The sequence below is a fragment of the Poecilia formosa genome, unplaced genomic scaffold (genome assembly GCF_000485575.1).
Source record: "Poecilia formosa unplaced genomic scaffold, Poecilia_formosa-5.1.2 Scaffold431, whole genome shotgun sequence".
Lineage (NCBI taxonomy): Eukaryota > Metazoa > Chordata > Actinopteri > Cyprinodontiformes > Poeciliidae > Poecilia > Poecilia formosa.
In genome coordinates, this window is record NW_006800370.1 from 1 (window position 1) to 65,232 (window position 65,232).

General features: G+C 37.5%; 2 protein-coding genes across 2 annotated transcripts; both read right to left on the reverse strand.

The window, feature by feature from the left end:
• Positions 1-9,165: 9,165 nt before the first annotated feature.
• Positions 9,166-13,007, reverse strand: LOC103155493 (neuroligin-4, X-linked-like). The gene is made up of 2 exons (XM_016663621.1): positions 12,017-13,007; positions 9,166-9,915 (listed from the first exon to the last, which is right to left on the reverse strand). The coding sequence occupies exons 1-2, from the start codon at positions 12,026-12,028 to the stop codon at positions 9,508-9,510; spliced, it is 420 nt and encodes a 139-aa protein (XP_016519107.1). The 5' UTR covers positions 12,029-13,007; the 3' UTR covers positions 9,166-9,507.
• A 7,097-nt stretch (positions 13,008-20,104) lies between these two features.
• Positions 20,105-45,418, reverse strand: LOC103155482 (neuroligin-4, X-linked-like). Its single transcript, XM_007577180.2, has 9 exons — positions 44,960-45,418; positions 41,396-42,325; positions 40,758-40,910; positions 35,945-36,130; positions 34,408-34,858; positions 30,759-30,972; positions 28,075-28,199; positions 22,956-23,565; positions 20,105-20,854 (listed from the first exon to the last, which is right to left on the reverse strand). The coding sequence occupies exons 2-9, from the start codon at positions 41,865-41,867 to the stop codon at positions 20,447-20,449; spliced, it is 2,619 nt and encodes an 872-aa protein (XP_007577242.1). The 5' UTR covers positions 41,868-42,325; positions 44,960-45,418; the 3' UTR covers positions 20,105-20,446.
• Between the last annotated feature and the right edge of the window lie 19,814 nt (positions 45,419-65,232).

The following is a 65,232-nucleotide window of genomic DNA, read 5'->3' on the forward strand; positions in this document are numbered from 1 at the left end:
GGCTTTTGGCAAGCTACAAATGGGAAACCTCAACTACTTTTTTTAAATGGCAGCTTTTGTATTGTCCCTTTTCCATAAAGGGCAGATTAGTGAAATTCAAAACTTGTAGTTGTCAAGTTTGCAGATTTTCCCGTCAGAGTTGTGGATATCTGCGGATTCTCTTGGCTGCATCCTTAAAAGATGCTTTATTTATTTTTTTTATTTTTTTTGCCCAGCCTGTCAGATTATGTGGACAGGTAAGTCTTGATTTGCAGTTCTGTGAGACCATTTCAGTTTTCAAAATGATAGAGTGAAAAGTGCTCCGTAGAGGTTCAAGTATTAGGATTTTGTTTTAGAACCCAACTCTGCTTTTTACGCCTCCGCAGCTGAATCCCTGAGGCATTTGGTTGCACTTGATTGTACGTAGGGGAACCGGATAAAAAGAGGCTGAATTCATATTCACGCCACGCTTTTTCCTCCCCTTCGCAATTTTATTGGTCAACCAAATTAAATATCGATACTGTACATTAAGGTTTGTGGTTTTCATTTGATAAAATGCAAAAACATATTCAAGGAGGATGAAAACGTCTTTAAAGCACCGTTCATCCAAAGCAGGAGAAAATAATTAATGAATTCATTTCATGTTTTTTTTTCCCTCCTATTTACTTGACCAGCTAATATTTTTACCACTCAACATAAAAGTTTACCAAAATAAAAATGGGTAAAATCTGCAAAAATTATAGGTCACTAGTATGTAGCCTGGCATGTGAAGTGTTACGTAGGAGCTGTGTTAAAGTGTTTTCTCAGGTTTGAAGCTGCTTCCCAGCTCCAACCTCTGTGGTTTAGCACCATGATGGTTTCTTAATCATTAAGCTTTAAGGTGGAAAAGAAAAAAAGAAAAAAACATCCCACAAGCAAAATCTTCTCTCTAATCCCCTCTCTTCGTCTCATTTACCTCCTTAACAACCAGGAACAATGCTGACCTCAGCTGGACCTGACGAGTTACTGCTGTTGTTTACGCTCCCTTATGAAAAGCAGCAGGCAGCATAGAAGATTGACTAATGTGGCCGTTCTACCACAGACAAGAAGACTAACCGAGTGAGCAGTCAGAGAGAAGGAGACAAGCAGAGAGAGGGGAACAGGCAGTGGTGAGACAGCGGAGGCAGCAGGAACAATTCAGACACATGGAGAACAGGTTCCTAATAGGTAGGAGACTACAGCGTAGCGGCAACAGGGAGGTGAGACAGACAAATGGTCAACAGGAAGTGAGACAGATGAGCAATATATGTGCTTAAATGTCCCACACTTAATTAATTAGGGAATGGAAACACCACAGGGCTTTTGGCTGCTTGAATCATATAAGATAATCACAACAGCACACCCACACCGCAAGAACAAACAGACCCAGACATGTGCAAAAACAAAGTGTGTGTAAGGACATGAAGGAAGAAGGACTCTATTTCCCCTCTTTGTAAAGTCTTATACAGAGGGCAGGTGAAGAAAACAGCGACAAAAAAAAAGAAAAAAAGAAAAAAAAGTTGTGTGTGGCAAAAAGGACGGCGGTGGGCGGGGGTGGGTGTTAAATGGCAAGAGTGGGAAAGGGATGAATGAAGAGAAGAGAGGAGGCAAAGAGCGGCTCAAAGCAGAGACGGAGTGAGGATCAGTTGGGAGAAAATGAAACCATTTGAGGTAAAGATAGATGGTCGCAAGGAAGGAGAGAAATGGAGTGTGAGATGGAAGAAAAGAGATGGATGCAGAGGGAGAGAGCGTGGGAGGAAGAAGAGGAGGAGGAGGAGAAGGAGGAGGAGGACGCTAGATTAGATGAAGGAAGGAGATGTGGGGAAAGAGTGTAGTGAAGTGTAGTGGAGAGGAGAGAGGAGTGGAATGAGAGATGAGAAAAGGGAAGCTGTGACCTCACATTCTCGGCTGCAATAACGCTTTGAAGATCATCTCAAGGTTGCTAGATAAGAGGGGACCCATTCAGACCAAAGGGGAGGCGGGGAGGGGGCAGTGCAGCAAAGGTGGGGTGGTTGTTGGGGGGAGGGAGAGAGGTTGATAGCGAGTGGACAAGCAGAGAAATAAAAAGCAGGAGAGAAGCAGGTGAATAGGAGTGATGAAGACCATGAAGAAAATGACTCAAGATGCCACTAGGTATTCATTAAGCATGTTTGCGTGTGCGTGTGCGGGTGCGTGTGTGTGTGTGCGTGTGCGCATGAGTGTGTGTGTGTGCAAATCCATGCAGCGTATGCATCACTTGTTGGGAGATATGTAAGACTGAGTGGGTTTATTTACCAAAGTGTGTCTGTGTGTTTATTTTAGCATTTCTCACTTTTCACAACAAATACTGACCTTAAAAGGACCCACTACACCTCATGGGGCCCAAACCCCGGGGCCCCATAAGGAGCAGTGCTGTTTTAGGGTTGGGGGTGACGTTTAGGACTAAAGTGTGAATTGAGTTTAGGTTAGCTTCAGGGCTAAGGTCAGGGTTAGGGTACAGAAATTAATAAATAAAATGAATGGAAGTCAATGTAAAGTCCTTGTAAAGATAGAAAGTGTGTCTTTGTGTGTGTATGTATATCTAAGTGCGCAATTTGGCAGAAGTGATAAAATGCTGGGAGCCTGCCAGCCAATAAACAACCAGGCCGGCTGTGTTCCATTCCTTAATGAGTTACCCTTATCAGTTACCCCACGCTCCTCTCCTCCTTACATGCATCCTTTATTTATTCTCTATTATCTTCTTCACTCTTTCTCCTGCATATGTCCGATTATCCTTCGTCTTGCATCCTGCACTTCTTACTCTGTTGATATGTTCTGGTTCAGCTGCTGCTTTTTTTTATTTTTATTTCTTCATCTTGCTGCTCTGCCCGTGCTTATTCACTTCCTTTAAATACTAAAAGAAATCACAAGTAAATGACTTTATCGTATTACAAATTGTGAAATGTGACACAAGTAAATATACTTAATTTAGACATGAAATTTGATATGTAATCGTCTTGCGTTTAGACTGCTTTTGATCATATTCCATATTATAACAGTGTTTGGGTATGTTTGACAGCTGCTCAACTGCCCTAAACAGGACAGCTCTGCAGGGACAGCCGAGACTGTAATTACTTTTGGATGTACTGCCATGATATTTTGCTCAGAAAATCATGTTCGCTTGAGAAAGGTTAATGAGTCTGGTGATCTTTTGTCTCAAGACCAAATTGTTGCAAAATTAACATCTGCTTCAGCTGTAATTTCCCTAAGTAATTGTAAGCCAGTTAACACACTGATTCTATTATTTAACTCAAAACATCACTGGGTGTAACACACAGCTGCACAGAGAGAACTGTTCTCAAGTCTTCTTTTTTTATTATTTATTTTTCTCTCAACGTGGACCATGTTTAGTTTAAATTGGATAAACCCAATTTATACATACTTGGTTTTATTAATGCATCATTTATATAGAGATTAGCGAGTTAAATATTTGGATCCATGTGAGTGTCGAAGACTATTTCCTGCACCACAACTACACATCTGGAATTTAAAACCAATCTGCAGCAAACACAGCACAGAACAGGAGTTTCAGTCTGGTGATAAAACTGACTGTTGGTTAGGGTCAAACATACAGGGGGAGGGAGGGTTTCCCATTTTATCCCTTCCCACTCTTTGTTAAACTGCTGTCATATTTTCTCATCATGCCTTGCTAACGTAATAAAAAACATAATATGGACAGATTTTGCAAACAGCAAGTCCTGTCACATTTTTTGATATATGTGTGCTGCTGTTTGGAATAGTATGTGTATACTGAGGTCAAAGGTGAGGACTTTAGTGTTATATGAATGTACTACCCTTCCATAATTTTGAGTAGTGCTAATGACTCAAAGGCAAGACTGCATCTGTGAGTTGTTGCAGGAGGACAATGGTCTGTTTAAAAAAAAAAAAAAAAAAAAAAAACATTTTTCCCCAAAGAAAAGGTTTATGTGCTTTGGGGAAAAAAATTGAATTATTTTCCCACAAAACAAACATCACCACAATTGTCAGGAACATTTTTGATGTAGATGATTGTGGCGAGCCAAATCAGAGTTGCAAACGACATTGTTTCAAAAGTGGTGAAATAGTGGTGGTGATTATTACACGGGGTTATTTTTGTCTTTTAATCTTTCAACTGAAAATATTTCTAAAAAAGCATATTGTTTGTTCATAACCTTCTCAGTTAAATCTGTCAAAAATACATTTGGAATAAGGAAATATTTGAAAGTGCATAAAATATTCACATCTAACACTTTTCTTATAGACCCATAACACAAAATGAGTCTATTTAGAGGTTGAAATTTAAACTTTCAATATTAGAAACTCCTCTTAAACTCCATTGGTCAATTGAGGGGTTTTTTTCCCCTCTCTCTACTACAAGTCAGAGCAAATATATCACTTTCTATGAACATAAAATGTTCATTTATTGAGGGAGGAGTGAAATCCAAGACAACCTGCTTTTATGTCAAGAAAGGACCACCCGACTCACCCACCCACCAACAATACCATTTGCCTCATGGACCACAATTTAGCTCTGATTGATCAATCTCAGTAGCAAAGCTCAGGCTTGTTAACTTGATAACCAGCCTGACAACATGGAGTAAATAAAAATCTCAAAAAGTAACACATTATTAAAATGAATTAAACAACATATGGGGAAAAAAGCAAAGCCCTTGACATCTATTAGTCTGGAAAGGCTTAAAAAGTCACTTGGAACAACAACAAACCACCGTGAGGTCTGTTATCTACAAATGGAGAAAACACATAAGAAACATCTAAACAGACAAACTAACAAAAGTGCTTCTGTTTCTAATTGACCTTTGACTTGCCTGCTGCGGAGGTAATAGTTGCCAAGATATACAAAGCAAGAGTGTGTTCAGTTCTGAACCATTCCTAACAGGCCTTGACATTAAGCAAAGGAACACCTGGTCATGGATTCAACTCATGCATTCTGACATGCTGCCTTCCACAAATCAAATTAAGTGGAGTTAATGGGATTAGAGGAGGGACACAATGTAGGAGACATCAATCTGGTCTGGAAGTCAGCCATGAGTTTAGTTTGTTGACATCTAACAAGGTCTGCTTGGCCAGCTGACAGTTGGTGATGGTTCATTATGATTTACATTTGTGTCTACTAATTGCCTCTGTAGTAGTGACTTCAGTCAGACGCAGTTCAATCCTATCCAATCTCAGGTAGAGCTTTACATTATTTTTGACTTTAATCATCATCACATTTTCAGTGTCTGCACAGTATTGCAAAGAAGTGCAATATGAGTCTATTTAAATATATGTGAAGAGCTGTGCTTTCAAGCTAGTTTGCTCCACATATTTGACCAGTCGCGTTCATTCTGACCATCTTTCTACAATGTTTACAGTAATAAAGAAAACAGTGAAGCACCTGTACTAATGGATTCAGCGCCTCCTAGTTAAGTGTTTACACCTGTTTGCAGCGTTCCACTATTTGTTGAACCATTGCCGTGCATTTGCACCTGTCAGCCACAGTAGTGAACTGTGTTGAAGCAGCATGCTGATGCTGACCTGCAGGGACTTTATTTGGAAATAAATATCTGTCTAAGAAACACAAATAGGACAGACTGCTGTGCCCTAGATATCATTAATTAGCAAGTGTAAAGCCTATGGACAGCAGGTGTTACATTAATGCACAGTTAAGCTAATACATGAGCTATGCTTATATGCGTAGTATTGATTTTCTTAACTTTAAAGAAGTATCAGACTGTGATATTTCCTCAGTGGGGCGTCCTTAGAAATGTAAAGCTAAATGTAAACATTAGTGGGTATTTGATATAAATAGTTGTGTAATAAACATACCACAGTCAGTTCATAGCATCAAAAGATCAAAAATCTCAAGGTGGGGAGAATCTTTTCACTGGTACAAATATGATGGCTATGTTTGAAATGGAATAAATATTTAAATATTTTTATGCAGAATGTGGGATTAAACTAAATAAATATTCTGCTTTTAGATTTGCTGATGACATCAATGAATTTATGTGACATCAATGAATTTATGTTTATGGAAAGAATAAATACGTTTTCAGACTTATTCTGAATTCTATTTTGTTGGACAGAATAGTTTTGTTTTTCTTTTAATTTTTGATTAAAGGATGTCCATTTTTGTGGACTTAGATGTGAATTTCATGTTGGCATAGGCCACAGTTATATTACCAACCTCAATGTTCATCCACAAACAACACATGACCATAAGCTTCTTGTTACATTGCCCATATGTTATTGATCTGCTACTTGCATTATACTCTGAAGATTTTCTAATTGCTATAAATAAAAGAACCATCAACGTTACATAAAGAAAATGCCCACAGCAAATTAATTTTAAAGTAAGCAATATCTAATTTAAACAGTGCCATACATATTAAAACAGGGACAGTAAAAATGTAAAATGCACAAAAAAATTGTAAAATACTGATATTTTTATTTTTCAAAAATGCAGCAGAAATGTTTTAGGCTCGTCACACGCCATCCGTCTGCTGAGACGGCAAACCCATAAGAAGAAACAAATATTCATCCAAACATCCTTTAAATATTGTTTTTGTATCGTTTTGAAAAAGTTTTTTGTTCGCCACAAAGTTTTCAGCAATTTTAAATTTTTCACATATTCGGTTAACAAGTGACTAAAAAAAACTCTGAGGAAAACTGATGAAGTTACTTAGGATGAGCAGAGATTATATAGGTCTCAATGTGACAAAGCTGCTTGTGGTCACACATGTTAAGGCTGGGAAGGAGAAGGGATGGAAGGACCAGACTAAAGTTGGATGAAGGAAAAGGGCTGGGAAACAAATGCAGAATAATACATAAATGCTGCAAATCTTTTGCTCGGGCACTTGGTTGAGTTACTGGATTTGAAGTCATTACGGGTCCTATGATCATTTTGGTTAACTGGAGCACAGCAAAAGCCTTTTATGTGGTCTCCATGGGAGCTCTTTATGTTAAATACTTTACTTATGCATGGAAATTGTTTGTAATGGATTTGAGAAATGCTTGATCTCTATTGCTAATGACTAAGACCAGTAACAACCATAAAGCCCTCCTACACTCACAGTGAAGTCAACAACAAAAACCTCAGTATTGTCAATATGTCCACAAGATGATGGTCAGAATTTCAGAGATAGGTTTGTTTTAATCCAACATTTTTAATTAAAAAAAATGATCCTGTTTGAGGATATTAAGGCTTAGGAAGCAGCATGTTTGGAGCCTTGTTTTCCTACAGTGTTACGTTGCTCTCATTATAACCCAGAGCTACTTTATCTTCACCTCATTAATCAAAGCTTGCTCCAAACCAAGGTCGCGGAAAGTAAACCCAACTTCAAGCTGTAAAAAATTGATTTTAGAGAAGTTTTTTTAATCAGGGCCAGGATTTTTTGCCAGCACCAGGTAGTTTAATCAGGGGAACAACTTGGAAAAACAGCGGCTCTTCGTGAAGTGTAAATATCAAGGGCACGGTGCCTTTCAGAAGCATTTGTAAATTTTTATGTTAAAACCAAAAACTTTAAAATACTTTACTATAACATATCAACACAAAGTTGTTCAAAATTGCAAAATGGAAGACAATTTATGAATTAATTTTAATTTTTCTTTCAAAAAACAACTGCAGATCCACATTTACTCTGGCACCTTCAAGTAAAATCTAATGTGCAAACTTCACCTAAACCAAGAAATAGTGCAAAGACGGCATTGATCTGAGATGCAGCCAATGGCAATATGTAAGCTGATATGTAATATATAATTGCATCAAATCAGATCAATGCGTTAAAATGACCCAGTCAAAGTCCAGATGTAAATCCAATTGAGAATCTGTGGACTTAAAACCTAACAGTTAATGGTTCATCAAATTTGAGCTCTTTTTTAAAGAAATATGGATAAAACTAATTCTTTAAAACAACAGAAAGTTTCTATTTGTGCAAAGCTGACAATGACAAAAGATTTACAGCTGTAAATGCATCAAAAGTTGACAAATCTTCCACTTTCCAATGATGTACTACTCTGTAAAATAATTTTTAAAAAGTTTGTGGTTGTAACATGAAAAAAAGTGAAGAAGTTTCATAGATTCAATTACTTTTTAAGGATCTTATACAAGAAAAAATGCCTCATTGAGTTTTTTAGACATTACGTAAAATTCTGGGCCACTTTAATCATCACCATCTGTCTGTCTTTCAAAAACCTCATTATGAGTTGGGGTTCAGAAAAGAAAATCATGTCAGAACAATCAGGGTCAACGGGATAAAGGGTCAAAGGGTTAATGGTTTTTTTTCTTTTTTTTTTTTTTTGGCTGGTGCTTAATCATCAAACCAATATTGCATTATCTACACAGTACTAGCTCATTGATCAATGTTGAAAGAAAAAAATGGCAGGATGATGTGAAAATATTCTATAGTTCAGCTGCTGAACAAGTATCTATATGGTCACATAGGTAAAAAAAAAAAACATCTCTAAAATGATTCTGCATAGCAAATGTAGCTTTTATATCAACGTACTGTGTAAATACTACAGCAGGTGAGATGGAAAGACAACCAGCCTTGCTTTAGGACATCTATACAATAATATATTAATATCTGAAATGAAAGCAATAATGTGGTTAAATAAGTCATGTTTTAATGCAAGTAGCAGGTAAATGCTATAAATCATAATATATCTGTATCTTTCCATTCTATTTACAAGAGTTTGACACATCGCTGGTTAGAGTGACTCTTCAGGGAGTCTGGCAACGCTTCAGAGGCCCGTTCTTCTTCTGAATCTAACCTCTGTCTCTTGGCATACTTTCCATGTTGTTTTTTTATATCTCTATCCTCTTTCCTGGCTGTCAAATCTCACTCAACAAAATCTTTATCTCCCTTACAATCATTTTTTTTTCCTTCTATTGATATAGTTTTTTTAATCCCTCTCTTGTAAATCTTTTTTTACAACCATCCCTTGCTTTTTTCTTTTCTTTTCTTTCCATCTTAGCTTAGTTGGATCCTTGGCAGATAGGGCCTTTGATCTATTTTAATGGAAAAAAAAAATGCTACATTCACATTTTAACAGGTTGTTCAAGTTGACATCAGCAGTCTGTGTGTGGTACTTCTCCACTCGTTTCTACATCTGCATCTGATATCCTCGCTCCCAGGACAGTCACTCAGGTGTGGTAGTAGAGAGCCAGAACTGACCTGCGCATTCTTTATCTTCCTCCTCAGGTGTAGAAAAAGCTGATTTAAAATCCAGAGCAGGTCTTGACATATTGGGTTGCACAGAGTTGTGTCTCTGGGGAACCCAGTTTAACTGCAGTTACCCAACATGCAACACACAGACACGTGCACACACACGTCTGCTTTCTCATTCTGAAAGAAGTCTCTCTGTGGTTCAATCTGTAACAATCCTGCAGGGTAATTATTAGAGGTATTTCAGTCTGTTTTATGCATGTGTGTGAATATGCGTGTGTATGTGTGTGTGCGTGTGTTGGATTGTGAGCTGTAGATCTGTGTGTTTGTCAGTGTCTGGCTGCGGTTATACGCGTGTGGTGGAGTGTGTGTGCGTGGAGATGTGTGTGTGGGGCAAGTGTGTATTACTATACGGGCTATGGTGTGTGTATCCCTGGTGAGGGTGGCCCATCCTCATCCCAGCCACCGATCCTGGTGTCATTGGGGTCATTGGTGTTGCAGGAGTAACAGGGTGTGAGCCCGGGGTCACTGGCAGCGAGCCCGGGGTCAGGGAGGTCATGAGGGGAACGTCATCTGGAGAGCGGCGCAAGGTCAGGGTATAATCAGGTGGACAGGTGAGCCGCACAGTGTCCAGCGTGCTGTAAATGTCCTGGGTGTCCAAACCGTCCAGGGCATCAAGCGTGTCCAAAGTGTGATGGTGGTGGGCGTTGTTCCGCTCGTCCGCTGACGCTACATCACACTCGAGCTGCTTCACCTGAAACATGAATGGCAGGAAAGTAAGCACAATGAAGATAAAGAAAAAAATGAATGAATTTTAGAGATTTGTTTTTACAACATTTTCAGTAATAAATGCAGAGTCAGTCAGCGTACGGTGCCAACTGATGGAAATAATTTTAGGCTTCTGACGACAGAACAATGGTTCAACTTCAATGAACCTTAAAAATAAAAATCATTTGCTCAAGTTTGATATTAATGCTATTTTTTATTATTTATATTTATTAATCAGAAAATGAAGGGGCGCATTAGTAAAAATATAATGAGAGAACGCTGCTACGTATCATCTTGGCAAACCAGATTATGATTATTTAACCATTTCATTTTTTTATCCAAACACCAAAACACTAAAAGGGATCAAATTAAATATGTATCTTTTTCCAATTCAAAGTAGATTGCTGAAATGGTAAATATGATAATCAGATATTTATCTTGATTCGTATCTGCTAAGTCACCTTAATGATTTTGCTGGAAATGTATTAATTTTCAAATTCAAATAAATATTAGCCTAGCAAATCTTTATTTATAAGATAACTTATAAATTAACTGGCACTACAAAAGAATTGACAGGAATGAGTATTAGTCATAAATTTATGAAAAATAATTTTGTTTTTAGAGGCTCGTTTTAATGCTTGTTCTTCCTCTTACATAATTTTAAAGACATTTGAAGCTCACAATTAGCTGCCATTGAGATTTATTCATCTCTAAAAATATCAATAGTGAGGACATCACATTATTAGTTCATATTAGCTCCTATGTTATGGTGCGTTCACAAATTGAAAACAATAATTGGATTTTTGTATCTACTGAGCACTAAGCCAGCCAGTAAAGAGGAAAAAAACTATTCTTATTTCATTAGCAGTTTTGCAATTGGTCCATCCATTCAAGCGACATTAGATGTCCTTCGGTCACTTCATATAAGCTCTGCTATTAATCAAATGAACAAACACACACTGTATCTTAATATCACTGGTTTACAGACTATAAAACTTAAAAAGTTATTCCAGCAGATGCCTAAATTGCATCTGAAAGCTGCAAATTAGCATATCAGTCCTCAACTCAAACATGGATCACAATGCTGTGTGTAAAAAAGGGTTTTTATGTTTTTTTTTCTTACATAATATATAAAAAAAACACTTTTTAAATAACAGAACAGACTGTCTAAGCAGCTGTGATGCTGAGCAATACAGTTGAATTGCAAATTATTAGAAATTGTCTGGCATAAAAAGTATGTAAAATGCGTCACTCAACCAAAACACAGCAAATACAGTTGAAACATTCAGTGAATGAATTGGAGGCAATTTTCCGCAATTCAAGCCATTGTACATCCACACACGTGCACCCATCCGAACGCTCTCGCTCATTTTCATACTGATAATATCCTCTGATGACAGGCTGTGAGTCAGAAGAGAGATCTGCCTGCAGCTGTGCTTCCGGCAGGCCAAGAGTTTAGTAAATCTTTCCTCACAGCCTCAACCGACTTAATGTCAGCGCTTGACTAGTTCTGTATAACTTTTGTTGCTATTAAAGTGCCGTCAAACTCATTAATTCACACACAAAGAGTTGAGTTATTTATTTAGCACAAATAAATAACTTTATGCTGTCAGGGCAGATGTTTAGTACTTTTAGCGAAACACTGGGTCAAAAAATGTGACCCAGGTTGTTGGATTGGACAAAGGACTAGAATTATGTTACTTTTAGCTAACAGCTGTTTAATTTTTGCTTTTTCTTCAAGATATTATGTCCACTTTATTCTCATTGTCATTATTTTTTACATTGATCACAAAACCGAAGTTAAACTTTTTCTTTTAATAGAGTTTTAACAGAGTTTAATAAAGTTTTAATCGACTTTATGTGGTTGATTTTTTTACTGGTTGGATAATTTATAAATGTAATCCACTTATTTAAGCAGACTTTAACTAAACCCACACCTCAACATTAGTTATTTGTTGCTCTAACAATTTTTGTGGAAAACCTAACACAGGAATCTATATCAAACTCATAACACAGCCGGTTAAATTAGATCAGCTTTGAGAAGGCGCACATGGGCCTATTCTAGAAATGGACAGAAGATTACTCACCTGTAATGACATCAGCCCCTCCCCCTGCAGGTGGGCCGCAACATCTGCAGGAGTTATGTCTCTTCTAGGGGGAGGCAGCGGACGTGGTCTTCTATGCTCAAGACGTCTTTTGTCTTTCTTATAAAGCAGAGCCGCGAATGCAAGAATATTGAGAAACAGCAGCGATGCTCCGACTGCTATCGTAACTGAGAGTTCAGTCGAGTAGTCCTCATTTGGGATCCGAACTCCACTTTCCCCTCCGTCCTGGCCCAAAGCGGACTCCGGAGGCTGTGGCGTTCCCCCTTGCGAACTTGGATGACGTGTGCTTATAGGAGGCCAACCTTTGGATAGACGCTTGGTGTAGGAATAAGGCGTATCGTCTTGTGGAGAGGGACTGTGCGTGAAGGAGGAAACAGACTGCAAGAGTTCATTAACATGATGCAAGTGAGGAACGAGCTGGAGCCAGAAGGAGATCTTGGTGGCGCGGTAGTGGTCTCTGACACGCGGCTTGAGGCCGATGTGGAGGTACAGTTGCTCTTTGGGGGTGTATTTAGACCAAGCAACTTCTTCAAAGCGATTGGGCTTTGTGTGGATGAACTTGGTGTCTTGAGGAACTGGCTGGTTTGGATCCCTGAAAGAAGGAAAAATACTGACAGGTAAATCATTGTGAGAACATTCAAAGTGAGCTTTTTCAGTTTTAAGAATTAAAATGTCTCATTTTAAATTTGCTGAATTATTTCTTGAATTAAGGGCTAGTATGCTATCTGGTGTGTCAGAAGCTTCCAACCTTAACTTTCCTTAATTGTCTTCCCTTTGAAAATGACTTTGTCATAAATTTTGCCATAAAGTAATAATAACAACTTTAGGGCAGCATTGATTACTATAACTTAAGTAATATTTAATGATGATCATTCTGGCGTTGAGAAACTTTTTCTTTTATTTTCTCAAGTTTTTCCTAAGTCAGCAGCAAGCTAGGAGCCGATCAGCATTTTCTGATCTTATAATTCTTTCTAGTGAAATGTTCTCCAATATTGATTTTATTTTGTTAAAAAAAACATACTTCTGGAGAATATTAAAGGCATCCCATGTTCTTCTTTGTATGTACAACTGTTTACTCAGTGAAAAGGTAAAAGTTAATGCTTCGGACAAAATAACTGATTTTAGTTTTTATAATCAGATGAACCGATTATAAATATTTATAGGTTATCATACTTTTAACCAATGATCACTTGAAAGTAGCTAGTATTCACTAAAATAAGTAGAAACTTAACTGGGACATCTATTTGGTCCTTAAGGATTCGATGGACTCAGATAACTTTTTGAACGCATAAATATACGTTAGATAAAATGATGCAATAAAGATCAAATAGAATTATTCTAATGCATCATGTTCAATCTCGTGTGGTTCAGATGTTTTTTTTTTCTTTGAAAATGTACTATTTATATTTGTATTTATTCTTTTGAAGTTCTTAAATCTAGGGGAGTCCAAAAAAGCTTCTGAGCTTCTTCTTAGCTGGGCCAAATTCCTCTGAGGGAACTGTTTCTCTCAAAGCTGGCCAACAATTTCACACTGACATCCATCCAATCAATATCAAGGTGACATGGAACAAACTACTGGCAAGTAAATTCTCAAAGGATACATTTTGTTTTTGGTGTGGGATTTTTTTCTTTTCCACATAAATCACTCCAAGGTGATTTATGTGTAGATGCGTAGATCACTGACTTTTTCTGGTTATGTAATAGTTGGACACGCTACAGCACAAACACATAAGACTGAGAGAGCAAGAGTAAACAAAGATATGCATTCAGGTATTTATAGTAAGAAAAATATTCATTTAGTAATAAAAAATTTATTGTTATGAGAGATATTATTATTTACAATAATAAAAAAAAGAAAGGGGGAAAAAAGTCCATCTTCCTGAGACATGAACACAGACTTCCTGCAACTTTTTTTTTTTTAGCAATTTGTCAAATTATAACTACAAACTTCAATGTATTTTATTGGGATTTTATGTGATAAACCAACACCAGTGTTGATTTGGGTGGCCTGAACACAAATGTGTGTCACTGTTTTCAGGATTTATTTGCAAACAATGTTGAAAACCATGTTTAACCCACCGCCCCCACACTTCACAATCATATACCACTTTGTGTTGACTTTGTGTTGATCTTTGACATAAAATCCCAGTAAAATAAAACGAGCTGTTAGTTTTTCACGAATGTGAAAATATCAAGTAACATTAATATTTTCGTCTGACAACATATTTGCATCAATCAGCATACAGTATTTGCATTAGCAGTCATACTGTTACAAAACCTAAACCAATTTTGAAATTAAACTGTCATTTGCTGATTTTGCTGTATGAGCAGAGCAGAAATGCTGCCATAGTGGGAAGCCCGACTAACACCCAAGCAAGTGCACAAGCCGAGGATTGATACGCCCACGCAGCTCACAAAATATACATCTGGGAGCGTCGCCTCGCCGCTTAAATTGAGCTGTCGCAGAGTTCCATCATCGTCTGTGGCGCTCTCAGCAGAGTGGAATCTCTTTTTCAGAGAAAGTAGTTCCCCATTGATAATTGAAGGGTGGACTGAACTCTTCACATCCCTCCTTTGGTGATTTTTGCTCTGCGGCTTGCTATGGTGGTAATGATAATTCAAGCTGTGCTGGAAACTGCAAATCTAATGTGATGTCACTGCTTTAGTGCATCCACATTAGAGATACGTTTCTGTTTTTCTTTCTCACACGTCAGAGTTAAATCTCTAAAAGCACTTTTCCTATTCTTTATGTTGTCAGCGAGCGAGACTGTTTGTTTAGATTAGCAGTTACACTGACGATGACTCTATAAATCTGAAAAGATTCCAGTGGAGGGAGCCTCAATTCAATTAATTAATAGTAATTTCTCACTTCTGAGGGTTTATCCTCAGCTATTATATTTGTCTTTTAGGGTGATAGAGTAAACAAAAGTCTTACCTGTGCCTGCAAAGGTAATCACACCCTTTCAACGTGTTCACATAATGAACATAACATTCAATGTAAAATGTTAGGGTTTCATGTGGTAGANCAACTGAAAATATTTCTAAAAAAGCATATTTTTTGTTCATAACCTTCTCAGTTAAATCTGTCAAAAATACATTTGGAATAAGGAAATATTTGAAAGTGCATAAAATATTCACATCTAACACACTTTTCTTATAGACCCATAACACAAAATGAGTCTATTTAGAGGTTGAAATTTAAACTTTCAATATTAGAAACTCCTCTTAAACTCCATTGGTCAATTGAGGGGTTTTTTTCCCCTCTCTCTACTACAAGTCAGAGCAAATATATCACTTTCTATGAACATAAAATGTTCATTTATTGAGGGAGGAGTGAAATCCAAGACAACCTGCTTTTATGTCAAGAAAGGACCACCCGACTCACCCACCCACCAACAATACCATTTGCCTCATGGACCACAATTTAGCTCTGATTGATCAATCTCAGTAGCAAAGCTCAGGCTTGTTAACTTGATAACCAGCCTGACAACATGGAGTAAATAAAAATCTCAAAAAGTAACACATTATTAAAACGAATTAAACAACATATGGGGGGAAAAAAGGCAAAGCCCTTGACATCTATTAGTCTGGAAAGGCTTAAAAAGTCACTTGGAACAACAACAAACCACCGTGAGGTCTGTTATCTACAAATGGAGAAAACACATAAGAAACATCTAAACAGACAAACTAACAAAAGTGCTTCTGTTTCTAATTGACCTTTGACTTGCCTGCTGCGGAGGTAATAGTTGCCAAGATATACAAAGCAAGAGTGTGTTCAGTTCTGAACCATTCCTAACAGGCCTTGACATTAAGCAAAGGAACACCTGGTCATGGATTCAACTCATGCATTCTGACATGCTGCCTTCCACAAATCAAATTAAGTGGAGTTAATAGGATTAGAGGAGGGACACAATGTAGGAGACATCAATCTGGTCTGGAAGTCAGCCATGAGTTTAGTTTGTTGACATCTAACAAGGTCTGCTTGGCCAGCTGACAGTTGGTGATGGTTCATTATGATTTACATTTGTGTCTACTAATTGCCTCTGTAGTAGTGACTTCAGTCAGACGCAGTTCAATCCTATCCAATCTCAGGTAGAGCTTTACATTATTTTTGACTTTAATCATCATCACATTTTCAGTGTCTGCACAGTATTGCAAAGAAGTGCAATATGAGTCTATTTAAATATATGTGAAGAGCTGTGCTTTCAAGCTAGTTTGCTCCACATATTTGACCAACATTCATTCTGATCATCTTTCTACAATGCTTACAGTAATAAAGAAAACAGTGAAGCACCTGTACTAATGGATTCAGCGCCTCCTAGTTAAGTGTTTACACCTGTTTGCAGCGTTCCACTATTTGTTGAACCATTGCCGTGCATTTGCACCTGTCAGCCACAGTAGTGAACTGTGTTGAAGCAGCATGCTGATGCTGACCTGCAGGGACTTTATTTGGAAATAAATATCTGTCTAAGAAACACAAATAGGACAGACTGCTGTGCCCTAGATATCATTAATTAGCAAGTGTAAAGCCTATGGACAGCAGGTGTTATGTCAATGCACAGTTAAGCTAATACATGAGCTATGCTTATATGCGTAGTATTGATTTTCTTAACTTTAAAGAAGTATCAGACTGTGATATTTCCTCAGTGGGGCGTCCTTAGAAATGTAAAGCTAAATGTAAACATTAGTGGGTATTTGATATAAATAGTTGTGTAATAAACATACCACAGTCAGTTCATAGCATCAAAAGATCAAAAATCTCAAGGTGGGGAGAATCTTTTCACTGGTACAAATATGATGGCTATGTTTGAAATGGAATAAATATTTAAATATTTTTATGCAGAATGTGGGATTAAACTAAATAAATATTCTGCTTTTAGATTTGCTGATGACATCAATGAATTTATGTGACATCAATGAATTTATGTTTATGGAAAGAATAAATACGTTTTCAGACTTATTCTGAATTCTATTTTGTTGGACAGAATAGTTTTGTTTTTCTTTTAATTTTTGATTAAAGGATGTCCATTTTTGTGGACTTAGATGTGAATTTCATGTTGGCATAGGCCACAGTTATATTACCAACCTCAATGTTCATCCACAAACAACACATGACCATAAGCTTCTTGTTACATTGCCCATATGTTATTGATCTGCTACTTGCATTATACTCTGAAGATTTTCTAATTGCTATAAATAAAAGAACCATCAACGTTACATAAAGAAAATGCCCACAGCAAATTAATTTTAAAGTAAGCAATATCTAATTTAAACAGTGCCATACATATTAAAACAGGGACAGTAAAAATGTAAAATGCACAAAAAAATTGTAAAATACTGATATTTTTATTTTTCAAAAATGCAGCAGAAATGTTTTAGGCTCGTCACACGCCATCCGTCTGCTGAGACGGCAAACCCATAAGAAGAAACAAATATTCATCCAAACATCCTTTAAATATTGTTTTTGTATCGTTTTGAAAAAGTTTTTTGTTCGCCACAAAGTTTTCAGCAATTTTAAATTTTTCACATATTCGGTTAACAAGTGACTAAAAAAAACTCTGAGGAAAACTGATGAAGTTACTTAGGATGAGCAGAGATTATATAGGTCTCAATGTGACAAAGCTGCTTGTGGTCACACATGTTAAGGCTGGGAAGGAGAAGGGATGGAAGGACCAGACTAAAGTTGGATGAAGGAAAAGGGCTGGGAAACAAATGCAGAATAATACATAAATGCTGCAAATCTTTTGCTCGGGCACTTGGTTGAGTTACTGGATTTGAAGTCATTACGGGTCCTATGATCATTTTGGTTAACTGGAGCACAGCAAAAGCCTTTTATGTGGTCTCCATGGGAGCTCTTTATGTTAAATACTTTACTTATGCATGGAAATTGTTTGTAATGGATTTGAGAAATGCTTGATCTCTATTGCTAATGACTAAGACCAGTAACAACCATAAAGCCCTCCTACACTCACAGTGAAGTCAACAACAAAAACCTCAGTATTGTCAATATGTCCACAAGATGATGGTCAGAATTTCAGAGATAGGTTTGTTTTAATCCAACATTTTTAATTAAAAAAAATGATCCTGTTTGAGGATATTAAGGCTTAGGAAGCAGCATGTTTGGAGCCTTGTTTTCCTACAGTGTTACGTTGCTCTCATTATAACCCAGAGCTACTTTATCTTCACCTCATTAATCAAAGCTTGCTCCAAACCAAGGTCGCGGAAAGTAAACCCAACTTCAAGCTGTAAAAAATTGATTTTAGAGAAGTTTTTTTAATCAGGGCCAGGATTTTTTGCCAGCACCAGGTAGTTTAATCAGGGGAACAACTTGGAAAAACAGCGGCTCTTCGTGAAGTGTAAATATCAAGGGCACGGTGCCTTTCAGAAGCATTTGTAAATTTTTATGTTAAAACCAAAAACTTTAAAATACTTTACTATAACATATCAACACAAAGTTGTTCAAAATTGCAAAATGGAAGACAATTTATGAATTAATTTTAATTTTTCTTTCAAAAAACAACTGCAGATCCACATTTACTCTGGCACCTTCAAGTAAAATCTAATGTGCAAACTTCACCTAAACCAAGAAATAGTGCAAAGACGGCATTGATCTGAGATGCAGCCAATGGCAATATGTAAGCTGATATGTAATATATAATTGCATCAAATCAGATCAATGCGTTAAAATGACCCAGTCAAAGTCCAGATGTAAATCCAATTGAGAATCTGTGGACTTAAAACCTAACAGTTAATGGTTCATCAAATTTGAGCTCTTTTTTAAAGAAATATGGATAAAACTAATTCTTTAAAACAACAGAAAGTTTCTATTTGTGCAAAGCTGACAATGACAAAAGATTTACAGCTGTAAATGCATCAAAAGTTGACAAATCTTCCACTTTCCAATGATGTACTACTCTGTAAAATAATTTTTAAAAAGTTTGTGGTTGTAACATGAAAAAAAGTGAAGAAGTTTCATAGATTCAATTACTTTTTAAGGATCTTATACAAGAAAAAATGCCTCATTGAGTTTTTTAGACATTACGTAAAATTCTGGGCCACTTTAATCATCACCATCTGTCTGTCTTTCAAAAACCTCATTATGAGTTGGGGTTCAGAAAAGAAAATCATGTCAGAACAATCAGGGTCAACGGGATAAAGGGTCAAAGGGTTAATGGTTTTTTTTCTTTTTTTTTTTTTTTGGCTGGTGCTTAATCATCAAACCAATATTGCATTATCTACACAGTACTAGCTCATTGATCAATGTTGAAAGAAAAAAATGGCAGGATGATGTGAAAATATTCTATAGTTCAGCTGCTGAACAAGTATCTATATGGTCACATAGGTAAAAAAAAAAAACATCTCTAAAATGATTCTGCATAGCAAATGTAGCTTTTATATCAACGTACTGTGTAAATACTACAGCAGGTGAGATGGAAAGACAACCAGCCTTGCTTTAGGACATCTATACAATAATATATTAATATCTGAAATGAAAGCAATAATGTGGTTAAATAAGTCATGTTTTAATGCAAGTAGCAGGTAAATGCTATAAATCATAATATATCTGTATCTTTCCATTCTATTTACAAGAGTTTGACACATCGCTGGTTAGAGTGACTCTTCAGGGAGTCTGGCAACGCTTCAGAGGCCCGTTCTTCTTCTGAATCTAACCTCTGTCTCTTGGCATACTTTCCATGTTGTTTTTTTATATCTCTATCCTCTTTCCTGGCTGTCAAATCTCACTCAACAAAATCTTTATCTCCCTTACAATCATTTTTTTTTCCTTCTATTGATATAGTTTTTTTAATCCCTCTCTTGTAAATCTTTTTTTACAACCATCCCTTGCTTTTTTCTTTTCTTTTCTTTCCATCTTAGCTTAGTTGGATCCTTGGCAGATAGGGCCTTTGATCTATTTTAATGGAAAAAAAAAATGCTACATTCACATTTTAACAGGTTGTTCAAGTTGACATCAGCAGTCTGTGTGTGGTACTTCTCCACTCGTTTCTACATCTGCATCTGATATCCTCGCTCCCAGGACAGTCACTCAGGTGTGGTAGTAGAGAGCCAGAACTGACCTGCGCATTCTTTATCTTCCTCCTCAGGTGTAGAAAAAGCTGATTTAAAATCCAGAGCAGGTCTTGACATATTGGGTTGCACAGAGTTGTGTCTCTGGGGAACCCAGTTTAACTGCAGTTACCCAACATGCAACACACAGACACGTGCACACACACGTCTGCTTTCTCATTCTGAAAGAAGTCTCTCTGTGGTTCAATCTGTAACAATCCTGCAGGGTAATTATTAGAGGTATTTCAGTCTGTTTTATGCATGTGTGTGAATATGCGTGTGTATGTGTGTGTGCGTGTGTTGGATTGTGAGCTGTAGATCTGTGTGTTTGTCAGTGTCTGGCTGCGGTTATACGCGTGTGGTGGAGTGTGTGTGCGTGGAGATGTGTGTGTGGGGCAAGTGTGTATTACTATACGGGCTATGGTGTGTGTATCCCTGGTGAGGGTGGCCCATCCTCATCCCAGCCACCGATCCTGGTGTCATTGGGGTCATTGGTGTTGCAGGAGTAACAGGGTGTGAGCCCGGGGTCACTGGCAGCGAGCCCGGGGTCAGGGAGGTCATGAGGGGAACGTCATCTGGAGAGCGGCGCAAGGTCAGGGTATAATCAGGTGGACAGGTGAGCCGCACAGTGTCCAGCGTGCTGTAAATGTCCTGGGTGTCCAAACCGTCCAGGGCATCAAGCGTGTCCAAAGTGTGATGGTGGTGGGCGTTGTTCCGCTCGTCCGCTGACGCTACATCACACTCGAGCTGCTTCACCTGAAACATGAATGGCAGGAAAGTAAGCACAATGAAGATAAAGAAAAAAATGAATGAATTTTAGAGATTTGTTTTTACAACATTTTCAGTAATAAATGCAGAGTCAGTCAGCGTACGGTGCCAACTGATGGAAATAATTTTAGGCTTCTGACGACAGAACAATGGTTCAACTTCAATGAACCTTAAAAATAAAAATCATTTGCTCAAGTTTGATATTAATGCTATTTTTTATTATTTATATTTATTAATCAGAAAATGAAGGGGCGCATTAGTAAAAATATAATGAGAGAACGCTGCTACGTATCATCTTGGCAAACCAGATTATGATTATTTAACCATTTCATTTTTTTATCCAAACACCAAAACACTAAAAGGGATCAAATTAAATATGTATCTTTTTCCAATTCAAAGTAGATTGCTGAAATGGTAAATATGATAATCAGATATTTATCTTGATTCGTATCTGCTAAGTCACCTTAATGATTTTGCTGGAAATGTATTAATTTTCAAATTCAAATAAATATTAGCCTAGCAAATCTTTATTTATAAGATAACTTATAAATTAACTGGCACTACAAAAGAATTGACAGGAATGAGTATTAGTCATAAATTTATGAAAAATAATTTTGTTTTTAGAGGCTCGTTTTAATGCTTGTTCTTCCTCTTACATAATTTTAAAGACATTTGAAGCTCACAATTAGCTGCCATTGAGATTTATTCATCTCTAAAAATATCAATAGTGAGGACATCACATTATTAGTTCATATTAGCTCCTATGTTATGGTGCGTTCACAAATTGAAAACAATAATTGGATTTTTGTATCTACTGAGCACTAAGCCAGCCAGTAAAGAGGAAAAAAACTATTCTTATTTCATTAGCAGTTTTGCAATTGGTCCATCCATTCAAGCGACATTAGATGTCCTTCGGTCACTTCATATAAGCTCTGCTATTAATCAAATGAACAAACACACACTGTATCTTAATATCACTGGTTTACAGACTATAAAACTTAAAAAGTTATTCCAGCAGATGCCTAAATTGCATCTGAAAGCTGCAAATTAGCATATCAGTCCTCAACTCAAACATGGATCACAATGCTGTGTGTAAAAAAGGGTTTTTATGTTTTTTTTTCTTACATAATATATAAAAAAAACACTTTTTAAATAACAGAACAGACTGTCTAAGCAGCTGTGATGCTGAGCAATACAGTTGAATTGCAAATTATTAGAAATTGTCTGGCATAAAAAGTATGTAAAATGCGTCACTCAACCAAAACACAGCAAATACAGTTGAAACATTCAGTGAATGAATTGGAGGCAATTTTCCGCAATTCAAGCCATTGTACATCCACACACGTGCACCCATCCGAACGCTCTCGCTCATTTTCATACTGATAATATCCTCTGATGACAGGCTGTGAGTCAGAAGAGAGATCTGCCTGCAGCTGTGCTTCCGGCAGGCCAAGAGTTTAGTAAATCTTTCCTCACAGCCTCAACCGACTTAATGTCAGCGCTTGACTAGTTCTGTATAACTTTTGTTGCTATTAAAGTGCCGTCAAACTCATTAATTCACACACAAAGAGTTGAGTTATTTATTTAGCACAAATAAATAACTTTATGCTGTCAGGGCAGATGTTTAGTACTTTTAGCGAAACACTGGGTCAAAAAATGTGACCCAGGTTGTTGGATTGGACAAAGGACTAGAATTATGTTACTTTTAGCTAACAGCTGTTTAATTTTTGCTTTTTCTTCAAGATATTATGTCCACTTTATTCTCATTGTCATTATTTTTTACATTGATCACAAAACCGAAGTTAAACTTTTTCTTTTAATAGAGTTTTAACAGAGTTTAATAAAGTTTTAATCGACTTTATGTGGTTGATTTTTTTACTGGTTGGATAATTTATAAATGTAATCCACTTATTTAAGCAGACTTTAACTAAACCCACACCTCAACATTAGTTATTTGTTGCTCTAACAATTTTTGTGGAAAACCTAACACAGGAATCTATATCAAACTCATAACACAGCCGGTTAAATTAGATCAGCTTTGAGAAGGCGCACATGGGCCTATTCTAGAAATGGACAGAAGATTACTCACCTGTAATGACATCAGCCCCTCCCCCTGCAGGTGGGCCGCAACATCTGCAGGAGTTATGTCTCTTCTAGGGGGAGGCAGCGGACGTGGTCTTCTATGCTCAAGACGTCTTTTGTCTTTCTTATAAAGCAGAGCCGCGAATGCAAGAATATTGAGAAACAGCAGCGATGCTCCGACTGCTATCGTAACTGAGAGTTCAGTCGAGTAGTCCTCATTTGGGATCCGAACTCCACTTTCCCCTCCGTCCTGGCCCAAAGCGGACTCCGGAGGCTGTGGCGTTCCCCCTTGCGAACTTGGATGACGTGTGCTTATAGGAGGCCAACCTTTGGATAGACGCTTGGTGTAGGAATAAGGCGTATCGTCTTGTGGAGAGGGACTGTGCGTGAAGGAGGAAACAGACTGCAAGAGTTCATTAACATGATGCAAGTGAGGAACGAGCTGGAGCCAGAAGGAGATCTTGGTGGCGCGGTAGTGGTCTCTGACACGCGGCTTGAGGCCGATGTGGAGGTACAGTTGCTCTTTGGGGGTGTATTTAGACCAAGCAACTTCTTCAAAGCGATTGGGCTTTGTGTGGATGAACTTGGTGTCTTGAGGAACTGGCTGGTTTGGATCCCTGAAAGAAGGAAAAATACTGACAGGTAAATCATTGTGAGAACATTCAAAGTGAGCTTTTTCAGTTTTAAGAATTAAAATGTCTCATTTTAAATTTGCTGAATTATTTCTTGAATTAAGGGCTAGTATGCTATCTGGTGTGTCAGAAGCTTCCAACCTTAACTTTCCTTAATTGTCTTCCCTTTGAAAATGACTTTGTCATAAATTTTGCCATAAAGTAATAATAACAACTTTAGGGCAGCATTGATTACTATAACTTAAGTAATATTTAATGATGATCATTCTGGCGTTGAGAAACTTTTTCTTTTATTTTCTCAAGTTTTTCCTAAGTCAGCAGCAAGCTAGGAGCCGATCAGCATTTTCTGATCTTATAATTCTTTCTAGTGAAATGTTCTCCAATATTGATTTTATTTTGTTAAAAAAAACATACTTCTGGAGAATATTAAAGGCATCCCATGTTCTTCTTTGTATGTACAACTGTTTACTCAGTGAAAAGGTAAAAGTTAATGCTTCGGACAAAATAACTGATTTTAGTTTTTATAATCAGATGAACCGATTATAAATATTTATAGGTTATCATACTTTTAACCAATGATCACTTGAAAGTAGCTAGTATTCACTAAAATAAGTAGAAACTTAACTGGGACATCTATTTGGTCCTTAAGGATTCGATGGACTCAGATAACTTTTTGAACGCATAAATATACGTTAGATAAAATGATGCAATAAAGATCAAATAGAATTATTCTAATGCATCATGTTCAATCTCGTGTGGTTCAGATGGTTTTTTTTTCTTTGAAAATGTACTATTTATATTTGTATTTATTCTTTTGAAGTTCTTAAATCTAGGGGAGTCCAAAAAAGCTTCTGAGCTTCTTCTTAGCTGGGCCAAATTCCTCTGAGGGAACTGTTTCTCTCAAAGCTGGCCAACAATTTCACACTGACATCCATCCAATCAATATCAAGGTGACATGGAACAAACTACTGGCAAGTAAATTCTCAAAGGATACATTTTGTTTTTGGTGTGGGATTTTTTTCTTTTCCACATAAATCACTCCAAGGTGATTTATGTGTAGATGCGTAGATCACTGACTTTTTCTGGTTATGTAATAGTTGGACACGCTACAGCACAAACACATAAGACTGAGAGAGCAAGAGTAAACAAAGATATGCATTCAGGTATTTATAGTAAGAAAAATATTCATTTAGTAATAAAAAATTTATTGTTATGAGAGATATTATTATTTACAATAATAAAAAAAAGAAAGGGGGAAAAAAGTCCATCTTCCTGAGACATGAACACAGACTTCCTGCAACTTTTTTTTTTTTAGCAATTTGTCAAATTATAACTACAAACTTCAATGTATTTTATTGGGATTTTATGTGATAAACCAACACCAGTGTTGATTTGGGTGGCCTGAACACAAATGTGTGTCACTGTTTTCAGGATTTATTTGCAAACAATGTTGAAAACCATGTTTAACCCACCGCCCCCACACTTCACAATCATATACCACTTTGTGTTGACTTTGTGTTGATCTTTGACATAAAATCCCAGTAAAATAAAACGAGCTGTTAGTTTTTCACGAATGTGAAAATATCAAGTAACATTAATATTTTCGTCTGACAACATATTTGCATCAATCAGCATACAGTATTTGCATTAGCAGTCATACTGTTACAAAACCTAAACCAATTTTGAAATTAAACTGTCATTTGCTGATTTTGCTGTATGAGCAGAGCAGAAATGCTGCCATAGTGGGAAGCCCGACCAACACCCAAGCAAGTGCACAAGCCGAGGATTGATACGCCCACGCAGCTCACAAAATATACATCTGGGAGCGTCGCCTCGCCGCTTAAATTGAGCTGTCGCAGAGTTCCATCATCGTCTGTGGCGCTCTCAGCAGAGTGGAATCTCTTTTTCAGAGAAAGTAGTTCCCCATTGATAATTGAAGGGTGGACTGAACTCTTCACATCCCTCCTTTGGTGATTTTTGCTCTGCGGCTTGCTATGGTGGTAATGATAATTCAAGCTGTGCTGGAAACTGCAAATCTAATGTGATGTCACTGCTTTAGTGCATCCACATTAGAGATACGTTTCTGTTTTTCTTTCTCACACGTCAGAGTTAAATCTCTAAAAGCACTTTTCCTATTCTTTATGTTGTCAGCGAGCGAGACTGTTTGTTTAGATTAGCAGTTACACTGACGATGACTCTATAAATCTGAAAAGATCCCAGTGGAGGGAGCCTCAATTCAATTAATTAATAGTAATTTCTCACTTCTGAGGGTTTATCCTCAGCTATTATATTTGTCTTTTAGGGTGATAGAGTAAACAAAAGTCTTACCTGTGCCTGCAAAGGTAATCACACCCTTTCAACGTGTTCACATAATGAACATAACATTCAATGTAAAATGTTAGGGTTTCATGTGGTAGATCAACTAATGCATTACTGCAAATAGTTGTTAATGTGAAAAATGGCTGTAAAATAGCCCAAACTCAATCAGATTTGGAAGGAGGGCTATGACACAGATTGGCAATTCATTCTACATCTCAACATCGATTAGGCCACAGAAAACCAAACCAAATCCATCTCAGTCCGAATTTGCAGCCTTTAAAAATATCTTCTTATACTAACTTCCTCCATTGTCCCATCAGCGCTAATCAGCTTCCCTGTCCCTGCTGAAGAAAAACATCTCCACAGCATGGTGCTGCCACCACCATGTTTCATATGGGTAGGGTGTTTCCAGTGTGATGTTCACTGCCAGGTTTCAACCACAAAATGTTTTTCCTGTGGGGATAGATGTTCAGACTTGGTCCCATCTGACAAGAGTACTTTCTTTTATAGCGTGCTGTCTTAGGTGTCCCTAAAATAACTGCCTGATGGCAGATGGACATTTTGACAGCATTCTTTATGGCTACTTTCTTCTTGCTAGCTGTTTAATGAAAAGCAGATGCATAAAAGAGGTTTTTATGTTAAATACCTCTCACCCAGTAACTGATGGAAATAAGAACCAGACTGGCCCGCAAGTCCCAGTCAGAATGAAAGAACATTGTTACTAAACAGATGAGCTGAATAGTATTTTATGAGACATTCAAAGCTTCTGATTCTGTTTAATTACCTAACTATGCTTTATAGTTCTCCACAGCTGTATCTGAGGTCTGCATGCTGTGTTCCTTGTTCTGCATGATGCTGTTTGTTCACTATGGTTCTCTAACAAACCAGTGAGGCCTTAGGTGACTTCAGCAGATTGTTATTTGCTCTGGATTTTATTTAGAGGAATCAGAGTAAAGTGGATAAATGCAGATTAATTTCCTTGTATGAGATCTTTATTGGTAAAATATGTAGAAAACCATGAATGTGTTTTCTTCCACGTTGCATGTGTACACCTCTTTGTTTTGGTCTACCACATAAAATGTACATTGTGGTCTATTGTGTTATATTAACAAAAAATAAATAAGGTTTAAGATGTTTGCAGGGCACTGTATATAATGTCGAATCTCTAAAGTTTTAAAGTGGTATTTTTTCTATACTTATATTTCTCTAAGCCACAGGCAGATAATTTCATTTTCAGTTTAATAAATTGAATCCTCTAGCTTTAGGCAGTACTTTTTCATTTAACATTTTGAGTAAGCACTCCGTTCCGCAGAAATGATCGAGTAGAAAAAAGGAGAGAGTAGGTTACTTCAAGCCCCTGAAAAAAAAATGAAAAGGCCTGTCAAGACTTTGACAGAACATCACGGTGCAACCGCTGCCAAAACAATCTGCAGTGCTTCTTTCATGATTTTATTTGAATAAGTATCTCCTCATCACCCCGAGACGCTTTGAAGGAAAAACAAAGCACATTCCTCACCTGTCAATTCATTGCTTGCTCCTATTAACACTGTTTTCTGCTTTAAAAAAATCAGTTTTCGTAGTGGAAACGCCCCTTCAAAATAAAATATATGTTATGAATATAAATGCAACCCTGAATGTCAGTTAGCAATAAGAAAGAAGATGTGTATTAAAATATGCGATATGAATCACTCTGAGTTAGCCCAAAGAATTAAAGCTAGCGTATTAAGAACTGCAGAGCGAAGAGGCACAAAGCTGTTTATCTTAACAACAACATTGACTTGAATCTTGGCCGTCTCATTTTAAGCTTGGATGAGATTTGTTCCTGTAAATTCAAGAGTGAGCTGTCCACACTGACACAAACAACACTGCATGTTGCCAAACCCTTGTCTCTGTGAAGTCATACAAAAAAAAAAAAAAACGAGGAGGAAAAAAATCAATCAGCACACTTTATTTTACATCCGAAAATGTGATTAAATGTCTGGGCCTTCATTCATTAAAATAAGACCTCTTCTCCTCGTAGGCAAGGATTAGATATTGATATCGCAGTAAAGCTAATTAGCTGAAGAGATGCTTTGTTTTTCATGAGTTTTTGCTGCATGAAGAAAATGAAAAACCCCGTCAGTGGGATTTTCCTTCTGATTCATGTTTCACATCACTGAACCTTTTTCAGCTTACCCGGTCTTGGCGAAGTTGGTCCAGTAAGTCATTACCACTGCGCTCAGCATCACGTCGTTCTTGGAGAAGTTACAGTTGAACAGATCAGTGGGACCCACCATGGGCACGCCGAACACGTAGGGCACCTACACACACCAACACACACGCTGGATTAAACTGCGCAATACATCCAATCCCTGCTTAAAACAAGACAATCTGTAAATGAACTTAAATTAAAGCCTCTAATTCATTTGAAGATTTAAAAGGATTGTGCTGAAAGTCAGACCTAGAAGACAGTAGATACTTCTTTTCTTTTAGAGAATATGCTTAAAGCCTTAAAGCAGAACATTTTTAGCATCAGTGAGCTAAAATTTCATAACCACTCAAAAGACTGTATTTGAAGTAGCCTAAAAGAAAATTAGAACTCAGCTCCTTCTCTCTCTGCAGACTTCAGAAAAGCCCACATGAATGAAAAATGTGAATAAAATGTTCAGAATTTCCGCATTGAAAACAACTGCCTACACTGCAAAGCAAATGAAAATGAGGGGGGAAGAGATGAGGAATCGCACAGAGCAAATTAAGCACATTAAAACTCTTTTCATCTTTAAGAGTACTTGTACAACTGATGGTGCATCCAGCAACTGCTGTTTTCTGAGCTTGGTACTGTTCTTGTTCAGATATTCCTTGCAGTAATTACAACTCTGCTGTAATTAAAGCAGGTGATTAGGGCCTTTTTTTGCTTTGTTTTGCCTTTTGCTTAGAATAGCTCTCTGATAATTATAAAAGCCAACTGTGAAACACATCTCATATTTGTATTTTTCAAGCAGAATTTTAAATTTATCTCTTTTTTTTGCACCTTTTTGCCTGCCTCAGCTTTTATTAGTTGCACATAAAAAGTGAACCCACACCCACAGTAGAAAGTATCAAAACATAGTCCAAGGAAAATAATTCAATAGTTTGTTCAACTTTATTTGACATCTATTTTGTACAGTTAAACTAAAAAACAAACATCTGTTGGAAGGAAAAATGTTCAACTTAGTTTGATTTGGTTCAACTCTGAGTATTTCTGCTGTGAAGCTTTTTGAACAATTTCCGAAGAGTTCATCAACCGATGGATTATTTTCTGACATTTCCCAAATGCTCTTGAGTATTATTTCTCCTCTTTTCATTTAGCTTCATAAATTAACTTTTATTTGGTAGTAGTGCACTTAACCTGTGTTGATGTATGCCTTTAGTTGTGTGTACTTTAAATATTAAAGTTGTACTTGACACATGGGTAAAGTTGAGAAAACAGATGAAAATCTGTTTACAAAGGCATAGTTGTTTCGTTTTGAGATCATCACAGATCAGGCACTCATCTGTGCCTGATCTGTGATCAGGCACAGATGAGTGCCTGATCACACTCATCTGAATAAAGCCCTTATTCATTAAGGGCTTTAATTGATGTATTTAAACTGATTATTTTTTGTTTTGTTTTATTTTTTTGTTTGGACTTGTGAATTGTGTAGCATCAATGCAGGATCGAAATCTTACATACAGGCTCAAATACACACATTCACCTTCCCTGATTTGTATTTGGATGAATGTCCCTTATAAAGCCGTAGATGAAGTACATCCTTTTTGGAGCCAACAACCTTGTAACTTAATTCTGCTAGAGTATTTGGCCACTTCTCTTATCAGAAACAGTAATTCAGCTTTGAAGCATGGTCCAAACAAGTTTAATAGGGCTGAAGTTGGCACCCTTCCAGAGCCTAAAATGTTAGCCTGATTTATTCCACTGTTTTTACGTGGTTTTGGGATCTGTGCTATGTTGAAACATTCAGTTGTGTCCAACTTTTTAACTCTCTGATGCTAAATGTCATTATTTATATTGCTCAAGGGGCAACCGAGTTTCCACTTAAGCTCAAGTTTATCACACACTGGAAGATGCTGAAACACTATGAAGCCACTTAAAAGTCACATTTGCCGAGAGACCAGCTCTGAAACTGACACCTCCAAGCGGAAACGAAATTAGCTGCAGTTATTGGATAAGTACCTTTTGGTGAAATGTTTTACGGTAAGACAAGATAAAGATTGAGCTTTCGGGCCAAAACAACAGAAAGAGAGTCAAGGTAAAACTTTTAAACCCAAGAATACTATACAATCTTTTAAGCACAGTGGCAGCAGCCTCTTGCTGAAGTTTGCACAAACCTGGTGCAACAATGAAGATGGAGGACTACACCTGATTTTTTTATCTTCTCCTCCACAGTTTTCATGCTAAAACCTGGATTTAGCTTGGTGGACCAAACAGAAAATTATTAAACTGTTTTGTTTTTTTTGTTTTTTAACGAACAAAGCAGGCAAAAACATTAAGCTCTGTAGACATCTAAACCTCAACCTTATTGGAAATGTAACAACTATCCCTAAAAACCAGAACTAATAATACCATTACAATCTCACCATCATCTGATTTTTCTCATACTAGGTAGAAAATACTTAATAATTTAAAATGTGTGCACCAAAATTATGGAAGTTGTCTATTGTATTACCATTCCATTTTGAAAAATTATTTTAAACAAATCATTAAAACCCCAAAATGAATCACATTCATGCTCATAGTGAGTGTATCTAAACATCTACAGATATATTTTCTTTTTCTTAACATCTAATATTATCTCTTTTGGTGAATCAAAAGTAAATATTAGGAAAGACACAAGGAGTCTTACCTCATCGCCATGGGCAGAATCAGCCCAGGGTGGCGTGGCATCACTCTGGCAGTGGTGGTAAAAGGAGTAGAAGTAGGTAGGAGACCCATACTGTGCATGGAGATCCGCTGTAGCAATGGCTGGCGCCACCCACTGGTGATCTGTAAAAAGTGCCACTAGTGTCTTTCGCCGCGTTTCTGCGTTGTCGCGGTCTGCCCAGTCAGTGTACATGAACCTTCACAAAACATATTTGAAATCAGATCGCCGCTTGACTAAGCAAAATATTTCACATACACCAAATAAATCGTGCTCCTAAATACATTTTCTACATGGTCAAGTATTTGCATTTAATGCAGTAGCTTTCCAAAAGTTAGAGTCACAGATGGTTTGTTTAAGTTATTAAAAATAAACAAATGAACTTTAGGTCTTCCCTGCTGCTCACTGGGTACAAAGCTTTCAGCTTGTAAATAGTACTGCAAGCTGGGTGGTCACGCCGGTGCTGGCTAAGCAGTTTTCTAACAGCATTGTATTGCTAAAAGACAGTAAAATAAAGGACGGCATCTACATGGAAGTCCTTGCAAATAATAATAATAAATATTAGCCTGACAGAGTATTTTTTGAAACAGTGAGAGAAGACAACTAAAATGACAGATCAAGTTAAATGGGCTCCACCAAACACACCCAATGTGTGTGCAACCAACAAATAACCAACAAGCGCTCACTGAATCTGGCTAAATGCTAAATTCATTAATCGTGCACGTCTATCGTGACATTATATAGCTGAGTATCTGAAATCTTTAGAGGGTGGTTTTACTGCAGGGAGGAAGGAAGTACAGAGGAGTTGAGAGCAGAATGATGATCAGACCAATGAGTACAACAAATTGACTAATGGATGTTACTGTCCAGAAAGAAGTCCAGCAATCACTGTGTTACTTGGCAACACAGAGTTTTGTATGCACAGTAAATTATGGGAGTTTGTGGGCTACAGTTGCTGTGTGAACAATATATCTGGGACTGTAATGCTCAGAGATAGCTGTTTTATCTACACGTTTATCGTCAGTGAGGGTGGATTTTTATTTATCTCATAGTTTACTATTTTTTCTAAAGGCCATTGTCACCTGATGGCATTGAAGTGGTGCGTTCTCCTCAGGAGCTGTTTGTTAGCAGCTTGCAAAATTCAGTTTGTCTGCATTAAATCGAAGTACAGGAATAAAGATATAATATATTTGGAATTATATTTAGCCTTACTTTGTAAACTATGATTTTATCAGTGCATTTTGTGTTTATTTGTTTATTTGTGAGCATTAGAATTGCAGCTGGCAGACTTTGGTACTTTCAACATTATTCCCTATCAAGAGCTTCATTGTTTTGTAGCATCATTCAAAAAAAAAAATAAAAAAAGGTTGTGCTACATAAAATTTACTTTTGTGTTAATCTGTGACCATTATTAAGATTTCAAGCTGTTTCATTTTTGCAAAAGATCAGCAGATATGCAAAGATCAAAGTCAAGATAAAAGACAAAGCTACGTTTGAACTGCATAAACCCTGCTAATTTCAGGGACCCAATAAATAGAAATGTTACTTACAAACCCCCATTGCTTTAATTTTATCCTATACCTTGAAAAACGTTTATCAACATTCTTTAATCAATCATTTTTATTTCTCAAAGAAATGGTTGAGACTAGGCCTGTCATAAGCATTGTGTACACCAAGGTTTCAAAACCAAGTGTTTTGAAAGCCGCCACCGTGGGCTGGCATAAAGAATAAATATGTTTGAACTCATTTCCAGTCATTGTGTTCAAACTAAAAGGAGTACACTGTCATCACTCTCATAAAGGTATTGGTATTTTAAAACTACAGCTGCAAAGCTATAATATGCATGTCTGACAAGCAACCAACTGCAGGCTAGCTACTTAACTGTATTATTAATCAGCTGATATCAGCTTATGTTTTTCAGTAAAGGATTTAAAGAGAAATGGGTCGGACTAGAATCACCTGATTTTCAGTTTGACTGACCCTGACGGGTGAGTGGCCCAACATAACCTAAAAAATCAAGTATTTTTCTCATCAGTGGAAAGCACTGGATTGCGTTTTACCAGATCTTCCATGTGGAAATTGTTACTTCAGGGAAACCCAAAATTAGATTCATTTTTCATTTATCTTAAGTTTAAAATTAAGTATGTGAAAGCAAAGTAATAGAAGATCGAAACTGCATTTTATGCAGAGGATGATTGTATGGCTTACTGAGAGGCTTAGTGAGATAACAGGACTGTTGTGCTACATCGCAATTGCAATTTTATTGTTTGATGTCTGTCAAGGATTGCTGGATTTGGAAATGTTGGCAGCTATTTGGATTTTTTTTTTTCCATGTGTTTATCTTAGCGGAAGAATCTCCACTTTGTATGAAATACACAGAGATAACTGTTTACATTTAATACTATTAACCAGACTATTGGGGCTCATTTCTGATTGAAGATGCTAAGGACTGATTCCAATTTCAACTCTAATCTTTTTGTCTTTGTTTTATAATAATGGTAAAACTCTGTTTTACAGCAGCCGTTCATGAAACATACACTTGCCACTCTGCTTTTAATTATAATTAATGGCGAAAGGCTGGATAAAAATACTTAAAAAGGCTTTATTTATAGTTTATTAAGACAGTGGTTGTCAAAACTTTTCAACTTCTGACTGACACATAAGCAGCAGAAGAGACCGCAGAGGCAGAGCTAAGGTTCATTGTGTCAGCCTTATGTAAGTCAGTTACACAGGGGTATAGCGTCAACAGTGAACACATTGTCTTTTATCTATTTGTAAGAACTGTTTTTTAACCTCTTCTAAAATAGACAGCATAATTATTCTTTCACCATTATCCATTTTGTGATTTTTTTGTCCTCTCAGTGTCGTGCACTTGTTGATTTTTAACCCCAAGTGAGGTCCAGACAGGCCCGATTTCATGAACCAGTACCTTAAGACCATCAAGGAAAGCTAGGATTGGTAGGTCAGTTTTACAAAAAGCCGTCTCTCAGTCATAAAACCCCGATCGGTACATCTCTGCTCCTGGCCTTACTCTAAAAAGGCTTTACTTGGTATTATAACAACTATTGATGCTATGAGCTATAATTATTATAATATATTAGTAGCTGATATTTGAAGTTGTCATACCGCAAGAATCTCATACTCATTCATGCATTGTAACCACTCAATAAAAATCAATAAACATAAAAAGAATAGTACTTAAAGCAGTAGCTCATGATTTTTAAACTGCTTCATTTCTACTATCCTGCATTAGTAAGCTGTGCTGCAGTCGAAACAGTAGATTCAGGATCATAAACAGCAACAACAACTGGAGATTCAGTTCTGAATTGTAGCTTTCATTTCTACAAATTATTATTAAAAATATAGAAGTCTATATTTTCTTGTAAGGAGTCTTCAGCCACCTTAAGGGTCATCACTAAAAAGTGCATCTGCATAATGCTTGCCAAGTACCTATTTCATCATACCTCCAACATAAAATTATACATCTATTGATGAGGATAATGTGGACCCATTTATGGCCCTTTTCCCTTTTTTGTCTATTCCGATTAATTCTAAGCAGGAAAGCTGGTAATCATACTTCCAAGAATGTCACATGGATGCTTAAACATACATAGGTTTTCACTTTCATACTCACCGTATGCTCTCTCTTAGTGTATCTCGGCCTTCTGGGTAACCGTACAGACTATCCACAAAGTCTGACACGGCAAAGTCAAAGTCCTCGGCTGTGACACCGTCCTCCGAGTCCACAATTCCCTCCACAAACTTCACGCCTTCGCCTTGGTTGACCCCCAGCATCACATCGTAGTTCAAAAACTCCCCCTGCTCCATCAGAATCTGAGGGTCATCAGGTATAACGTCGCCATCAATCACCGGGGCAAAAGCAGTGTGATATTTGGCCGGAGTAATGTTCTGTTCCACAAGCTCACGGAAACTCCGGCCCTGGAGGCAGGTGACCAGTTGAGTGCTATCATCAATGCCACAGCCAACCCTCTCGCCGAGCTGCCGGGCATATTTGCTTGGCTGGTAGTTGACAGCCCAGCTGGCTAAAGCGCTGCCACTCTGGATAATTGCTCTGTGGAACAGATCTGATACAAAAAAAATAAAAATTCAACAAATCCAAAAAGGCTCACTTTTGCAAATACATTTTTGTACACAAGTACATCAACACACACGTACACTGATATATATTCTTTTGGTTAAAAGGTGTAAAGAGCCTTAAAATACATTTATCTTTACTGTCCAGCCTTTGTACCATTCAGGAAGGAGATGGGTACTGTGATGAGTACACTTTTTTTGTGTGTGTGAAATGTGTGCATCGATGCCAGAACAAAAGCAAAAGACTAAAGAAGATGCTGGTTGTAAAAAGAATCCAGGGTTAAATGAGTCCTGGGATGACATGACATGAAAGGCCACTCAGACAGGAAGAAGCCAGTTCTCCAACAGCAAGTTAGAAAGCCAATTGACCAAGTTTTGGAGACATGTCCTGTGGTCTGATGAACTTATATTAAAGTGTTCTACCATAAAGTATATTACAAAAGCGTAGTTATTTAAAAGATTAAAACGACTGGAAATGTTTCAAAGACTGAACAAGGTCTAAAGCATAACTTGTAACCACACAAATTGAACAGGAATGGAATGGATATCCAAATGTCAACATAACTAAAATAAAAGGTATGAGAATTATATCAAGTCAGTTGAGTTTTATTTATGGTCCACTTTTCATGTAATTAAACGACCTTAGGAAATCACACCAAATATGCTAAACTAAGTAAATTTAAAAAAATGGTGAAACATTAAAATTCTCCTATACATAAAAAAAACTAATGAATCAAGAGTTATCACAGAATTGTAGCAAAATAAAAGATGATTTGCAGCAAACAAATGTAAACTTATTTAAAAAGTGATAAAAACATGAAATGTAAAGGTTTAAGTAAAAACCAGAGAAAAAGTATTTCATTTTATTTGAAAGGTAGCATTTAAGGCTTTTTACTCTTATTTACCTTGGTTCCAAATATATAATTTTCAAATGTATAATGTACGACTTTCCGCAGAATACACCGTCCTCATCAATTCCTGTTTACTATTTTTAACATATACTATACGAAAAAGAAAATCAAGTGAAAACTAAACGTCAGTGAGTAGTGAAATTGTGTTGCATGATTTTCTCTTACCTTCAGAGTAGTGGGACAAGGTGAGGAGGCTAACGCATGATGCACCAGCACCAGATCCAAACACGGTGACCCTGCTTGGATCGCCGCCAAAGGATGCAATGTTCTCCTTCACCCAGCGCAGAGCCTGAATCTGATCAAGCAAGCCGTAGTTCCCTTTTGCTGCCTGGTCACCTGTGCTGAGAAATCCTGCAGGCAGGCAGAGATAGAAGGAAGTCATATTACCTGCAAAACATGTACGGCCATGCCCAGTAGACTAAAATATGTGTTCCAGGTCATCTCTTCTGTCAGATTAAAAGTACCGTTTGAAAATAACTTTTAAGCAGGTACTAAACATGCTTTTGCAGTAAACCCACATTTCTGCATTAAAATGTTTCTTATTGGTCTGACTTAATATTCTGATTTTAAATGTAATGTTTTGGTTAATTATAAGCTGGAAAATCATAACAGTTAATGGATATAAAACAAATTGTGTTTAACTTTGTGGGCTTTTCAATAACATTCTAAGTGATTGAACATGACTGTATAAATGTACATGTCTGCAACTTTATAGTGTCTTTTGAAATACTCATGCTGCTATTACTTTTTCACACACTGGCTGCTGTGTATTTTATAGAAACTATTGGGACTTTATGTAACAGACCAACACAAAGTAGCACTAAATTGACGACGCATTAATGAAAATATTTAATGTGTGGTATTAGTCGCTCTGAGTTAATACTTTACCACAGGTTGTAACACCGACTGCATTGGATTTTATCCTCATGTTCCTGTGTGAAAAGGGCTTATTGCGAAAGTACACTTTTCAGATATTCTTTGTAAAATATGTTGAACACTGTGTCCTTTTCCTTTCACTTTACAATTATGCACTTTTTTGACCTGGTCTTTCCCTGTTATAATATCACTTTAAAACACAATGAGCCTTGTTATTGCATCATGGCAGAATGTGGAAAATTTCATGGAGTATAAATACTTTTGCAAGGAACTGTATTTATCATAGCTTTAAAAATGAGATGGGAAAAAAAAAGATGTGGTTTTCTTTCTTGGTCTTAGACTGGATCAAACCACAAAGGTGCAGTCACAATACTGTGAACTTACAACAAGCAGAAAACCACACACGCTTGCCATCACACCCACAGCCGCCTCCTATTCCCTCTTCTACTGACATTATTAAGTAAACACAGAAGATCCTAATGGCTCATTTTGCCACAGTATATCTCATTACTGCAGAAGCTCATTTCTGTGAACCTCCGGCACAAAAAGAGTATAATAACCGTGAAGGCAAGACTAAAGTAGTGCATTACTTCACTTCTGTGCATTTTATCAGATGTTTTATTGAAGCAAAAAAGAAAATATCAGGATTATATTCATTCTGAATGGTTACAGGATTATATGCATTCAAGCCATATTTAACTAAAACTGTTTAAGGAGTTCACATTTTCACAGAGGCATATTTGATTTCCAGGTGAATATTGCAGAGTAGGCAAAAAAAATCATTGGCATAATAATGTATTGCATTGTGTAAATGGGCTCACCTCATGCATCCACTCATGATGATGGAAAACAGGAGGAGGAAGGTGATTCTGCTACTCGAAATGAGGAGGATGATGATGATGGTAATGGTGAAGATTGTATTGGAGGTGGCATAAACACACAAAATGGAGGTGGGGGGAATGGGGTGGGGTGAGGACAAAAATAGGCATGTAGAATTGTTCTTTGTTTGGCTCACAATGTTGATCACATCTGCAGCAGCAATTTTCCACAAGGTCAGCCTTAACTCTGCATCTAATAAAAAACATTGAATTTCAACGTTTAAATCTTTTTTTTTTTTAGAAAATGTTCAACTCAGGTTCAATACATTTTCAAGAAAACCTGCGCCGCCTGAGGCGACCTGATAGCTAAGCTGTGAGGGCACATGGGCATGAATGCCTTCAAGCAGCGAATCCCAAGACCAATTCCAAGCCTGCTGGACCTTTTACTGCATGTCTTTCTCCACATTTCCTGTCTGCACCGCTGTGGGCTAATAAAAAATACCATTATCTGTTTAATTAAAGCTGAGTCAAAGATGTGGCGTCCTTTTAAGAGCAGAACCTCTCATAAAGTCCTCAAATGCTTCCATGCAGCAGAATTAGCATCAGCTTTGTGCTTTTAAAGAACATTTTAATGGATAAACAAACTTGAAACAATGCCCCTGAGATTTTGTTATTGTTATTGTTTTTATATAAAATATCAATATCCCCAAGGCAATTGAATATGCATCATGTCCGGTTGACTTAATCACACTGAGGCCATAGATACTGTGCTCGCATAAACAACTCAATACTCCGGCTCTTAGTACAGCAAAGTAAATGATGCTTTATGGCATTAAATGTTTTAACCCTCATGTGCCCCTTCCTAAGCTATGTCACACCGGTCACTGCAACCACAAAAAGCCTAAATGGATTTTAAGATGGTCTGTTTGTTCAACTCTTTGGCTTCGTAGGGCTGACTAAAATTAGAAAAACCAAAGGGAATCCAACATTTTTTTTTTTTTTTTTCTGTTCAGAGAGCAATGAGTCGAAGAGCCATGGAGATAAAAAGGATCAGATTCAAGTCGATGACAGTAGTGGAAGGAAAAAATGGCTTCAGGGAGGTTTTGTTTCCACAAGGGATGCTGAACATGTTTCCATTCAAACAAGAAGGAATAGCGGGAGAGAAACTGTGCTCTGGGTAAGAAACAAATCACTGATGGTTTGAGCATTTTTATAGCTCATTGAAGGATTAAATAACCCAGATGGTGAAAATTGTATACATTTGTTCAGAAAAATGAGCTGTTGTGTTGAGATATATATAAATCTACATGCAGAATCACCTTAAACAAAACTGTAATGAATCATTAAGAATCCCTGGATAATAGAGAAATGAGTTGAAAGATAATTATCAACCTGCCAGAATTAATCTTCTGAATCAAGTCGCAAACTATAGGCCCATCTCAATAAATTAGAATATCAATGAAAAGTTAATTTATTTCATTAATTAAATTTTAAAAAGTAAGACTTTTACATTATTTATGGGGTAATATCTTTCAAGTGCTTATTTTTGTTCATGTTGATCATGGCAGTTTGCAAAGTTGCTTCTTAAAGACACTGGCTATTACATAAAACCAATACAAATGTATCCCATCACATTATTTAAAAGTTTAGTGGAAGGAAAAGCTGTGGAAGAAGAAAGTGTTCTAGCAACAGGGAGAGGACTGTAAAGTAAACTCAAGAGTCTGGGGGAGATTCACAACAAATCACCCCCAGTGGTGCTGATTCCACTGTTTGGAATCAGTGCTTCAAGATTCACCTCACACAGATGTTTCCAGAACACTGGACATATCCTGGACTGTTACACTCTGTGGAGCAATCTTTGTTGCCACCTTGCTACTCAACAATGCAATTAAATGGTGCATAAAGTGATGCAGTTACAAGGGTCTCATTTTTAAGAGTTTTCCATTTTCCAAAGCCCTATCACTCTAAATCCAAAATGACAAAGACTATTTATTAACACATTCCATCTGTGAAAGGGAAAATAATTTAAGTACTTCATGAATTGGCCCGTTTCTTTTTTTTTTTTTTCATTTATACAGGTACAATGTCAGTGCATCCATGCATACTCTGTAAAGCTATGCAAATGACTTGTGTTAAGATTAATGTTTTTTTAATTAATGTAAGACATCAGAGTACACTACATTTCACATTACAATTGTTTTTCTGACAAAGCTATATATTTTACTCCAAAAATTGTCCACTCCAATTTAAAAATCGTCTACCCCAATACAAGCATTCAGCAGGCTGAGTTGAGTTAATGGTCATCAATGCAGGTAAAGAATCTATGTATTATGGCACTAAATTAGGTAACAATATTCCTATAACATGTTTATAGCAGAGGGAGGAACATTTGTGCAGCGCACACGTTTACATCAAGTCATGGAATTTTAAAACCCCAAAACAATGTGTGGTAGCTTGTCTTACTTGGGAATTACATTATTTACACTGTAATTTAGTGTGTAGGAATTTGAAGCTGAAAATGACAGACCTTTTTCCATTTGTCTTCGCATACATGTAAACCAGAAGTTCTAGAGCGAAAGGGTAAAGTGTAGGAAATACTTGGAAATGCATTTCTGAACTCTGGTCATACCTGACATTTTAAGCAAATCTCTGTTTGAAGAGCGAAGTAGTGCTACCTCTCTGCCGACCCTCAGCATTACAAAAAGGAACGAGAAACCCAGCAACCTTGATATGAACGAGCAAATTAAAGTGGTGCAGATATGGCGTAAGGGCAAGGAATGAAAGGGAATACAGCTTTTCTGTGCACTTGTCCTTTAGGACAAAGAAGCCATTGGAAGTAAATTTGAAATGGTCCAGAGAGATTCCTTTTGAAACTTAATGAGACCTTTAAACCTTGACTTAAAAGGTCTTTTTCAGTGAAAATTCTATAATCCTATAATTACTGAAGTACAAAAGCTTGACTATGCCAATTAATAACTTTGTATATGATCTAATCAGATTTCCTCCACCATCTGAAAAAACAGACACCCACAAAACAGTTCCAATAAATAGAACAACACTGTTGTATTGCTGCTATGGCAACAATAAACACTAAAGGAAATTATTACATAAAATGAATACATTTAAGGGAATTTAAGGTTTATTTTTTCGAACAGTATTTTATACAAAACTATACTCATACTGCTACTACTACTAAATTTATAGCTACTTGCTATCTAACAACACAATAGTCTGCATATGGTTACACAAATGATGTATTAAACTGAGATAAGTGATTCTTTTACCTAAAACTCCAAGGCGATAGTTGAGGGTTATGACAATGACATTGCCGTAGCTTGCGAGCACACTGCCATCCATCATGTTCCCGGTGCCTTCAGAATACGAGCCTCCGTGGACGTAGACCATCACTGGCCGCTGACCCCCCTCCTCGTGGATGTCTGAGATAGACAGGCAGATTACCAATGTGTTCAAATCACCAAGGTGACATTAGTTAACCACCAAAAGCCGGAGGGTGCAGTCCTTGATTTGAGTGTGCATGTGCATGGGTTCACATGCATTTATATCAACCAATATGTATGCATGAGTAAGCCTGTGTCCTTCCCATTTTCCTCCACAAGTAAATGCGTAAACCCCATAGCGACTGACGCAGGTGTCTGCATATTAAGCGTCGGTTTAACCAGCGGCATGTTGAAGGGGAAGAGAAAACAAGGCCCATTTTTAAAAACCTTTATTTATTTATTCAACAAGCCTGAGTATGTGCAGCAACAGCTCTCTGCCATGTTTTAATCATTTGTCAAAGGTATCATTCTCTTAGCTCATGTATTCACCATAGGGCATAAACCATAACATGTAATCCCAACCTTAACTGTGCATGCAAATTTAACCGCCTCAGCCCCGTAAACTCACTGCACACTTCACTCACCTTCCTCTGTGGGTACGTAGATGTTGAGGTAGAGACAATCCTCGCTCTGGTGAGTGAGGTAAGTTGCTGCTATATCCAGGTTTGCTGTGAGCCAGGATGGCATCATATCTCCCAGCATGCTCCTCTCATCCAAAGCCTGCGGGCACACTGGAGCAAACTGTGTCACGTTCCGTATTCCGGGCCACGGCAGAGGCGGCTCAGGTGCCTGGAAGCGGCGATCCCCAGTTGGTGGCCTTGCATACGGTACTCCCAGGTACTGGATGACAGGCCCCAGAAGGTCCGAGGGCAGAGGGGTCAGGATGCCACGAATGCGGCCCTGCGCCGTGGAAACAACAGGCACTGTCTGCTCAGCCGACAAAGAGGTCGGCTGGAGAGAAAGGGAGAAGCAAAGGGAAAGGAGGAGGGATGGAAATCCAAGCGAGGAGGAGAAGGGGGAGGGAGGAATAGTTCTGCTGGTCCTCAGCTCAGACATGACGGTTTGATTAGGCAGAAAACTAGGGGGAGGAAGGGGGTAGAGTGAGGTGCTGGAGGCAGGTTGAGGGTTACGTCTATGCTGACCCCTCAGAGGTATCCAACTCTAACGCACAGCTGCTGCTCAGCTTGGCCCATAACACACACTGCACGCAGTCCTGTCTCTTGAGAGCAACCTTTTCCCCTTGTGTATGTGTCTGCATGTGAGTCAGTGAGTCTTTGCCTCTGAGTGTGCAGTGACTCAGTCACTGAGTCCCTGTGAGTGTACGTATGTATGTGCTGGAGAGTTTAAGTGAGCGTGTGTGTCCCGGACTGGCAATTTGAGCCCGCATGCATGTCTGTGGGTATATACGTGTGTTGATGCATGTGTGTGAATGTGTCGTTATGTAAACAGTGGCATCACTGTTCCTCTGTCACTCTCTCCTTCCGGTCACCCCCATAATAAGCCCAGACTGCCTCCTGGAAGCATAGAGAAGGGAGGGAGGGAGGAACGGGGGGGAGACAGAAATAAAAGATGAATTTAATTAGTTTCCAGTGGAATACCCTCACACACACACACACACACACACACGTATGATACACACATGTCATCAGTCTTTTGCTGAGCTACCTTACTTGGTCCTTTTAAAAATAGATATGAAAGTGATAGATGGGGCAAACGAGATGTTGTCCGCTCAGCTTAACTTGGTGTCGGGCTGTCAGGGCTGCTGCTGTGTCACATCCTCACTACAGACTGTTTCACAGATCACAGGACCTTGTTGGGGGAAGGGGTGTGCGTGGGGGTGGGTGTCACGTCACACGCTTAATTAAATCCTGAATGCACCACGGGGCTCCTGACCTGTATGTAGCGTAAGGCTGGACACATGCGACACGAACACACACACTTATTTCTCCTCCACACATACACACACACACACACACACACACACACACACACCTTGTTTCTTCCTTCACATCACACACACAACAATCTGAATCAACTTTCACCCTGCTACCTCTGATTCCTACCCTTTGACCCTATGTTACCAAGGATAGAGCATCCCAATTGTTCCTCTGGGTAACGGGGAGGTTTAAGGGGAAAGCCTTCACCTCTGAAAACTGAGATTTTTCAGAGTCTAGCTTAGAAACAAAAAGATAGGATATCTCCCAAATTCAATTGTTTTGTCATTTTCTCTAATTTAGACTAAAACAACCATTAGATGTGCAGTTAAATGTATACATTTTATGTTCTTTGATATTGTTTTCATTCCTCCACAAGCTATGTCTGCTTGCTATGTCTATCACTATGGTGGATTTGGTTTATATACTAGGGTATAAAGTGTATATTCTCAGTAGTCATTAAGTAAGTAAATCTGAAGATGAGTGTGATAAAGTCTTTTATTTTGGCAGTACATTTTTCTAAAAATATGAATAATGAATATATCAAAGCAGATTTAGTCCATAACACATTACATCTGGCATTATATTGTTGATCTTCCTTAACAAGCATAGACATTGTATATGCTGATGTCTGCTGAAAGATTGACAATGCTTTATATGATGTGTACTGGCATATTAGGTCATTTATGTTTATAAGTGCACTATAGTAAATTAGAATATTAAAATAAAAAAAGGAAGACATTTGACACCTCAGCAACAGTCCAGCCTTATTTACATCTCTACTTCAGAAGTGACTTAACACAAGGATTTGCAAAATTGTAGCCAATGTCTTGGGTATATTGTGGGTGGCGGCTCTTGTGTGTGTGGTGTGTGTGTGCGTGTGTGTGTGTGTGTGTGTGTGAAGTGACTCCAGTCACGCTCCACACCTTGTAAATCTCCTCCAAAGTGCTGAATGAATTTTGCTTCACAGTCATTTCAAGGCTGTGGTTGTCCTTGTTAATTGTGTGCTTTTACCTGCCACTCTTTTTCCTTCCACTAAACTTTTCATCAAACAGCACCGTGCCAACCGACTTTGTTAATGATGATTGTAAGCTTGTCATGGAGGATGCCAACGAATTTCTGCTGGACAACTGTCAAGTCAGCAACATTTCCAATGACTGTCTAATTCTTGTTTTTACAAAAGCATTTATTTTTGTTTATTTATATGTTTTGGTTTTTTAATAGCTGAAGCCTATAATGATCAAAATTAAAATTAAAAAAGAGAACTTTGAATATATGATTTGGTATGTAATATAATATATATTTTCACTTTTTCTGTTGACTTAGAAAAATAAACAAGTTTTATACTACTGTTCTGACTTTTTATTTTTTTTAGCTGTATGTTTATGTACAAGATGATGATGCATCAGCATCTTGAAAGACAATCTTATTTTGACCACTACCAGAACTCAGGTGCCAAGTGACAGAGGGAGGAGAGCAGAACTAAGGGTGGGGGTAACCTCAGGAAATGGGATTCAGCCTGTAGTTCTGGTCACCTTTCATGCTCACACACACTCCTTTCTCCCTCTATATCTAAAACACACACACACACATACACAGCTGCTTCCCAGCCGGCTCTCTCTGAGGGCCTGAAGACAGAATATTAACACATCCGCACATACACACACTCTGAGAAATTTTTATACAATCACACACACAATGATCTCTCACCCGTATACCCCTCTATAAGCTGCAGTCGTGTCAGAATATAGCGATGATCATCACTATCTCCTCTCTTCCTGGGTCGTATTGGTGCTGTCCAAGGTGCTAGTTAACATTCCAGTGGTGATCACACACACGCTGATGAATAACGCTCCATTTATCAAGGCAGACCCGCCGCCTGCCACCCTCCCCCTTGGTTTATTTTCATATGGAAAGAACTGATAAAAGCAGCAACCAACAAAAAAAAAAAAGAGGATGGGGAGGAAATGCTTGCCAGTGAGGCAGAATATCCCGTCTGAATCTCTATCGGCAATGAAGCTGACTACGGCAAAAAAAAAAAAAAAAAAACACACACACACTCTACTGCTTTTTTCACCCGTTCTTTCTTTCATACACACACACACATACACACCAAAATGCACAAAAACTCAATCTGCATTCCCGCTGCAGTAAATGGGGGAAAAAAAGAAAGAAAGAAAAGGAAAGAATCCCCAAATGACAGATGCACCGTACCCAGCCGGGGTGAGCGGAGTGAGATCCCGCGGTGCATGTTCTCCTCTTCCAGTCCACCGCAATGATCGCCTCGTGTTTTCGCTGCTGCGGCTGATCCGACGTGCCCGGGATGGGATATGGGGAGATATTCCTACACTGCTGCTGCTGCTGCTGCTGCTCCTGCTGGTAGATGTTGTGGTGGTAGCGCGTCTCCTGGGTGAAAATAACCCATATAAGAAAGAAAAGAAAAGAAAAAAGAGGTGGTGGTGGTGGTGATGGTGGGGGGAATCAGCCCTCCAGTCTCTCTCAGTCCGCTGAAACGTGAAAGCGATGAGGGGGGGTGAGGGGGAAGCACAGATAGTTGGAATGTAGGTATTTCTTCCGTGAACACAGGGCCCAGGACGTTTAAATGATCAATCTCCCCCTCTCTCTCCTTCTCCCTCTCCCTTCCCTTCTTTCTTTCTCCTCCCCCATCTCCCTCTCGCTGCCTCTCTTTCTTTCTCTCTCTATTTTCTCCTCCTAGATGTGATTGGACAGTGTGGCAGGCAGCAGCTACTGATCCAATGATATGCACCTAGCTCTGTTAGACTGGGGCAGAAAAAAAAAAGAAAGAGAGGAGTAGGGGAGACACACTACTGAAGAACATTTGTGGGTAAGCACGCATGGCTTCACACACACCTGTAGAGCATGACTAAATCACTATTGCTGTCAGATGTAGGGATTTATTCACCTGCTTGCACACTTCACCTCTCATACACACAAATAATGCTGAAGTACACAGTGACCTCTTCAGGACCAAAACAGGAGAGTCTGTCCCCATTCTATTTAGCTATGGCTGCAAGCAGCTCCCTCCCTTAGGCGCTCCGTGTCAGTCGAGTGTGTGTGCATGCATGTGTGTGTGTGTGTGCGTGTGTGTGTGTGCGTGTGCGCGCGGGTATGGTAATGCAGTTGGTCCGCAGTCGCTACTAACTGTGTTTGGGAACACTCCTCACGTCAGCACACCCTGCTGCAGCAGCATTCAGGACATTTCTATTCCTCTCCTCAACAATCTCCTATCCAGTCATCCATCTATTCCTGCTTCTGTGTCTGCTCCGGAGCTCTCCTGTGTCTGCTTAGCCCTCCTGCAGTTCTTTTCCTTCTTTAAAACCAGTAATGAGAAGAAGAAGAAGAAGAAGAAGAAGAAGAAGAAGAAGAAGAAGAAGAAGAAGAAGAAGAAGAAGAAGAAGAAATACAACTCAATTTGTGAAAGGGTTTGAGAGGAGATTTAGAAGGATGACATTGACTAATGTCTAAGCTTTACAAAGTCTTGCAGTTTGGGACAGCAAAAGTTCTGTCTGCTTTTTCTTTTTGAGCTCAGAAATGAAACTCTTCCATTGGTAATATAACAAAGACTCTGGCTTATATTGGCTTCCAATGTCATAGGTGTAGATGAAGGTGAGGGCTGTTGATTTTTTTTTTTATTATTATTATTGGAGGTGAAGTTCAATGAAATACTTTGCCCCCAAATTAAGGATGCCACGAGTATCTACAGAGATGTGTAACGACGTTTAAAGACTACAGAATAGGGCATCACCTAAAAACACAACAAAGCCGGAATCATAAACACAGAACCCGGCAATGTTTTCTCTGTAAATTTGTTTCTAACAAGGCTGCTGACAACAGCTGTTATTAATAGCCCAACCATCTTCACAAATATCAGTCTTCAAATCTTGAAGGCTCTGAGGATCTGGTCTATACGCTGGCCTTCAGTTCTTTCAATGCATTTCAACTGAATTCAAGCCAAATGATTGACTTGATCATTCTAGCAGCTTTATATTCTTTCTGAAACAAACCACAGGTTTTATTGGCCACATTTGGGATCATTGTTTTGCAATCAGACTGCACAGTGGCTGTACAGTAGCACTGTTGCCTCACAGCAAGAAGGTCCTGGGTTCAAATCCCAGCTCAGGGTCTCTGCATGTTCTCCTCGTGCGGGTGTGGGTTCTCTCTGGGTTCTTCGGTTTACTCTCACAGTCCAAAAAAAACAGGACTGCTGGATTAATTGGTTTCTCTAATTTTTTCCCTAGGTGTGTGTGTTTCCCTGCATTTGATTGCAAATGCATGCCACACTTTTCAGATATTTATTCCTAGCTAAAAATTATTTATAGTATATGTAATTGTCTTTTGTATCATTATGTATCATTTGTTCTGTGGGGAAAAAAAGTTAAGTCCTCATTAAAATATTTCTGTTGATCTTTACCACGTGGTTATTTGCTATGTTTTCTCCTTTAATCCTAACTTAAACTTAACAGTAATGAATGGCTAAAACCTTTAAGGAACTACATTTGAATTATTGCCCTTTAATTTGCAGACTAAGGATGTTCTCTTCCCAAACTTGGCCAATCTGTACAAAACCAAACAGCAAGCCAATTCATATCCTCCAGGGTGCATAATGGAAATCAGAACATGCTTTTTGTTTCTGTTAAGAAGATCTTGATAAAATAAAATCATCCAACTTTTTTTTTTTTTTTCTGGGCCGCATTCTGAAAATCTTTCATTCAGTAAGCTTACCCCGTCATATTGTTACAAGCATGCAGCTCGGAGTGGAAATATCCGGCTTCCTCATATTTATCTTCTCTCAAGATCATCTTCGCACCATGCTGCCTTCGCTGTATATTCATACTTTGTTTGCTTGAAAACCAAACCCAAATCCCTTGTTTGTGCACAAAGTCTTGATCAATAAATCAGATTCTGATTCTGTGAGACTCGTATGCAGTTAACAGAAAATTACTAGTTATTAGATATGAAGCCAAACTGGTGTGAAAACAACTATTAAGTCCCATCAGACTACTATCCACTGTGAAAGCCTTCTGTATATGAAATATGTACTAAAGTAAGTTATACACATTTTTCATTACTTGGTAAAACATCGATGACTGCCATGAAGTTGCTCCTAAACTGATACAACAGAATCAGTCTGATATTTTCTACTCATATTAAAAAGATTTCAATATAGAAGTTTATCCATGTTACACTGTAGGTGTCTGTATTAAGCAAAATGCCATAGTAATCACAATGACAAGGCAGCTGACCTTTTAATAACTTGGCTTCACTGAGCCGCAGTACTGAACGCTGTATGACATTTAAACAATGTGTACATCTTGCTCCTCCAGACTACTCGGGGTTACAACTTTCAGCTGGAATCAAACACAAATGTTACTGAATTCTATAAATTATAAACTTCTCATCTCTTCATTGTTAATATAGTGGAGCGACTGTCATTTTTTTTGGAATCAGAAGCAACTTTTGCCTGTTGTCTGATCTTACACAACCTTTATACTGATACAGTAATTTTAATTTTCTTAATTAATTCCTTCAATTTTAGTTGGGACTGAAATTATTTTAAAGTATGTTTTATAAATATTGAATTCATTTTTGTAATTTAGTTCAACAAAAATCGCAACAAGAACCACCAAAGCTAATGAAATAAATACAATAACATAGACATATAATAAAGCAATTGAAAGATAGTTTTAAAATGTTTTTACTAAAGCCAGCTGTGCATAAAAGATCTTTTTTGCAGGACAGGAAATCATAAAAATAATAAAGCTGAAAGAAAATTATATTTCTTGCATTTGTATTTTAGCATTTGTCTTCTTTAGAGGAGCAGATAAAATGTTTTGAAGTTGGTAGTGTAGCAGAGAAATGAGATATCACAGTAATAGCTCTATAGATATATCTTCTAAAACTGCTTCCTCTTACTAACATCCCCAGAGTTGCACTTTTCTTTTGATTATGGGCTGACTGTTTTCAAAATCAGGGTACTGTTCAGAACATGTTTCCACAGTAATAATACATGCAGTTCTGTAGCACAGATGTCTTTATCCTCTAACCTTTCCTGAAGATGTCAGTTTTATTTTTCATCACAAAATTACAAATTCTCTCAATGGGGGGGCTGAGGGAAGAACGTTTATAAGTTTTAACCTGCTGTTCCTTCAACTGAAATTGGAAAATATATTCAAGAGAAACAAAAAATAATAATTATGATACGCCACAGCTTTCAAAGAAATGCTGTGAAAATCCCTCAAAACCACAAATATAATTTGACACATAATTTGGAATTTAAACTGTTCTGATGTTATCTTTCTATTTTTTTTTCTTTTCTTTCACTCAAGTTAGTCATTTTCTGTGATGCAATAGGAGGCCCAGGAGGAATGTTTGGTTGCCATAAACCGAAACAGCTATGCCAAGCTGTGCACAGCGTCAGGAACAATTTATCATGCAAGAATGATACTGTCAGAACATGGATTAATAGACTTGGACTTTGTGGTAATGAATTGCATTTTCTTCTCTGCAGATTAATTCAAATGATTATGTTTCATTACATTTTTTTTAAATAACATTTTTATTGGAAAAGAAAAAACTGACAAAGTGAAAAACAACTTCAGGTATTTTTCTTAGGTATTCAGTACTGAAGTGAGGGGGGGGAAAAAACACAGGTTTTGTCCTGATAAGGTCAAAAGAAACATTACATACATACATATATATTCCATGTGCAAAGAAGCTATTTTCACATTCTGGTAGATCTTGATTCCATGGAATCAGATTTGGAAAATACTGAAGGACTTTGTTAATGTATGCTTCAGAAGCTTTTTCAGGGTAGGGTTAGGGTTTTTATTTGTATCTTTTACCCCTTTCCCTCAAGAGGTCCTCCCTTTTGCCAGGCAAATTTAGCTGTAAACATATACTTTTTTTTCTAATACTGCCCTGCCTGATTAAAGTCTAATTTTAAGAAAATTAAATAAAAACTGACATTCTCAATAGAAAAGACCAGAAAACAGCTTTCTTTAAACCAGTTTTTGACATAGATTCACCAATGGAGAGAGGCTTATTTTCCCAATATTGGGAACATATTTTCCCAATGTATAATATGTCATCTTATCATAACAAAGCCTGCATTGTAACTAATGGATTACTTATAATTGCAGAGACAACAAAGCAGCTTTTCTAAAGATAATAGGTTAATGTAATTCACTATTTTGAACTAGCAGCGCAATTTTTCATCATGACAACGCATATTTTTAGAATCACAATAAAAAGGGCCCCTGTTTGTGACAGCTGCCCAAAAGATTCAGCCTAAAATGTAGCACCAAGGAACATAAGCAATCAGAGCTGAACGTAAGGTTACGAGGGAGAAGCAGAACAATTACACTGAAAGTAACAAACAGAGACTGGTATTTGCACCATTATTAACCAATGCCCATGAGCAAACACAGTTTGTTTTTGCAATATTGCATTTTTTTTATGCTGATAAACAAAAGATTGGTTTTCTCATATCACCACGGGAAAGTAGGTTCGCAACTTGAAATTTGCACATTACTTTGGGAAAACATACCACGCAAAAAATATACACAACACTTTCTCAACCACAGTGTTATATATTTTATTGGCATTTAATGCAAAAGACACAATACAAAATAGTGCACACCTGAAAAGTGGAAAAATTGTTTTACATGTTGCCAAAGTTTCAAAGTCAAAAGTAAAAAAAAAAAAAAAAACTGTTGTGTGCATTTGCATTCAGCCTTCCTGTGTCAATACTTTTCAGAACCACCTTTGGCTGATGTTACATGCTTGTTTTGGGATAAGTACCAGCTCTGCACGTCTAGATTTTTAACAGTTTTTCACAGTTTTTATTGCAAAATAGTGTAATTTCAGTAAGATTGGATGTTTTCTTCTATCTCTACCATAGTTCTAGTTGAAAGTTTTGGGTAAATGTCCTTATCACTTTTGAAAGAAACAACCCCACAGCATCACTTTTGGTCTCATCTCAGTGAAGTATCTTCTTATACAGATTCTCCCAGCTGATCACTGGATATCTGTTCAATACCTACAGGTTTACAACCAGCCTCTTGGCTAGTCTAGGTTTAGGTGGGTATCCATATTCCTTCGATTTTTAGATGAGGGATTAAACAGATCTCGCCATGCAGGGTGTTTACTGTGTATTCATTTGACCTCCAAATAGCACAACAGCCTCGGCAGATAACAGATAATATTAGAACAATGAAATATAACTTTCCGAAACAGCAAAAACAGAACAAAAAACAGATATGACACTGTAAGCAATGTTTTCGCATAGTAATCAGATTTATATTCCAGCAGCTGCTTGAAAATTGTTTCATCCTGCTCGCCAAACACTTGCATGTCATGCGGAGGGGGCGGCACAAATCAACAACATATTTTATCACTTAATTCAGTTGACTTGTGCGTTGATGGGTTCCTGCTTTGCAGCTCTGCTATTACTGTCCTGCGTAACAGTCTCGGTTATGTAAGAAACCCTGTATCCTCATTTTTCTTCTTCACTTACCACACTACTGCACAAGTATTAAAGCCACTGCGTGTGTGCTTTCAATTGCAGATCATATCTGATATCTTCTCTTGTGCAGTATTGATTCTGAAATGAACCCTGCGTCGAAATCGACTCATCCAGTACATGGGCATTAATTAAGTTGTTTGGAATCTATATTAATTGGGTAATTATTTGCTTTTCAGAGGTTATTAGTAATGAAGCAGCTCATTTGCATATATATTTGTGTCTAATAGGCAGTGGCATTTTTCTAACCACCACATTTGAGATCAGTTCAGTTTTTTATTTTTTATTTTTTTGTTACATGAGGTTCTATAGTGTTAGCTTCACATATTTAACTTTTCTATTTGTTTTTCCGAGATCCCAGTTGAATAAAACATACCAAGATGTTTGTGACATTCAAAATGTCATAAAATATTTGGACTGGTACCGATAGGGCTTTTCAAATTCATTCTCTTGAGTGCATGTACTGGTACTGTTTTCTGAATACTAACCATTCAAGGTATTTGTTAGGAACAGAAGTAATTATGCCTTCATTAGCCAGCATAATGAAGGCTGAAAAACACTGGGAAAAAAAACAAAAACAAAAAAAACCCACCGCGGTGTGGTAAGGCAGTGAAGAGCTGTCCTGCTGTGACGACTAAGAGAAATATTACATTTCAGGCTATAAAAACAAACTTCACAAGCAAACTTTGTTTTTAAAATTGGAAATTTGTGGAAACTCAATTACCAATTCAAGATTGTACATGGGAGAATTAATCTGAGCACAGTTCCCCTGGTGCGGTGCTTTGGATTCCTTACAGAAACATATTTGTTACTACAATTTTATGGTGCACTAATTCTGACTGTACTGCATTATAATTAGATTATACCGAACTCCTAGTGACATAACTTGAAACTGAAACTGACTGTAATTGTAATTGAGCTATATTTGAATAAAACGTACTATATTTAACTGCATATTTATTTATGTTTGCAGATTGACTTCTGCAGTGAAGTGGACCTTAATGAGCGAGCTAAATGAAATCAGAGCTGTGCAGTCTCCCAAAGTACTAAGAAGAAGTTGTTCAGCTGGAATCTGCTCTCACACTTTTACTTATTTCTTGCCTTATTTCATGTTTCTTACCTTGCATTGTGCTAGAGTATCTAAAAATAGGTTAACCATAAATAAATGAATTATATTTTTATAAAATATCAAGTTTTGCTTCTTCCATGAGGCTGTGCTTGCATTCTCGTTGAGAGTGTGGAGTTCATCTTGAGGAGTAAATGTGCAGAAGAGGATGTCTGATTTTGGAATTGCTGAATGAAAAAAAACAAACAAACAAGATTCCAGACACAACCTGCCAAAATGTGTTTAAATTATGAAGTCAAATTTCTTTTAAGTCATATTTGACATATGTAGCATTATTATAGCAACAGAAGGTAACACAGTTACTTAACTGTGCTATAAAGTGGAACTATGTACCTGGAAAATAAATAAAACTGTCCCTTCAAAGAAAGAAAAATCAACATCTCTCATTTTTCTGCTACATAGAAAATAGAAATAATTTTGGCAATCCTAAATGAACTAAAATATAAACCTTTAGTGTATTTTGATGTCAGACAGTGAGAAAAAAAAATGTTAGTTGCCTTCATACCATATTGTTCATGGAAATGAATTACTTTTTCTGAATTATTTTTGAATTTTAGTGTTTAAATGAAAATGTCAGCTACAGAAAGGTCATCCAAGATTGATGTACAGCTGTCCAGGCAGTTGCTAGTCATTACGATGTCTTATCAAATCAATAAACAATCAGACATGTCTAGACCCTGCTCTCCGTACGCTAACATTACAGCTGACCCAAAGGTAAATTGAAACGCGGGAACATTACACCATAGTAAGAGCTGCAGATAATAACTAGTTGACAACAAAGTCAATAATATGAACCAGACAAAGCTGTTCCATCTTTTGTAAGGAGTGATACACAAATGATTTAGATCTTTAATTGAAAAAAAAAACAACTGTGAAACTTCAATAAGCATTTATAAGGAAACCCACAGATCTGTAATATTGAAGAGCTGAAAAGAAAAATACTGAACGCAGCAAGTAATTATGTGCAATTCTCTGCTTTTTTCCTACATTTTCAATTGCTTTTGTCATGTTGATTAAAATGTATTATATGTATCTCTATTGGATTCTCTCAACCTCCACAACATCTAAGAATAAGTTTGTTATTCCTAGATAACAAACATATAAGTCCTAACAAGCAAAACACTTGAACAAGTTGTCAAAATATGCCAAGCATAATTCGAAACATTCCCATTCTACTTTTTTCTCTAAATCTGTCCTGAAATGGTAAATTGTTCCCAGGTGAATCTTGACTTTCTCCACATAGTAAATGCGTGAAGTATTAGATCAACCAATGATCAGTAGGCCAAAGGTGCATCTCATGAACCATCGACTGGCAAGTATATAGTGTATATAGCCAGAACACGACAACGTTACATTTCTGTCAGCAGAAGAACAAGGATTTGGACAACAGAGAAGAAGAGGAAGAGGAGCAAGGCTGTGAGGAGGAGTAACGAGGCAAAACGGAGGAAGAGTCAGAAAAGGCCAAGGACATAAGCCAGTTTCCATCGCTCCAGCATCGTCAGGCAATGGTTTGTGACCCACAACAGGGTGCTGATGGAGTTCCTCTCACCCTTCTCCTTATTACTGAATCTTATTGAGGAATTTTCTGAGCAGCCGGATGCTTTTTATCGTTATTATTGCTCTGTAGTGCTGTCTTTTCATTTCTGTCTCACAATGTCTGTCAAAAAAATTAAAGTAAAACAGTAGCAGTTGTTCAACAGAACATCCCTCCACTGTTATATTGGCAACAACATTAAGCCATTTGACTGTCTCATCCGTACACAATGAGACAAGGACTTATCATTCTGATGTTCATTGACACAGATATTTACTTTTGAGATATGGACAAAGGATTTTGAGAAGTAAACTGGCAGGTAATGCATGGTGCTTTGCTGTTTGGATGAATTGTTTTGAGAAATGCACTTACTGCTTTGCAAAAGTTGAGGGTGATTTGAGAAGTCCCATAGTGACTGAGAAAAACTGTAATTGAAACTTATATTTAGAAAAAAGATATTAATAAATAACTTAGGATTTTCTGATTAACCTTGGAATCTTATTGTATTTTTTGTTACTGAAAGTATAAATTGTTGCTACTGTTGCTGTACTTTTTTTATACTGTCCTCCACTTTTTTTTTTGACAATTTAATGTTAGACTAGCAAGCAGGTGGACGGATAACATCTGTGTGCATTAGCACACTTAATTGTTATGAATTTGCTATTTAAAGGCTAATTAAATTCATATATCATCAGCTGTATCTAATTAACCTCTAACATATCACCAGTGGAGCACAAAAGCAATCCAAGTTAACTGAGCTAGGGTCAGTTGTTTCCTGCATTAAAGGAAGAGCCCGGCTCATCATCTTTAATGGCTCCACTGCCATCTCCACTGCACAAAAACAAATTATTTATTTCACTGAAGAAACAATATCCACTGTTTGGTTTCAATATTGTCTCAGAAAGCTAAACTCTATTTTTATTTACCTTAATTTTTCCATCAAATAGTTTTATTTTATTTTATTTTTTTTCCAATTTCCCTTTCAAGTCTTCAGCCGTCTAAACTTTGAGTCTGTCGTTTTGCTTCAGATTTCAAGATTTGCTTATTAGGCATATTCCTAATTTGACAGTCATTTATTATTTGTCAGGCTTCTCAGGTTTAAAAGCCCCCCTCCCACCCCCAGCAGTCTTTTGTCTGTTTGCTCATTCAACCATCTCATCAAATCAACGTTGATCTCATCAAATCAACATTGATCTCATCAAATCAACGTTGCATCCTCACGCCGTTACTTATTCCTGATCAGTCCACCATTCATTCTCCTCATATCTCTCCAGCTTCTCTGTCTCCCCTCCAACACGTTCCCTCTGTCCATCTATTAAATTATCCCTCTGTCTCTCAGCAGCCCAACTCTTTCTCAGTTTGTGCGTCGCTCCCGCAGCTCCCGCTTGCTCCTAAAATATTCATTGACGTCTTAAATACTTTTTCTGTTACCTATCCATGAATCTTTCATTCTCCAGTGCAAGCCCCATGTGCTGCATAGCATTAAATTTACATTCATTTAAATATTCACTTTTAAATTTTATTGAAACTATTATTAGGATATTAATTTTTCAAAGTGACATCTAGTGGCATGTTTTATTGCACTATGTACTTTAGTATGAGGCTCCAGAATTTGCTTTTAGAGCTAAACGGTTTTTCATTCTTGCATATTAAAAACAGAGCCACTCGTCGTTTTCACATTGAAGTGCATGAGAAGTTTTAAATGGAAGAGAGAATTTCACTGAAAATACCTTCAGACACAATTTACATGTGCAGTTTAGTTGTATTGTCAGTTTGAAACAACAATAGGAAACAGAAATAAAGGGATAAAATATGTACAAGTGACCCTTGAGCACTAATACACCCCTTTATTATTACAATACAGTTAGTGCATTGGATAATAAGTTAAATGGCTTCTCTCAGATTAATCACGTAGAATGACTTCCAAAACCCTTTGTCCATGGTTCATTTGAGAATTAATCAGTTCTCCAGTTCACATCAGTCTTCTCTGAATGAGTTCAGACCCAAGACTGTTTCTGGATCCTGCTTTGTTATTGCACGGATGAGCTTGAAAGCAACCGTGTTCACTTACAGTTCAGAAGTGTTTCTCGGTTTAATGCTCCAACAACAGAGCAGAGACTAGTTTTAATGTAATTCAGCCCAAGGCTTAGAGAATCAAGACAATTCAGTATTCTGATAATATTAGCATCAAACCTCCAAATGTTTTGCAGCAGTAAAACTGGCCAAAATGGTTCTTCTTTTAGTTTTTGGTGACATTTCAAGTAATCATTGTTCAGGACCCTTCATAGTGTAGAATAAGATTTGTTGAAAGTCTTTGATGTTGTTACACTGTCTTTAGACATGGGTTTCATTTCTTGTCATTGTTCATTTTCTGGAATTTTAGAGTTGCACTCTATATGGTGGCTCACGCTCTTCTTTTAAGCGACTCTCAAGAAATTGTTGGAATTTGTCCCTTATTTATCTAATAGACCCTATTCTGAAAAATGGGAACATTTTTTCCAGTTTTTCCCCAGCATTTTGTTCTGGGGTCAAGTTTTTCACAAATGCTTTAAACGTTGGCTGTCCTCAAGGATCCATTTTGGGCTCAGTGTTATGTAGTTAACATGATCTTCCTTATGTCTTTAATCACACATGATGCAGATAACTCACAGATTTCCTTTCCACTGAGTCCAGGTGGTACCACACCTGTAAGAACTATGAACTGCACTGAAAATATGACAACTTTCTACATTCATAGCACACAAATACAGATCAGAGATGGAAATGTTTGTTCCTCTGCAGTCCTTGCATTTAACTTAGCTCAGCGTCAGTAATCTTTAGGCACCAGTTAGAATTTTAGGAGTCATTTTTGTGTGCTCTCAACAGTAAAACTCCACCAAACAGATCAGCTCGTTGGTTAAGAGAAAATCAAAGCTTCCATTCATACTGTAATTTAGAGAAAGACGGTTATTACTGCTTCAATCACTCAAAGATTAGTTTATTTGTTCTGGCATCAGCCAGTCTCCGTTGTCTTGTCTGCCGCTGATCCAGAACTGTGCAGCCACAAAAAGAGGCATTTGAAACCAGATGTGTACATGCACTGTTTAACAAGCAATAAAAGATTTTTTTATTTACTACGATATGAAATTGTACAAAATCTTCTTGTTATACATTGGTTTACAGTACAAAAAAGTGATTTGTCTGTGGAAAGCATCATGTTTGAGGAGCTAAAGCTGCAGGAGGGTCTGCTTCACTCGACAAAATAGATGTTTGTCGTTTCATGCAGAAACGACATTATGTGAAATCAATTGAACGGCACTATTCTACAGCTAATGTCGAATTGGAATGTATGCAATTAACTTTGAATCTTTCTGTAAAATTAGATTAAATTAAGCATGTCTTACTTTTAATAACGTGGATCTCTTATGTTTTATGAAGTGCCTTGATACAACATGTTCTGTGAATTGGTGTTGTGTAAAACTGAATTGAATTTTAGTCACATTTGTAATCACAGCCAGAGAGCTTAAGCCTCTTTGGAATGGTGTCATTTCTTCCACAGGAAATATTTGTTTGCTATGCATTTAAAAACTGTCTGGTAAAAAATTTTTTTTAAAATCTCCTCAAATATTCGATATTCATAGAATATATTCTGGTATTTAGCAAACACAAAAAAAAATGTTGATAGTCTTGACTCGCCCAAAACAAGATACATTTGATGATTCTGATTTTAATGTCAAACGGTAAGAAAAAGACAAAGGCATTTTTTTTATAAAGTGCATGTAATTCTATATTTGTAACTGCCTGTATATACATGGTTGAATTAAATATATCACAGTAAAAATACAAAATAAATTCACAATCATTCTTTATACCCTTGACATGAAGTCATAAATATTCAAAATTACATTTGCATAGCATAACGCTGTCAGAAAACCTCCCTCTCACTGCCCATCTTCCTGACATCAGTTCATAATGTAGTTGTGTTTTAAAGAGATGTTGTAATCCTATTATGATATTGCATGACAGAACAGTCAAATCAAGTTAAAGTTATTTATAAAGCACTTGTCACAAAGTGCTTCCAAGAAAACAGAAGACAGGCACACAGAAACAAAGGACCATAAAGACAAAACCAACATCACACAAACTTACGGCCATCCATTTTAACACATAAAAAGGCAGACAAGTTCTTTAAGAGATGAGCCTAGATGAAATGTGAGAATGAATTATGCTAATAACAGAGATTATAAGGATGAGATGGTTGAAAAATCTATGCGTTCATGACTCTAAATATTAGATTCATGTTTATGAAACGAGTGACAAAAAAATGTTGATTTTTTTCTTTTTTCACAAACTTTATGTTTTATAAACTGCACTTGCATTTCCCAAAAAAACAAATCAACCAGCAGACAAACATTGCAACTGTGCACTACAATTGGGAAGACACTTCCAATATTGTACCTGAGGATGTTGTGATTGATTACCAGTTTCTTTTGGCACCTGTAATCACATTTGTTGGGTAGAACCTCAGATGAAACCAGTAATTCTGATACAAGGCAACATCAAATAAATTGTGATATCCTGTGTGACCCCACAGATGATACCAGTGTTCAGATAAGTTATGTGCGTGCGTGCGTGCGTGCGTGCGTGCGTGCGTGCGTGCGTGCGTGCGTGCGTGCGTGCGTGCGTGCGCGTGTGTGACAGTAGGCACATATAATAAAAACGGAGAGTCATCTTACTGGGACAGAGAACATCTGCAGATTATTACTTTGAACCAATAAAGCTACAGAAGTGATCAAGTTGTCACTTTCACAAGGGTCATTGTGTTCTGCAAAGGGAGGCATTAAAGCTGGTAGTGGTTTAACACACACCCACACACACACACACACACAAAAATAAAGAAGGCACCCACAAAGACAGAACTAACAATTCACAAAAAATCCAATAAACAGCTGCCACATTTAAAATTCTTGCACTTTTATAAACATATTTAATCAATACATATCGAGTAAGATAAATAGAGACGCCCTTGAATAATGATTTTCTGTTTCTGTAGGATTTATTTTAATTTGCTGAAATTTTGCTCTAATTTGTGAGATGTAGAAAAGACAAATGTTTATGCAGTAAGAACGGTCTCATTTAATCTAATGCTTAACATATGTTATAAATGTCCTGCAGTTCCAGCAACATACCCCACCGTCTTTATGTCATTCCAGAATCCTAATCTTAGCCCAACTGTCTGGTTGCAACTCTCAAAAGTCTCCAAGTTTTAACCAAGTTTGCTCTTCAGTTGAGATTAAGCAGTCGCACTAGGAGAAAATCTTCCTCCATCATTGTTCTGGTTAACTTTGTGCAATGCATGAGTTCCCGCAGCATGAGGCTGCCACCACTGTGCTTGATAGTTGTATCTGTGCTGGAAAGCTTCACCTGGACTCCTCTAAAACTTTATTGTGATCAAAAAGCTCAATCTTTTTTCTTTTTTTTTCTTCTGATAGTAAAACTTTTCTCTAGAAGACATTTGGCTTGTCCATGTGAGTGACTGCAAACTGAAGCTCAGCTTGAAGGAATGTGTCTTGGAGCAGAAATTTATTTCATGGTGGAACCATGAAAGGAAGATGAAACTCAGTCAAAGATGAAACTAAAAAAAAACTTCACTTTGAACAGTGACTAGTATTTTATCTCTCAGTTCAAAATACCCAGTGGTTTACAGGTTGTTCTTGAACATCCTCACCAATTTTCTTTCATTTAAGTTTTGGCGGCTTAGTTAGGTGATTAACATTTGAATACAGGTGGGAGTTCCAACAGGATATAGACTCCAAATACATATGACAACGATTTAAGATGCACATAGACTAGAGGCTAGGATTTAGCGTAAGGAGTGGTCCTGTCCTTCTACATGATGAAAATGCTTGGAATATCAACTATGCTGAAAGCTTTATCTGTTCCAAGAAGCCAACAAGTTCAAATGAACTCAGCCAGTTCTGCTGAGAAGATAGGTTAAAATATCCAGGAGAGTTATGAGAGGAGCTTCCTGTTGGTTACAGAAAGTGTAGCCAATTTTCTGTTTGCAAAGGGACATTTAAACAATATACGAGTCCACACTGAAAAAAGAAAACCTTATAAGATATATCAATGACTATCCAAGTGAAAAGTGTGAAAAACTGCAGCAACAGTCATTGGTATTTATCACAACTTCATGGTGGGAAGACAGGACATAAACTAGCGAGAAAAGGTCATTGGGTGTCAGGTGGAGAACAGGGGACCTAGTGATAAGTAAAGATGAGGGAAAGTGAGCCGTGAGTTTAAAACACTTGTGAGAAAATGGTAGAAAAAAGAGGAATGAGGGCAGTTGGTAGATCTGGAAGGAAAAATGTTAAGATACAAGAAGTGAAAACATAAACAACAACATGAGATCTTGTTTACTGTTTCTCATTCTCTTGAATTAGACAGCTTGCAGTCACCTGTGTTTAAAACGGTGGTGTCATAGATATCAGAGCTGGGCACTGAGCACTGATTTACTCATGGCATCAGAGCAAGCATACATCCCAGCGCAGCAAGGAGCCATAAACACGTCTGGGTCGGTGTAGGGTGAAAATAAAAGCTCTGTAATTGGTCATTCCCTGAGGACTGGTTTGGGCAAAGGTTAGAAGCTGAAAAATGGCAAACAAACAATGTGGAAACTGTTCATTAGACCGCAAGCCACAAGACTGCATTTTATAGTTGTAGTCATTTAAACTGAGATAATGAGACGCAAATGTATTGTTTTCAATTGAGGAATTTATTCTTCCTGTGCATGGTTTATTTACTTGAGAACAGCTATCTTTTAAAGGTTTGAAACCAGGTAAAGATCTGGAATTGTTTTTGAACCAGTTTTTGATAGGCTAAAAAATATTATAAGCATCTAGCCTAACAATATGCAGTGTGTCCGTCAAAAGCATTCATATCGCTTTAATTTCTTTCTATTTTCAACAAACAAATAATCAAATTTATTCTTGGGGATTATTACGACAGCCCAAAAAACTTTAGTAAATAATTGTGCAGAGGAATTAACATGATACATGGTTTTCTAATTATTGTTTTTTGTTGTTGTTGTTGTTGTTTTTGTTGTTTGTTTCTTTTTGTAAAATGTATGAAAAGTGTAGCATGCTTTTGTATCCAACCCCCCAGTGAGTCAATACTTTGTTGAAGCAGCTTTCACTGCAGTTACCGTTGGGGCACGTCTCTTCCAGCTTAGAAAACACAAAGCTGGAGGACCTAACAGCTGGAGTTATGCTCAGATTAAATTACACACAGGAGGACTCTGTTTAGAAATAATCTGATAATTTATCAAGAAAGTTTACAAAAAATAGTTGGTTGGCCAATTTTATTGAGGAGTATCACAGTAAGGATTTCACATTCAAGATTTAATTTGTGTGGTTTGTTAATATGTACGTTTTTCATATGTAAGTTCTTCTTCTTTACAATTAAAGCTCTACTTTGTGTTAGCCCATCACATAAGATTCCCATAAAATACACAAAACATTTGTGTTGTAACTAAAACAAATTCAAGGGTACTGAATACTTCTGCAAAGGCACTGTGGATGGATGTTTCGCAGCCCAAGAATACTCGTCCTTGGCCTAAATGCCCCCCTAAAAAATTTATAGGAATCCTGCCTCACCTGCAACCTTTAATATTTTCCCATCTAATATTTATACCCGACGATAATCAGTGTGCCTTTGTCTCTGCGCGTTGCGAGCGCTGCCCGTGTAAACCCACAGTGCCTGAAATTGATGTCCGTGTTTTGCAGCCTGGAGGAGTTTCCTGCTGTCGTCTTTTATCAAATGAAATAAGGCACTCTCATCACTTGGAAGGAGGGGGAGCTGGAGCTTCTCTGTTTCAAAATATTTGTGTTCTCATGTGTCTAGCCGGGCAAAGCCCCAGTTTGTGAGGTAAGAACGTTGGATTGAGATGATGGTGTAGAGTGTGGAAGGGACGTGTTCACTAGTGCATATTGTAACTGTGTGTTCCTCTTTGTTTGTGTCAGGGAATTTATTGCTGAAGGTATCGCTGAGCTACAAATAGCCGCAGCTCCAGCCTTGGAATTGATAGGCCAGCTGTTGCTCCCAGAGACCTATAGTCGCTGCTATGGGAGGTAAAAACCTTTTGGAGTGTCAATGAAATCCTGTTGCTTCACTTTAACAATCCTCCTCCATCCCTTGTGTCGTGGTGGTGCATGAGACTCCTTTTTAAATTCCCCCGTGTGGGAAACGTTGCATCAAGTCTAATTTGTCAAATTAGAGACGATTTATGCAGCAGCCACACACTCCCTGCTGTGTTTACTTAAGCAGCGTTCTAAAAACATTATAGTTATAAATTTGATCCTTGTTGAGAAGGGAAAACTTCTTATCAGTCGAAGATGTGCTGTTACAGGACGGCTCATGAGCGCCGATAATTTATTTATTTGCTGATTTATTTGTGCTTGAAGTAACACAAACGAGTGTTTTAAAGACGAACAAAAGCGTCACATAAGTGTGAAACCCAATCAGTATGTTCTGCTGTCTGAAGCACGTCTGTCCTTGCGGATTAGAAGGTCAAAAGTGTAGAAAAGCTCCATAAAAAGAAACATTCAACCAAATAGAGCTGCAACAAACAGCAGGCCAGTGTTCAGGGTCTCTCTGGGGAGTGATGGATGCTTCTGGCAGCTGTCCTTGCTTTGATGTGTTTGTGGTCCAACCTGGCTGCCATAAGAGCTCACTTATTATTTTTTTTTTTTATTTGTCTAGTAAATGATCATATCTGAAGAGTCAACATGCACTCTTGTTGAAAGCCCATCACTCCCTCCAATACGCACATGTTCATAAAAAATAATCACAAGCGTGCAAAAACACACTAAGTCTAACGCAAAAATTGCACATTGCATTGGAAGACTGCCCAACACTCATAAAGTAGATTTACATGAAATCCTACAAAACAATAAAGAATTTAAATATTTAGTTGGGAAATTAAAGAGCAAATTTACTAAGCTATTTGTTAAGATGTGCAAACTTATATATGGGTGCGCTTTTAAATCTAATTCTAAAACCAAGTCAGATCTGCTCCAGAAATGTCTCTACAAATGAAAATGTTTCTCTGTGTGAGGATGCAGTTTGTCCAGGTTTCAGTACATTTAGCAAGCATTTAGGGATGACCCATTCATATTAATGGAAAGTACAGCCAGATCCCTTTTTTTATCTGACAGCAGTTTGGTATACAAACCTCGCATAGAAAAAAAATGCATATCCTCAACATTTAATAGCATTGTCTTTGAACTGCGGTTTATGTTTCATTTAGAGTAACATCTTCCTCCTCACTGAGTGGCCTTTCAGACAATGTTGGTTCAGGATACATTTCACTGTGGATAATGACACCGACTTAACAGCTAAAGCCACACTTTACAAAGCTTTTGTTCTGGGGTCAATTTGCATATTTCAAACCAAAACACATTAATCTCTGGGGCACAGGACCCGTCTCCTTCCTGAATGTTATGATGGTTAGACATTCCTATCATAGCTCGACTTGCATAGAACTGTTTGAACACACAAACATGACAACTCCAAGCATCTGGATATGGTTCTCAAGAACAAGAAAGCAGTGTCTTCCAGGTGTAGCCTTAAAATACATCCGTTCATTATTGAAGATCTGTCAGCAAACATTTGGGAAGATGCATTTATGAATCTCAGCTCCTCTAGGCTGCTGCACTGCAGGCAAGACCTGGGATCATGCTCAAGCAAGTGGGGGGCAGTCAGAAATTTTGCTGAGTAAACAGAGGTACAGTCAGCACCCACAAGAGAAATAGAACACTTTCGTTTCTCTTATAAAGAAGATTAAGCAGAATGTAACTGCATCCAAGTTTAACATTTTTTTGTTAAACCTTTAATGCTTGAATTAATTTATGATTATGTAGTGCTTTCAAAGTTTTTTAAATTAAATCATCCATCCATTCATTATCCAACATGATTATCTCTTGTTGGGTCATGGGACATATAGGTCACCTATCTTCTGCGGTCAACAGATGAAAGGCGACAGTCCATCAAAAGGCAAGACAGAGACAGACAGGACAAACCATGCACACTCACACCTAATGAGAATTTAGAGAGATCAAGCCACGTGACAGTCATGTTTTTAGACTGTGGGAGGAAGCCAGAGTACCCGGAGAGAACCCACGGATCCTCAGGAGTACAAGCAAACTCCAGGCAGAAAGACACTGGGCCGGGATTCAAACCCAGGACCTTCTTGCTGTAAGGCTTGCCGCTACTGTGCAGCTCTAAATTAAATTAAATCAAATCAATAGCATGTTGATTAGAATGTAGGCATTTTGATTGAGAAAACTCTCAGCAACTGAAGATGGCAAAGTACTATCAACATAATCTTACTATGTTTTGAATATGCATTAACATGCATAAACAGCCATTAACAGCCATTACTTGAATGTATGTATCAATGTGTGGTGGTTGAGGGCATTAAAAACTTTGTTTTGAAATAAACTTTTTTTTTTTGTTTTGTTTTGTTTTTTTTGTTTTGGTTTTTTTTGGCTTTGGGAATATGAGGGAACGGCAGATCTTTTGATGATATTTTTCCGTGCTCAGTTTGAGTGGATGGGTGGAGTTTATGGACCTGGTTTTTTGTTTATGGTTTGACATAAACAAAAAAACTAAGTGCTATTTTTAGGTGCTTCTATTGCTTGAACAAATATGTTCAATATAAAATAAGATAAATCTTTATTCTACTTGTACCAACATACAACCTGCAATAGTACAATGAGGTTGGTCTACTGACCCATGCAATAGAGAAATGCCCTAATAAAAATGAACTCCTTTACTAGCACTATTGATTCTCAACAGTGTATATGTTCATACAGGGAGAAATTTTCTGAATCCCCAACTAGACCAACCTCCTTTGGAAAGATGATGCATTCAGTTTTAGTTGTAGTAACTTTATAGTATAAATTATCCTCCAAGGAGAAGGAAAAGTCACGCGCATATGGCGCTGTTTTAAATTCAGATTCAGTATTCTGAACATTACATGCTCAGAAGGAGATGCAGCAGGGTCAAAAGAGAAATTACTAAGCGATGTTCAAAATACAGACACCAGATAATTTTGCCTAATATTCATTGGGTTAAGCAGCCCTGCCTTTATCCAAGCTAGATTGCAAATGGACAGTTTCACAATTAACCACATTGGGAAGGATTAAAGTGCTTTGGCTAAATTACCTTTATTGATCAAGCAAAATGTCAGCAATTATTGTTCTCAAAATTTGCACAATAAAAATGATCAAAACTGTAAATTTAGC

Bases quoted from the DNA above. Each gene is read 5' to 3' on its own strand.
- LOC103155482 (XM_007577180.2), bottom strand. From the start codon at position 41,867: ATGTCTGAGCTGAGGACCAGCAGAACTATTCCTCCCTCCCCCTTCTCC. The intron at 23,566-28,074 runs GTAAGCTGAAAA...TCCTTCTTTCAG, and splicing joins ACCAACTTCGCCAAGACCGG to GGATCCAAACCAGCCAGTTC. The intron at 20,855-22,955 runs GTGAGTAATCTT...TTCATGTTTCAG, and splicing joins AGGGGCTGATGTCATTACAG to GTGAAGCAGCTCGAGTGTGA.